Genomic DNA, 71,197 nt, shown 5'->3' on the forward strand with positions numbered 1-71,197 from the left:
TGTCTCTCAGCAGCGGCGCTGGCATGGGGGTCTGTGTCTGGCATGGGGGTCTCTCTGTGTCTGGCATGGGGGTCTGTCTGGCATGGGGTCTCTCTGTGTCTGGCATGGGGTCTGTATCTGGCATGGGGGTCTATAAACAATAATACATAAAGCATGGGGGTCTCTCTGTGTCTGGCATGGGGGTCTGTCTGTGTCTGGCATGGGGTCTGTCTGTGTCTGGCATGGGGGTCTGTCTGTGTCCGGCATGGGGGTCTGTCTGTGTCTGGCATGGGGGTGTCTGTGTCTGGCGTGGGGGTCTGTCTGTGTCTGGCATGGGGGTGTCTGTGTCTGGCATGGGGGTGTCTGTGTCTGGCGTGGGGTCTGTCTGTGTCTGGCATGGGGGTGTCTGTGTCTGGCATGGGGGTGTCTGTGTCTGGCATGGGGGTGTCTGTATCTGGCATGGGGGTCTGTCTGTGTCTGGCATGGGGTGTTCTGTGTCTGGCATGGGGGTGTCTGTATCTGGCATGGGGGTCTGTCTGTGTCTGGCATGGGGTCTGTCTGTATCTGGCATGGGGGTCTGTCTGTGTCTGGCATGGGGGTGTCTGTGTCTGGCATGGGGGTGTCTGTGTCTGGCATGGGGTCTGTCTGTGTCTGGCATGGGGGTCTGTCTGTGTCTGGCATGGGGGTGTCTGTATCTGGCATGGGGGTCTGTCTGTGTCTGGCATGGGGGTCTGTCTGTGTCTGGCATGGGGGTCTGTCTGTGTCTGGCATGGGGGTCTGTCTGTGTCTGGCATGGGGTGTCTGTGTCTGCCTATGGGGGTGTCTGTGTCTGGCATGGTGTCTGTGTCTGGCATGGGGGTGTCTGTATCTGGCATGGGGTCTGTCTGTGTCTGGCATGGGGGTGTCTGTGTCTGGCATGGGGACTTGATTCTCTGTCTGATTCTGGCATGCGGGTCGACGATCTATATCTGTCTGTGCTTCTGCCAATGGGTGGGTCTGTCCTGTATCTGTCATGGTGGTGTCTGCTGATCTGTCATGGGGGTCCTGTAGTCTGGCATTGGGCTGGTGTTCTCGTGTCTGGCTTATGGGGCGTCTGTCGTGTGCTCTCGGCCCAATGGTGGGCTGTCTGTCGTTCTGCCAATGGGTCTTCGCATCTGCATGGTGGTCTGATCTGCCTGTGCCCTGCATGGGGTGTCTGTTCTGTGTCTGATCCAGGCGGGCAAGTTCGTTATATAACCTACTCCACGAACTTCCCGCAGTCCTGTCTCCTCTCTCGTGTCTTGCCAGTGGGTGTCGGTCTGCATGGGTCTTCCATGGATCCGATATTCTGTGCTTGGCCATGGGGTCTGTCTGTTTCTCGTCACTGTGGGTGGTCCTGTCCTTTGTTCCGTCTGGTGCAATGTGGGTCTATCTGTCTTGTTTGGCATCGGGACTGTCTGTGGTTCGCATGGGTCTGTCGTGCTCGGCTATGCGGGGTCTGTCTGTGTCTCACATGGTGGGTCCAACTTCCTGTGTCTGGCATGCTGTAATAGTGGATCTGTCTGTGTCTGCATGGGGTCTGTCTGTACTAGGCCATGGGGTCTGTCTTGTGTCTGGCATGGGTCTGTCTGGGTCTAGCATGGGGTGTCTGTGTCTGGCATGGGGGTCTGTCTGTGTCTGGCATGGGGGTGTCTGTGTCGGCATGGGGGTGCTCTGTGCTGGCAGGGGTCTGTCTGTGTCTGGCCATGGGCGGTCTGTCTGTATCTTTGCATGGGGCGTCTGTTGTTGTCTGGCAGGGCGGTGTCTTGGTCTGCGCGAGGGGGTCTGTTCTGTGTCTGGCATGGGGTCCTGTCTGGTTCTGGCATGGGTTCTGTCTGTGTCTGCATGGTGCGTCATGTCCTGTGGTTTGCTGGGGTCTGTCTGTGTTGGCCATGGGGGTTCTGTTCCTCGTGCTCTGGCATGAGGGTGTCGGTGTCTGGCATGGGGTCTTGCTTCTGCATGGGGTCTGTGCTCTGCGTGGGGTGTGTCTGTTGTCTGGCAATGGTCGTCTCTGTCTTACGTCACTCGCGTATCTGCATGTCGGGTCTGTCATGTCTCATCTAGCGCCTAATCGCGGCGTGCTGTCGTGCCACCTCTGGCTATGGGAGGTGTGTGTTCCGCTGGCCCTCATGGAGTTCTGATCTTTTGGCCACATGGGTGTCTGTCTGCTGCTCTGCATGGGGGTCTTGCTCTTGTATCTGCGCAATGGGTGGGTTGTCTCGTGTTCGTGGATCGGTCTGTCTGTATCTGGCATGGGTGTCCTGTGTCTGGCTATGGGGTCCTGGTCTGTTATGGCTATGCATGGAGGTGTCGTGTCTGGGTATGGGGGTCTGTCTGTTCTGGCGATGGCGGTCTGATCTGCCTGTCTGCATGGCGGTCTGTCTGGTTCTGCATGGGGTCTGTCTGTGTCTGGCATGGGGGTGTCTGTGTCTGGCATGGGCTGTCTGTGTCTGGCATGGGGTTCTGTCTGTGTCTGGCATGGGGGTGTCTGTGTCCGGCATGGGGTCTGTCTGTGTCTGGCATGGTGGTGTCTGTGTCTGGCATGGGGGTCTGTCTGTGTCTGGCATGGGGGTCTGTCTGTGTCTGGCATGGGGGTCTGTCTGTGTCTGGCATGGGGGTCTGTCTGTGTCTGGCATGGGGCGTAAGTCTGTCTGTGTCTGGCATGGGGTGTCTGTGTCTGGCATGGGGGTCTGTCTGTGTCTGGCATGGGGTTCTGTCTGTGTCTGGCATGGGGGTGTCTGTGTCCGGCATGGGGTCTGTCTGTGTCTGGCATGGGGGTGTCTGTGTCTGCGCATGGGGGTCTGTCTGTGTCTGGCATGGGGGTCTGTCTGTGTCTGGCATGGGGGTCTGTCTGTGTCTGGCATGGGGGGTCTGTGTCTGGCATGGGGGTCTGTCTGTGTCTGGCATGGGGGTGTCTGTATCTGGCATGGGGGTCTGTCTGTGTCTGGCATGGGGGTGTCTGTGTCTGGCATGGGGCGTCTGTGTCTGGCATGGGGGTGTCTGTGTCTGGCATGGGGGTCTGTGTCTGGCATGGGTGTCTGTGTCTGGCATGGGGGTCTGTCTGTGTCTGGCATGGGGGTGTCTGTGTCTGGCATGGGGGTGTCTGTATCTGGCATGGGGGTCTGTCTGTGTCTGGCATGGGGTCCTGTGTCTGGCCATGGGGTCTGTGTCTGGCATGGGGGTCTGTCTGTGTCTGGCATGGGGGTGTCTGTGTCTGGCATGGGGGTCTGTCTGTGTCTGGCATGGGGGTCTGTGTCTGGCATGGGGGTGTCTGTGTCTGGCATGGGGGTCTGTCTGTATCTGGGGGGGCAGTTCCTCACTCTTAGGGTCCAACTCCTCCCTGTCTGATTCCTCTACTTCTGTGCACCCCTCTCCTTTGTACCCCCTCCCTCCTGTGCACCCCAATTTTTCCTGTGCACCCCAATTTCTCCTGTTCACCCCTCCCTCCTGTGCACCCCAATTTTTCCTGTGCACCCCAATTTCTCCTGTTCACCCCCTCCTCTCTCTGCCGTGCACTGCTACACTATCCACTTTCTCCTGTGCACCCCTCCCTCCTGTGCATCCCCTCTCTCCCCGCTCTGTGCACCCCACTTTGTCCTGTGCACCCCCTCCCTCCTATGCACCCCACTTTCTCCTGTGCACCGCTCCCTCCTGCGTACCCCATCCCTCCTGTGCACCCCACTTTCTCCTGTGCACCCTACTTTCTCCTGTGCACCGCTCCCTCCTGCGTACCCCATCCCTCCTGTGCAACCCACTTTTCTCTGTGCACCCTACTTTCTCCTGTGCACCGCTCCCTCCTGCGTACCCCATCCCTCCTGTGCACCCCACTTTCTCCTGTGCACCCTACTTTCTCCTGTGCACCGCTCCCTCCTGCATACCCCATCCCTCCTGTGCACCCCACTTTCTCCTGTGCACCCTACTTTCACCTGTGCACTCCCTCCTGTTCACCCCTCCCTCCTATGCACCCCACTTTCTCCAGTGCACCCCGCTTTCTACTGTGCACCCCAATTTCTCCTGTTCACCCCCTCCCTCCTGTGCACCCCATTTCTCCTTCTCACCCCTCCCTCCTGTGCACCCCCTCCCTCCTATGCACCCCACTTTCTCCTGTGCACCCCACTTTCTCCTGTTGGCACTCCCTCCTGTGCACCCCACTTTCTCCTGTGCACCCCACTTTGTCCTGTGCACCCCCTCCCTTCTATGCACCTCACTTTTTCCTGTGCACCGCTCCCTCCTGCGTACCCCCTCCCTCCTGTGCACCCTACTTTCACCTGTGCACCCCTTCCCTCCTGTGCACCCCACTTTCTCCTGTGCACCCCTCCCTCCTGTGCACCCCACTTTCTCCTGTGCACCCCCTCCCTCCTGTGAACCCCTCCCTCCTGTGTTCCCCACTTTGTCCTGTGTACCCCACTTTGTCCTGTGCACCCCCTCCCTCCTGTGCACCCCACTTTCTTCTGTGCACCCCCTTACTCCTGCACACCCCCTCCTCCTGTGCACCCCACTTTCTGCTGTGCACCCCACTTTCTTCTGTGCACCCCTCCCTCCTGTGCACCCCACTTTCTCCCATGCACCCCTCCTGCCTGACGTGGGTCGGTCCCCCCGCCAGTGGGTGCTGTGCCCCCTCCCTCTCTCAGTAATGGGATTCGGGACCGGCCATTCATTTCCAGTACATTAATTCCCCCCCCCCCCAGTCACTCACTTTCCCATTCTCTCTCTCTCACTTTCTCTGACTCTCTCGGACTCTCTGTGTCTCTCTCAGGATTCTCCTCCCTTCGCAGCGCTCTCCCTTTCATTCATTCAGACCCGAGGGACGGAAGCGGGCAGCAGTCTGGGCAGTGGGTCAGCGCCCCCGATGCTGGGGGACCATTATCTGATCTGGGACAAACTAATAAAAGGGGGAGTCCCGCGGGCACTGGTGCCAGACGCTGCCGGAGGGTGGAACATTCCGTGTGCCCTGTACCCACAGTGCCAACCCTGCCCCGGCACCTTCTGCCAAGGTAAGGAGAGAGCGGGTACTGCCCCCCTGTGCCCCTGCTTCCCTGCTCTGGGGCAACTGATGGAACTTGTATGGTATAACCCCCTGAGTACCCCAAAATGCTGCTCTGTCTGTGCCCCCCAATTAGTTTCTGTAGAAATGTATTTCTTGCTTCATGGGGGGTAACTGGGGTGTTTTTCTTACATTCACTGCCCTGAGCAACGAGAACCCCCCATGAAATTGTTATAATTCTGCCTCCCCAGCCAGTCTGTTCCCTGTACCCACTACTCCTTAACTCTCACTGCCAGTCCGTTCTATGTACCCACTACTCCTTAACTCTCACTGCCAGTCTGTTCCCTGTACCCACTACTCCTTTACGCTCACTGCCAGTCTGTTCCCTGTACCCACTACTCCTTTACGCTCACTGCCAGTCCGTTCCCTGTACCCACTACTCCTTCACTCTCACTGCCAGTCTGTTCCCTGTACCCACTACTCCTTTACGCTCACTGCCAGTCTGTTCCCTGTACCCACTACTCCTTCTCTCTCACTGCCAGTCTGTTCCCTGTACCCACTACTCCTTTACGCTCACTGCCAGTCTGTTCCCTGTACCCACTACTCCTTCACTCTCACTGCCAGTCTGTTCCCTGTACCCACTACTCCTTCACTCTCACTGCCAGTCTGTTCCCTGTACCCACTACTCCTTTACGTCACTGCCAGTTCTGTTCCCTGTACCCACTACTCCTTTACGCTCACTGCCAGTCTGTTCCCTGTACCCACTACTCCTTTACGCTCACTGCCAGTCTGTTCCCTGTACCCACTACTCCTTCTCTCTCACTGCCAGTCTGTTCCCTGTACCCACTACTCCTTTACGCTCACTGCCAGTCTGTTCCCTGTACCCACTACTCCTTTACGCTCACTGCCGGTCTGTTCCCTGTACCCACTACTCCTTCTCTCTCACTGCCGGTCTGTTCCCTGTACCCACTACTCCTTCTCTCTCACTGCGGTCTGTTTCCCTGTACCCACTACTCCTTCACTCTCACTGTCGGTCTGTTCCCTGTACCCACTACTCCTTCACTTTCACTTGCCGTCTGTTCCCTGTACCCACTACTCCTTCACTCTCACTGCCGGTCTGTTCCCTGTACCCACTACTACTTCTCTCTCACTGCCAGTCTGTTCCCTGTACCCACTACTCCTTCTCTCTCACTGCCAGTCTGTTCCCTGTACCCACTACTCCTTCTCTCTCACTGCCGGTCTGTTCCCTGTACCCACTACTCCTTCTCTCTCACTGCCGGTCTGTTCCCTGTACCCACTACTCCTTCTCTCTCACTGCCGGTCTGTTCCCTGTACCCACTACTCCTTCTCTCTCACTGCCGGTCTGTTCCCTGTACCCATACTCCTTCTCTCTCACTGCCGCTGTTCCCTGTACCCACTACTCCTTCTCTCTCACTGCCGGTCTGTTCCCTGTACCACCTACTCCTTCTCTCTCACTGCCGGTCTGTTCCCATGTACCACTACTCCTTCTCTCTCACTGCCGGTCTGTTCCCTGTACCCACTACTCCTTCTCTCTCACTGCCGGTCTGTTCCCTGTACCCATACTCCTTCTCTCTCACTGCCGGTCTGTCCCTGTACCCACTACTCCTTCACTCTCACTGCCGGTCTGTTCCCTGTACCCACTACTCCTTCACTCTCACTGCCAGTCTGTTCCCTGTACCCACTACTCCTTCTCTCTCACTGCCGGTCTGTTCCCTGTACCCACTACTCCTTCTCTCTCACTGCCAGTCTGTTCCCTGTACCCACTACTCCTTCTCTCTCACTGCCAGTCTGTTCCCTGTACCCACTACTCCTTCTCTCTCACTGCCGGTCTGTTCCCTGTACCCACTACTCCTTCACTCTCACTGCCGGTCTGTTCCCTGTACCCACTACTCCTTCTCTCTCACTGCCGTCTGTTCCCTGTACCCACTACTCCTTCTCTCTCACTTGCCGGTCTGTTCCCTGTACCCACTACTCCTTCACTCTCACTGCCGGTTCTGTTCCCTGTACCCACTACTCCTTCACTCTCACTGCCGGTCTGTTCCCTACCCACTACTCCTTCTCTCTCACTGCCGGTCTGTTCCCTGTACCCCACTACTCTTCTCTCTCACTGCCGGTCTGTTCCCTGTACCCACTACTCCTTCTCTCTCACTGCCGGTCTGTTCCCTGTACCCACTACTCCTTCTCTCTCACTGCCGGTCTGTTCCCTGTACCCACTACTCCTTCTCTCTCACTGCCGGTCTGTTCCCTGTACCCACTACTCCTTCTCTCTCACTGCCGGTCTGTTCCCTGTACCCACTACTCCTTCTCTCTCACTGCCGGTCTGTTCCATGTACCCACTACTCCTTCTCTCTCACTGCCGGTCTGTTCCCTGTACCCACTACTCCTTCTCTCTCACTGCCGGTCTGTTCCCTGTACCCACTACTCCTTCACTCTCACTGCCGGTCTGTTCCCTGTACCCACTACTCCTTCTCTCTCACTGCCGGTCTGTTCCCTGTACCCACTACTCCTTCTCTCTCACTGCCGGTCTGTTCCCTGTACCCACTACTCCTTCTCTCTCACTGCCGGTCTGTTCCCTGTACCCACTACTCCTTCTCTCTCACTGCCGGTCTGTTCCCTGTACCCACTACTCCTTCACTCTCACTGCCAGTCTGTTCCCTGTACCCACTACTCCTTCACTCTCACTGCCAGTCTGTTCCCTGTACCACTACTCCTTCTCTCTCACTGCCGGTCTGTCCTGTACCCACTACTCCTTCTCTCTCACTGCCGGTCTGTTCCCTGTACCCACTACTCCTTCTCTCTCACTGCCGGTCTGTTCCCTGTACCCACTACTCCTTCTCTCTCACTGCCGGTCTGTTCCCTGTACCCACTACTCCTTCACTCTCACTGCCAGTCTGTTCCCTGTACCCACTACTCCTTCACTCTCACTGCCGGTCTGTTCCCTGTACCCACTACTCCTTCTCTCTCACTGCCGGTGTGTTCCCTGTACCCACTACTCCTTCTCTCTCACTGCCAGTCTGTTCCATGTACCCACTACTCCTTCTCTCTCACTGCCGGTCTGTTCCCTGTACCCACTACTCCTTCTCTCTCACTGCCGGTTACCCACTACTCCTTCACTCTCACTGCCAGTCTGTTCCCTGTACCCACTACTCCTTCACTCTCACTGCCGGTCTGTTCCCTGTACCCACTACCCTTCTCTCTCACTGCCGGTCTGTTCCCTGTACCCACTACTCCTTCACTTTCACTGCCGGTCTGTTCCCTGTACCCACTACTCCTTCTCTCCACTGCCAGTCTGTTCCCTGTACCCACTACTCCTTCACTTTCACTGCCGGTCTGTTCCCTGTACCCACTATCCTTCTCTCTCACTGCCGGTCTGTTCCCTGTACCCACTACTCCTTCTCTCTCACTGCAGTTCTGTTCCCTGTACCCACTACTCCTTCTCTCTCACTGCCAGTCTGTTCCATGTACCCACTACTCTTTCACTCTCACTGCCAGTCTGTTCCCTGTACCCACTACTCTTCTCTCTCACTGCCGGTCTGTTTCTTCCCGTTACCCCCTCCCCAAAAAAAAAAAAAAAAAAACGACTCCTGTACCTTCTTTTTCCCCTTTTTTTCCCTTCCGCCATCTCGCATCTTTTCTTTTTCTCTTCTTCTTCGCCGCGCCCCTGGACAACTGTGCCGCGCGGGGAGTCCTGTTCTTTTTTCTGTTTTTTTTTTCCCCGCATACCCCACTACCCTCCTCAGCTCTCACTGCCCCAGTCTTTCCCAGTCTTCCACCTACTCCTCCTTTCCCACCTCTCCCCACTTTACTCTACGTCCCTTACCCTACTTGCACCCTGTTGTGTTTTGTCTCTCCTTCCCACATACTCACTCTCGTACCTCCGCTGTGCTCTTCCCTGTACCCATACTACTCCCTCTCCTCCTCCACCTCCGAGTCGCTGTCGCTTCCCCTGTACCCACTACTCCTTCTCTCTCCGACTGCCAGTCTGTTCACCCATTGTACCCACTCACTTTCACCCACTCGTCCAGTTTTCCTGTACCCACCTACTCCTTCTCTCTCTCCAGGCTGCCGGTCTTTCCCGTGTACCCACTACTCCTTCTCCTACTGCCAGTGCCTGTTCAGTTGTACCCCTACTCCATCCTCACTTCCCTCTCCGACCTCTGCCAGCTTGATCCCCACATGTACCCATACTTCCTTCACTCTCACGGCCAGTGGTTCCCCTGCGGACTCGTAGCCCACTACTCCTATCTCTCCCTCACGCCGCGTTCCTCGTTCCCCCTGTACCCACATCCTTCTCGTGCTCCGCGACTGCCAGTTCTGTCTCCGTGTATCCCTACCTTTCACCTCCTCTCTCCTCCCTGCCAGGCTCCGTCTCCAGTGTACCCACTTACTCCTTCTCTCTCACTGCCCGGCTCTGTTCCTGCACCCCACTACTCCCTTCTCTCTCTCACTGAAGCCGGTCTTTTCCCATGTACCCAATTACGCATCTTCTCTTCTCACTGCTCCGGTGTGTTCCCCGTACCTCACTCGAAACCCTCCTCTCTCTCACTGCGGTGTGTTCCTCGTACCCATGCTCACTCCTTCCTCTCTCTCACCCACGTCTGTTCCATTTACCACTACTCCTCACTCTCACATGCCACGTCTGTTCCCTGTACCCACTACTCTTCTCTCTCCACTGCCCGGTCTGTTTCCCTACCCCACTACTCCTTCTCTTCCTCACGCCCCACCCATCGCGCGTCTGTTCCCTGTACTCGCCATACTCCTCTTTCACTCTCACCTGCCCGGTCTGTTCCCTCTACCCCACTCACTCCTCCTCTCTCCACATCGCCCGGTCTCTACCCCTGTACCCACTACTCCTTCCACTCTCACTGCCTGCGTGTTCCCTTACCCACTACTCCTTCACTCTCACTGCCCTCTGCCCCCTGTACCCACTACTCCTTCTCTCTCACTGCCAGGTCGTGGTTCCTGTACTCCTACTACCCTTCTCTGTCTCTCACTGCGCCAGTTCCTGGTCCCTGAGTAACTCCACTACCCTTCTCCTCACTGCCGTCTTTCCATGTACCCACAAACATACCTCCCCTTCCTCTCACGCCCGCGGGTCTGTTCCCTGTACCACTACCCTCCGTTCCTTTCTCTCACCTGCCCGTCTGTTTCCATGTACCACTACTCCTTCTCTCCTCACTGGCCGGTGTGGTCCCCCTCTGTTACCCACTACTCCTTCTCTTCTCACTCCACCGGTGTGTTCCCTGTACCCACTACTCCTTCTCCTTCACTCGCCGGTCTTTCCATGTACCCACTAAACTCCTTCACTCTCACTCGCCAGTCTTTCTCCCTTGTACCCACTACGCCTTCTCTCCGCTCACTGGCCGGTCGGTTCCTGTACCCACTACTCTCCTCTCACTCGCCCACCGGCGTCAGGACCCCCCGCATCTACTTCCTCCCGAGTACTCCCTCTCACTCTTGCAACTGCCGGTCTGTTCCCTGTACCCTACTAACGATCGCTTCTCTCTCTAACGGCTACGTTCTCGTCTCCCGTGTACCCACTACTCCTTCACTCTCACTGCCGGTCTGTTCCCTGTACCCACTACTCCTCACTCTCACTGCCGGTCTGTTCCCTGTACCCACTACTCCTTCTCTCTCACTTGCAGTCTGTTCCCTGTACCCACTACGCCTTCTCTCTCACTGCCGGTCTGTTCCCTGTACCCACTACTCCTTCACTCTCACTGCGGTCTGTCCCTGTACCCACTACTCCTTCTCTTCACTGCCGGTCTGTCCCTGTACCCACTACTCCTTCTCTCTCCACGCGTCTGTTCCCTGTACCATACTACTCCTTCACTCTCACTGTCGGTCTGTTCCTGTACCCACTACTCCTTCTCTCTCACTGCCGGTCTGTTCCCTGTACCCACTACTCCTTCACTCTCACTGCCGGTCTGTTCCCTGTACCCCCTACTCCTTCTCTCTCACTGCCAGTCTGTTCCTGTACCCACTACTCCTTCACTCTCACTGCCGGTCTGTTCCCTGTACCCACTACTCCTTCACTCTCACTGCCGGTCTGTTCCCTGTACCCACTACTCCTTCTCTCTCACTGCCGGTCTGTTCCCTGTACCCACTACTCCTTCACTCTCACTGCCAGTCTGTTCCCTGTACCCACTACTCCTTCTCTCTCACTGCCAGTCTGTTCCCTGTACCCCCTACTCCTTCTCTCTCACTGCCCGCGTCTGTTCCCTGTACCCACTACTCCTTCTCTCTCACGCCCGTCTGTTCCCTGTACCCACTACTCCTTCTCTCTCACTGCCGGTCTGTGTCCCTGTACCCACTACTCCTTCTCTCTCACTGCCGGTCTGTTCACCTGTACCCACTACTCCTTCTCTCTCACTGCCGGTCTGTTCCCTGTACCCACTACTCCTTCTCTCTCACTGCCGGTCTGTTCCCTGTACCCACTACTCCTTCTCTCTCACTGCCGGTCTGTTCCCTGTACCCACTACTCCTTCTCTCTCACTGCCGGTCTGTTCCCTGTACCACTACTCCTTCTCTCTCACTGCCGGTCTGTTCCCTGTACCCACTACTCCTTCACTCTCACTGCCGGTCTGTTCCCTGTACCCACTACTCCTTCTTCTCTCTCACTGCCGGTCTGTTCCCTGTACCCACTACTCCTTCTCTCTCACTGCCGGTCTGTTCCCTGTACCCACTACTCCTTCACTCTCACTGCCAGTCTGTTCCCTGTACCCACTACTCCTTCACTCTCACTGCCAGTCTGTTCCCTGTACCCACTACTCCTTCACTCTCACTGCCAAGTCTGTTCCCTGTACCCACTACTCCTTCACTCTCACTGCCGAGGTCTGTTCCCTGTACCCACTACTCCTTCTCTCTCACTGCCGGTCTGTTCCCTGTACCCACTACTCCTTCTCTCTCACTGCCGGTCTGTTCCCTGTACCCACTACTCCTTCAGTCTCACTGCCGGTCTGTTCCCTGTACCCACTACTCCTTCACTCTCACTGCCGGTCTCTGTTCCCTGTACCCACTACTCCTTCACTCTCACTGCCTAGTCTGTTCCCTGTACCCACTACTCCTTTACGCTCACTGCCAGTCTGTTCCCTGTACCCCTACTACTCCTCTCCTCCTCACTGCCAGTCTGTTCCCTGTACCCACTACTCCTTTACGCTCACTGCCAGTCTGTTCCCTGTACCCACTACTCCTTCACTCTCACTGCCAGTCTGTTCCCTGTACCCACTACTCCTTCACTCTCACTGCCAGTCTGTTCCCTGTACCCACTACTCCTTTACGCTCACTGCCAGTCTGTTCCCTGTACCCACTACTCCTTTACGCTCACTGCCAGTCTGTTCCCTGTACCCACTACTCCTTCACTCTCACTGCCAGTCTGTTCCCTGTACCCCACTACTCCTTTACGCTCACTGCCAGTCTGTTCCCTGTACCCACTTACTCCTTTACGCTCACTGCCAGTCTGTTCCCTGTACCACTACTCCTTCACTCTCACTGCCAGTCTGTTCCCTGTACCCACTACTCCTTTACGCTCACTGCCAGTCTGTTTCCCTGTACCCCACAACTCCCTTTACGCTCACTGCCAGTCTGTTCCCTGTACCCACTACTCCTTCACTCTCACTGCCAGTCTGTTCCCTGTACCCACTACTCCTTTACGCTCACTGCCAGTCTGTTCCCTGTACCCACTACTCCTTTACGCTCACTGCCAGTCTGTTCCCTGTACCCACTACTCCTTCTCTCTCACTGCCAGTCTGTTCCCTGTACCCACTACTCCTTCTCTCTCACTGCCCTGGTCTGTTCCCTGTACCCACTACTCCTTCACTCTCACTGCCGGTCTGTTCCCTGTACCCACTACTCCTTCTCTCTCACTGCCAGTCTGTTCCCTGTACCCACTACTCCTTCTCTCTCACTGCCGGTCTGTTCCCTGTACCCACTACTCCTTCACTCTCACTGCCGGTCTGTTCCCTGTACCCACTACTCCTTCTCTCTCACTGCCGGTCTGTTCCCTGTACCCACTACTCCTGTCATACCTTCTCATGTATCTCTCTGCTGCTGCCCTCCCCACTGCCATGCCAGCCCCCCCGGGTACTTACCTGCCCTATCTGCCCTCCCCACTGCCATGCCAGCCCCCTGGGTACTTACCTGCCCTATCTGCACTCCCCACTGCCATGCCAGCCCCCTGGGTACTTACCTGCCCTATCTGCACTCCCCACTGCCATGCCAGCCCCCCCCGGGTACTTACCTGCCCTATCTGGCCCTCCCACTGCCATGCCAGCCCCCCCGGTACTTACCTGCCCTATCTGCCCTCCCCACTCCATTGCCATGCCCCCCCGGGTACTTACCTGCCCTATCTGCCCTCCCCACTGCCATGCCAGCCCCACGGGTACTTACCTGCCCTATCTGCCCTCCCCACTGCCCCATGCCAGCCCCCCGGGTACTTACCTGCCCTATCTGCCCTCCCACTGCCATGCCAGCCCCCCGGGGTACTTACCTGCCCTATCTGCACTCCCCACTGCCATGCCAGCCCCCCGGGTACTTACCTGCCCCATCTGCGCCTCCCACTGCCATGCCAGCCCCCGGGTACTTACTTGCCCTATCTGCACTCCCCACTGCCATGCCAGCCCCCCCGTACTTACCTGCCCCATCTGCCCTCCCCACTGCCATGCCAGCCCCCCGGGTACTTACTTGCCCTATCTGCACTCCCCACTGCCATGCCAGCTCCCCGGGTACTTACCTGCCCCATCTGTCCTCCCCACCTGCCATGCCAGGCCCCCCCGGGTACTTACTTGCCCTATCTGCCCTCCCCACTGCCATGCCAGACCCCCCGGGTACTTACCTGCCCTATCTGCAACTCCCCACTGCCATGCCACCCCCGCGAGGTACTTACTTGCCCCATCTGCCACTCCCCACTCCAATGCCAGCCCCCCCCGGTACTTACCTGCCCCTCTGCCTCCCCACTGCCATGCCAAGACCCCCCCGGGTACTTACTTGCCCCATCTGCCCTTCCCCCACTGCCATGCCAGCCCCCCCGACCGATTGCGGACGGTACTTACCTGCCCCATCTGCCCCTCCCCACGCCATGCCAGCCCCCGGGTACTTACCTGCCCTATCTGCACTCCCCACTGCCATGCCAGCCCCCCGGGTACTTACCTGCCCTATCTGCCCTCCCCACTGCCATGCCAGCCCCCCCCCCCGTACTTTACCCTGCCCTATCTGCCCTCCCCACTGCCATGCCAGCCCCCCGGGTACTTACCTGCCTATCGCCCTCCCCACTGCCATGCCAGCCCCCCCTCGGTACTTACCTGCCCCATCTGCCCTCCCCACTGCCATGCCAGCCCCCCCGGGTACTTACCTGCCCTATCTGCCCTCCCCACTGCCATGCCAGCCCCCCGGGTACTTACCTGCCCTATCTGCCCTCCCCACTGCCATGCCAGCCCCCCCGAGTACTTACCGCCCCATCTGCCCTCCCCACTGCCATGCCAGCCCCCCGGGTACTTACCTCCTATCTTGCCACCTCCCACTGCCATGCCAGCCCCCCCGGGTACTTACCTGCCCCATCTGCCCTCCCACTGCCATGCCAGCCCCCCGGGTACTTACTTGCCCTATCTGCACTCCCCACTGCCATGCCAGCCCCCCGGGTACTTACCTGCCCCATCTGCCCTACCCACTCATCCAGCCCCCCGGGTACTTACTTGCCCTATCTGCACTCCCCACTGCCATGCCAGCCCCCCGGGTACTTACCTGCCCCATCTGTCCTCCCCACTGCCATGCCAGCCCCCCGGGTACTTACCTGCCCTATCTGCCCTCCCACTGCCATGCCAGCCCCCCCGGGTACTTACCTGCCCTATCTGCACTCCCCACTGCCATGCCAGCCCCCCCGCGGTACTTACTTGCCCCATCTGCCCTCCCCACTGCCATGCCAGCCCCCCCGGGTACTTACCTGCCCTATCTGCCCTCCCCACTGCCATGCCAGCCCCCCCGGGTACTTACCTGCCCTATCTGCCCTCCCCACTGCCATGCCAGCCCCCGGGTACTTACCTGCCCTATCTGCACTCCCCACTGCATCCAAGCCCCCCCCGGGTTACTTACCTGCCCCATCTGCCCTCTCCACTGCCATGCCACGCCCCCCCGGGTACTTACCTGCCCTATCTGCCCTCCCCCACTGCCATGCCAGCCCCCCCGCGGAGTTTACTTACCTGCCCTATCTGCCCTCCCCACTGCCATGCCAGGGGGGGCCCCCCGGGTACTTACCTGCCCCTATCTGCCCTCCCCACTGCCATGCGTCTCAGCCCCCCCGGGTACTTACCTGCCCTATCTGCCCTCCCCACTGCCATGCCAGCCCCCCCGGGTACTTACCTGCCCTATCTGCCCTCCCCACTGCCATGCCAGCCCCCCCGGGTACAGGGCTGGGGAAGACCCTGTATGGGATCCTTAGTGCCAGGACAAAAAAAAGACTGACTCCGCTGACCGTAAGAGCTTGCAATCTGTTGCTAAGGGCAACAAGCAGGAAGAGCAGTAAATACGTGGCGCCCGCTCTGGCTTCAACTTTAGCAGCGATTTAAAGATCCACAGACTGGGCATCTGGTACCTGGGGCAATAGCGCCAACCCTGGGGCAACAGCGCCAACCCTGGGGCAACAGCGCCAACCCTGGGGCAATAGCACCAACCCTGGGGCAACAGCGCCAACCCTGGGGCAATAGCACCAACCCAGGGGCAATAGTGCCAACCCTGGGGCAATAGCGCCAACCCTGGGGCAACAGCGCCAACCCTGGGGCAATAGCGCCAACCCTGGGGCAATAGCACCAACCCAGGGGCAATAGCGCCAACCCTGGGGCAATACTGTGTCTGCTCCCCACTCCTTTATTGTATTGGGGCCCCCGGGGCCACACCCCCACCCTCTACTGGGGTCCTCTCCTGTAATGGGGGGCAGGGATTGGTTACACTGGGGAAGGGGCAGTTAAGGGGGGGTCACTATATATAAATATATAAGGGGGGGGGGGCAGTAATGAAATAGAGAAAGTACAGGGAAGAGCGACTAAGCTGATAAAGGGAATGGGCTCAGTTATGGGGAAAGGCTGGCCCAGTTGGGATTGGTTACACTTGGGGGAAGGGGCAGTTAAGGGGGGGTTTGTCACTATATATAAATATATAAGGGGGCAGTAATGAAATAGAGAAAGTACAGGGAAGAGCGACTAAGCTGATAAAGGAATGGGCTCAGTTATGGGGAAAGGCTGGCCCAGTTGGGATTGGTTACACTGGGGGGGGGGGAGGGGCAGTTAAGGGGGTCCACTATATATAAAATATATCAAGGGGGCAGTAATGAAATAGAGAAAGTACAGGAAGAGCGACTAAGCTGATAAAGGGAATGGGCTCAGTTATGGGGAAAGGCTGGCCCAGTTGGGATTGGTTACACTGGGGGGGGGGGGGGGGCAGTTAGGGGGGGCACTATATATAAATATATAAGGGGTGGGCAGTAATGAAATAGAGAAAGTACAGGGAAGAGCGACTAAGCTGATAAAGGGAATGGGCTCAGTTATGGGGAAAGGCTGGCCCAGTTGGGAGTTGTTACACTGGGGGGGGGGGGCAGTCTAAGGGGGGGTCACTATATATAAATATATAAGGGGGGGGGCATATAGTTGGACCCTGGGGGGGGGCACAATGAAGACACAATAGTACTATTATAGCAGCCCTGTGCAATCACTGGCACCTGAAGGGTTAATAGTACAATATTACCCCAGGTACTGACCCACTTTGGACTCTGGGGCGGATACACAGGGGGCATTGCTCTGTATATATGGTACACAGGGGGCATTGCTCTGTATATATGGTACCCAGGGGGCATTGCTCTGTATATATGGTACCCAGGGGGCATTGCTCTGTATATATGGTACCCAGGGGGCATTGCTCTGTATATATGGTACCCAGGGGGCATGTCTCTGTATATACGGTACCCAGGGGGCATGTCTCTGTATATATGGTACCCAGGGGGCATTGCTCTGTATATACGGTACCCAGGGGCATTGCTCTGTATATATGGTACCCAGGGGGCATTGCTCTGTATATACCGGTCCAGGGGGCATTGCTCTGTTATATACCGGTACCCAGGGGGGCATGTCTCTGTATATATGGTACCCAGGGGGCATTGCTCTGTATATAAGGTACCCAGGGGCATGTCTCTGTATATATGGTACTTTCAGGGGGCATTGCTCTGTATATATGGTACCCAGGGGGCATTGCCCCAGTTTATATGGTACCCAGGGGGCATTGCTCTGTATATACGGTTCCCAGGGGCATTGCTCTGTATATATGGTACCAGGCATTGCTCTGTATATAAGGTTCCCAGGGGCCATTGCAGTGTATATATGGTACCCAGGGGCATTGCTCTGTATATACGGTTCCCCAGGGGCATTGCTCTGTATATATGGTACCCAGGGGCATTGCTCTGTATATACGGTACCCAGGGGGCATGTCTCTGTATATATGGTACCCAGGGGGCATTTCTCTGTATATACGGTACCCAGGGCACATTGCTCTGTATATATGGTACCCAGGGCGCATTGCTCTGTATATATGGTACCCAGGGGGCATTGCTCTGTATATACGGTACCCAGGCCATTGCTCTGTATATGGTACCCAGGGGGCATTGCTCTGTATATATGGTACCCAGGGGCATTGTCTCTGTATATATGGTACCCAGGGGGCATTGCAGTGTATATATGGTACCCAGGGGCAGTTGCTCTGTATATATGGTACCCAGGGGGCATTGCTCTGTATATATGGTACGCAGGGGGCATTGCAGTGTATATATGGTACCCAGGGGGCATTGCTGTGTATATATGGTACCCAGGGGGCATTCTCTGTATATATGGTACGCAGGGGGCATTGCTCTGTATATATGGTACCCAGGGCATTGCTCTGTATATATGGTACCCAGGGGGCATTGCTCTGTATATATGGTACCCATGGGGGCATTGCTCTGTATATATGGTACCAGGGGGCATTGCTCGTATATACGGTACCCAAGGGGCATTGCTCTGTATATACGGTACCCAGGGGGCATTGCTCTTTATATATGGTACCCAGGGGGCATCTCCTGTATATATGGTACCCAGGGGGCATTGCTCTGTATATGTGGTACCCAGGGGGCATTGCTCATACGGTACCCAATTGGGTACCCAGGGGGCATTGCTCTTTATATATGGTACCCAGGGGGCATTGCTCTGTATATATGGTACCCCACAGGGGCATTGCTCTGTATATATGGTACCCAGGGGGCATTGCTCTGTATATACGGTACCCAGGGGGCATTGCTCTTTATATATGGTACCCATATTGCTCTGTATATATGTACCCAGTGGGCATTGCTCTGTATATACGGTACCCAGGGGGCATTGCTCTGTATATATGGTACCCAGGGGGCATTGCTCTGTATATATGGTACCCAGGGGCATTGCTCTTATATATGTACCCAATATATGGTACCCATATATGGTACCCAGGGGGCATTGCTCTGTATATATGGTACCCAGGGGCATTGCTCTGTATATATGGTACCCAGGGGGCATTGCTCTGTATATACGGTACCCAGGGGGCATTGCTCTGTATATATGGTACCCAGGGGCATTGCTCTGTATATATGGTACCTCCCAGGGGCATTGCTCTGTATATATGGTACCCAGGGGGCATTGCTCTGTATATATGGTACCCAGGGGGCATTGCTCTGTATATATGGTACCCAGGGGGCATTGCTCTGTATATATGGTACCCAGGGGGCATTGCTCTGTATATACGGTACCCAGGGGGCATTGCTCTGTATATACGGTACCCAGGGGGCATTGCTCTGTATATACGGTACCCAGGGGGCATTGCTCTGTATATACGGTACCCAGGGGGCATTGCTCTGTAATAACGGTACCCAGGGGGCATTGCTCTGTATATATGGTACCCAGGGGGCATTGCTCTGTATATACGGTACCCAGGGGGCATTGCTCTGTATATATGGTACCCAGGGGGCATTGCTCTGTATATATGGTACCCAGGGGGCATTGCTCTGTATATACGGTACCCAGGGGGCATTGCTCTGTATATACGGTACCCAGGGGGCATTGCTCTGTATATATGGTACCCAGGGGGCATTGCTCTTTATATATGGTACCCAGGGGGCATTGCTCTGTATATAGGATGCCCAGGGGGCATTGCTCTGTATATATGGTACCCAGGGGGCATTGCTCTGTATATACGGTACCCAGGGGGCATTGCTCTGTATATACGGTACCCAGGGGGCATTGCTCTGTATATATGGTACCCAGGGGGCATTGCTCTGTATATCGGATGCCCAGGATGACTGCATAGAGAAGGGTTGGCCAATTGGCCGGAGCAGGAAGCAGTTACACTCAGCAGGAACAGGTTGGCTCCTGGCTGTGTGTATAAATCAGCGCTGGGCCCCTGGTTCCGGCCTGAGGGGCCCCTTTGTGCCATTGTTGGATTGGGCAGGGGGAGATGCAGCCGGCCGGCCTCCCTGGGAATACTAATCACTCTGCCATTGTCAATGGGTCTTTGTGCCGCCGGAGCTCCATTCAGCCCCTCTCCTACGGAATGCCACAATAGTGCCACTGTCTGCTCCCCCAAACAGGCTCAGGCTTTCTTCCTCCTCCTCCCCCCCATCCTGTGCCGGCTCCGGTTCTCTTGGGCAGCCGACCTGCACGGTACTAACAGCCCTGAACTGTATCCCCTAGTTACCCCAATCTCTCTCCTCTAATAGCCCCCCTATTCTGAACCCTGTCCCCCAGCCCCCTGATCTGACCCCCCATCCTGTGCCATCTCCCTGTACTGTAGTCCCTCCCTGGCATTCCTGGGCATTAGCCCCTGTACTGTGGCCCAGACCTCTGGCATTCCTGGGCATTAGCCCCTGTACTGTGGCCCAGACCCCTGGCATTCCTGGGCATTAGCCCCTGTACTGTGGCCCAGACCCCTGGTATTCCTGGGCATTAGCCCCTGTACTGTGGCCCAGACCCCTGGCATTCCTGGGCATTAGCCCCTGTACTGTGGCCCAGACCCCTGGTATTCCTGGGCATTAGCCCCTGTACTGTGGCCCAGACCCCTGGCATTCATGGGCATTAGCCCCTGTACTGTGGCCAGACCCCTGGTATTCCTGGGCATTAGCCCCTGTACTGTGGCCCAGACCCCTGGCATTCCTGGGCATTAGCCCCTGTACTGTGGCCCAGACCCCTGGCATTCCTGGGCATTAGCCCCTGTACTGTGGCCCAGACCCCTGGCATTCCTGGGCATTAGCCCCTGTACTGTGGCCCAGACCCCTGGCATTCCTGGGCATTAGCCCCTGTACTGTGGCCCAGACCCCTGGCATTCCTGGGCATTAGACCCTGTACTGTGGCCCAGACCCCTGGCATTCCTGGGCATTAGCCCCTGTGTAATGGGCAATTGCTGGCATTCCTGGTCATTAGCCCCTGTGTAATGGGCAATTGCTGGCATTCCTGGGCATTAGCCCCTGTGTAATGGGCAATTGCTGGCATTCCTGGTCATTAGCCCCTGTGTAATGGGCAATTGCTGGCATTCCTGGGCATTAGCCCCTGTGTAATGGGCAATTGCTGGCATTCCTGGGCATTAGCCCCTGTGTAATGGGCAATTGCTGTAATTCCTGGGCATTAGCCCCTGTGTAATGGGCAATTGCTGGCATTCCTGGGCATTAGCCCCTGTGTAATGGGCAATTCCTGGGCATTACCCCTGTGTAATGGGCAATTCCTGGCATTCCTGGGCATTAGCCCCTGTGTAATGGGCCATTGCTGGCAATCCCGGGAATTAGCCCCCATGTAATGGGCAATTCCTGGGCATTAGCCCCTGTGTAATGAGCAATTCCTGGGCATTAGCCCCTGTGTAATGGGCAATTCCTGGCATTCCTGGGCATCAGCCCCTGTGTAATGGGAAATTGCTGGGCATCAGCCCCTGTGTAATGGGCAATTGCTGGGCATTAGCCCCTGTGTAATGGGCAATTGCTGGCATTCCTGGGCATTAGCCCCTGTGTAATGAGCAATTCCTGGGCATTAGCCCCTGTGTAATGGGCAATTGCTGGCATTCCTGGGCATCAGCCCCTGTGTAATGGGCAATTGCTGGGCATTAGCCCCTGTGTGATGGGCAATTGCTGGCATTCCTGGGCATTAGCCCCTGTGAAACAGTGCCCTGTATCACACAAGAGAGGCAGTATTTGGGGTACCTGAGGCTGGGGGGCACAGGGGGCATGGCTGGCATTACGGTGCCCTGTTTCACACCAGAGAGACAGTATTTGGGGTACCTGAGGCTGGGGGGCACAGGGGGCATGGCTGGCATTACGGTGCCCTGTTTCACACCAGAGAGACAGTATTTGGGGTACCTGAGGCTGGGGGGCACAGGGGGCATGGCTGGCATTACGGTGCCCTGTTTCACACCAGAGAGACAGTATTTGGGGTACCTGAGGCTGAGGGGCACAGGGGGCATGGCTGGCATTACGGTGCCCGTACCCTTGTTTACTCCCAGACTTGTGCCCTTCATGTTTCTACCTGGGAAAGGTGCTTGGGACACAGGTTGCAACAAGTTTTCTCTTGTTCGGCTCCTGTAACAGTTGCCCCGGGGGCAGGAAGGGCATTAACTCCGCGCTGGGAGACCTTAGTTATCCTTTAACCAATGAGCCCTGGGGCAATGGAACATTCTGTTACCGGCACCACTAACAGCAGCTCACCCCCATCTGAATAAATCATTAGGCCCCGCCCCAAACTGGAGTCAGATGCATCCTGGGAAGAAACGCTTTAGGGAGGGGCTACTCACAATTCTCATTAGCATGTAAATGAGCCAAAACATGGATTGTTATAGTAATTAGTGTCGGAACCGACCTTCCCAGTTACACACGGGCCCCTGGGCATTAACTGGGATTCTACTGTACTGGGACCCCCCCTCCCCCCCTTCCCAGTTACACACGGGCCCCTGGGCATTAACTGGGATTCTACTGTACTGGGACCCCCCCTCCCCCCCTTCCCAGTTACACACGGGCCCCTGGGCATTAACTGGGATTCTACTGTACTGGGACCCCCCCTCCCCCCTTCCCAGTTACACACGGGCCCCTGGGCATTAACTGGGATTCTACTGTACTTGGGACCCCCCCTTCCCAGTTACTCACGGGCCCCTGGGCATTAACTGGGATTCTACTGTACTGGGACCCCCCCTTCCCAGTTACTCACGGGCTCCTGGGCATTAACTGGGATTCTACTGCACTGGGACCCCCCTCCCCCCCTTCCCAGTTACACACGGGCCCCTGGGCATTAACTGGGATTCTACTGTACTGGGACCCCCCTCCCCCCCTTCCCAGTTACACACGGGCCCCTGGGCATTAACTGGGATTCTACTGTACTGGGACCCCCCTACCCCCCTTCCCAGTTACACATGGGCCCCTGGGCATTAACTGGGATTCTACTGTACTGGGACCCCCCCTTCCCAGTTACTCACGGGCCCCTGGGCATTAACTGGGATTCTACTGTACTGGGACCCCCCTCCCCCCCTTCTCAGTTACACACGGGCCCCTGGGCATTAACTGGGATTCTACTGTACTGGGACCCCCCCTTCCCAGTTACACACGGGCCCCTGGGCATTAACTGGGATTCTACTGTACTGGGACCCCCCCTCCCCCCCCTTCCCAGTTACACACGGGCCCCTGGGCATTTATTGGGATTCTACTGCACTGGGACCCCCCCTCCCCCCCTTCCCAGTTACTCACGGGCCCCTGGGCATTAACTGGGATTCTACTGCACTGGGACCCCCCTCCCCCCCTTCCCAGTTACACACGGGCCCCTGGGCATTAACTGGGATTCTACTGCACTGGGACCCCCCTCCCCCCTTCCCAGTTACACACGGGCCCCTGGGCATTAACTGGGATTCTACTGCACTGGAACCCCCCCTCCCCCCTTCCCAGTTACACACGGGCACCTGGGCATTAACTGGGATTCTACTGTACTGGGACCCCCCTCCCCCCCTTCCCAGTTACACACGGGCCCCTGGGCATTAACTGGGACTCTACTGTACTGGGACCCCCCCCTTCCCAGTTACACACGGGCCCCTGGGCATTAACTGGGATTCTACTGTACTGGGACCCCCCCTCCCCCCCCCTTCCCAGTTACACACGGGCCCCTGGGAATTAACTGGGATTCTACTGTACTGGGACCCCCCCCTCCCCCCCTTCCCAGTTACACACGGGCCCCTGGGCATTAACTGGGATTCTACTGCACTGGGACCCCCCCTCCCCCCTTCCCAGTTACACACGGGCACCTGGGCATTAACTGGGATTCTACTGTACTGGGACCCCCCCTCCCCCCCTTCCCAGTTACACACGGGCCCCTGGGCATTAACTGGGATTCTACTGTACTGGGACCCCCCCTCCCCCCCCTTCCCAGTTACACACGGGCCCCTGGGCATTAACTGGGATTCTACTGTACTGGGACCCCCCTCCCCCCCTTCCCAGTTACACACGGGCCCCTGGGCATTAACTGGGATTCTACTGTACTGGGACCCCCCCTCCCCCCCCTTCCCAGTTACACACGGGCCCCTGAGCATTAACTGGGATTCTACTGCACTGGGACCCCCCTCCCCCCCTTCCCAGTTACACACGGGCCCCTGGGCATTAACTGGGATTCTACTGCACTGGGACCCCCCCTCCCCCCCCTTCTCAGTTACACACGGGCCCCTGGGCATTAACTGGGATTCTACTGTACTGGGACCCCCCTCCACCCCCTTCCCAGTTACACACAGGCCCCTGGGCATTAACTGGGATTCTACTGTACTGGGACCCCCGCTCCCCCCCCCTTCCCAGTTACACACGGGCCCCTGGGCATTAACTGGGACTCTACTGCACTGGGACCCCCCCTTCCAAGTTACACACGGGCCCCTGGGCATTAACTGGGACTCTACTGTACTGGGATCCCCCCTCCCCCCCTTCCCAGTTACACACGGGCCCCTGGGCATTAACTGGGATTCTACTGCACTGGGACCCCCCTCCCCCCCTTCCCAGTTACACACGGGCCCCTGGGCATTAACTGGGATTCTACTGCACTGGGACCCCCCCTCCCCCCCCTTCCCAGTTACACACGGGCCCCTGGGCATTAACTGGGATTCTACTGTACTGGGACCCCCCCTCCCCCCCTTCCCAGTTACACACAGGCCCCTGGGCATTAACTGGGATTCTACTGTACTGGGACCCCCACTCCCCCCCCCTTCCCAGTTACACACGGGCCCCTGGGCATTAACTGGGACTCTACTGCACTGGGACCCCCCCTTCCAAGTTACACACGGGCCCCTGGGCATTAACTGGGATTCTACTGCACTGGGACCCCCCCTCCCCCCTTCCCAGTTACACACGAGCCCCTGGGCATTAACTGGGACTCTACTGTACTGGGACCCCCCCCTTCCCAGTTACACACGGGCCCTTGGGCATTAACTGGGATTCTACTGCACTGGGACCCCCCTCCCCCCTTCCCAGTTACACACGGGCCCCTGGGCATTAACTGGGACTCTACTGTACTGTGACCCCCCTCCCCCCCTTCCCAGTTACACACGTGCCCCTGGGCATTAACTGGGATTCTACTGCACTGGGACCCCCCCTCCCCCCATCCCAGTTACACACGGGCCCCTGGGCATAACTGGGATTCTACTGCACTGGAACCCCCCCTTCCCAGTTACACACTGGCCCCTGGGCATTAACTGGGATTCTACTGCACTGGGACCCCCCCCCCTTCCCAGTTAAACACGGACCCCTGGGCATTAACTGGGACTCTACTGTACTGGGACCCCCCCTCCCCCCCTTCCCAGTTACACACAGGCCCCTGGGCATTAACTGGGACTCTACTGTACTGGGTCCCCCTCCCCCCCTCCCCCCTCCCCCCCTTCCCCCCTTCCCAGTTACACACGGGCCCCTGGGCATTAAATGGGACTCTACTGTACTGGGACCCCCCCTCTCACCCTCCCCCCCCCCTCCCCCCTTCCCCCCCTCCCCCCTTCCCAGTTACACACGGGCCCCTGGGCATTAACTGGGACTCTACTGTACTGGGACCCCCCCTACCCCCACCCCCCCCTTCCCCCTTTCCCAGTTACACACGGGCCCCTGGGCATTAACTGGGATTCTACTGTACTGGGACCCCCCCTCCCCCCCTTCCCAGTTACACACGGGCCCCTGGGCATTAACTGGGATTCTACTGCACTGGGACCCCCTCCCCCCCATCTCAGTTACACACGGGCCCCTGGGCATTAACTGGGACTCTACTGTACTGGGACCCCCCCCTCCCCCCCGTTCCCCCCCTTCCCAGTTACACACGGGCCCCTGGGCATTAACTGGGATTCTACTGCACTGGAACCGCCCCCCCCTTCCCAGTTACACACGGGCCCCTGGGCATTAACTGGGATTCTACTGCACTGGAACCCCCCCTTCCCAGTTACAACACGGGCCCCTGGGCATTAACTGGGACTCTACTGCACTGGAACCCCCCCTTCCCAGTTACACACGGGCCCCTGGGCATTAACTGGGACTCTACTGCACTGGAACCCCCCCCCTTCCCCAGTTACACACGGGCCCCTGGGCATAAACTGGGACTCTACTGTACTGGGACCCCCCCTCCCCCCCTTCCCAGTTACACACAGGCCCCTGGGCATTAACTGGGATTCTACTGTACTGGGACCCCCCCTTCCCCCCTTCCCAGTTACACACAGGCCCCTGGGCATTAACTGGGATTTTACTGTACTGGGACCCCCCCTCCCCCCCTTCCCAGTTACACACAGGCCCCTGGGCATTAACTGGGACTCTACTGTACTGGGACCCCCCTTCCCCCCCTTCCCAGTTACACACAGGCCCCTGGCCATTAACTGGGATTCTACTGTACTGGGACCCCCCCTCCCCCCCTTCCCAGTTACACATGGGCCCCTGGGCATTAATTGGGACTCTACTGTACTGGGACACCCCCCTCCCCCCCTTCCCAGTTACACACGGGCCCCTGGGCATTAACTGGGATTCTACTGTACTGGGACCCCCCCTCCCCCCTTCCCAGTTACACACGGGCCCCTGGGCATTAACTGGGACTCTACTGTACTGGGACCCCCCTCCCCCCCTTCCCAGTTACACACGGGCCCCTGGGCATTAAAGGGGACTCTACTGTACTGGGACCCCCCCTCTCCCCCTTCCCCCCTTCCCAGTTACACACGGGCCCCTGGGCATTAACTGGGATTCTACTGTACTGGGACCCCCCCTTCCCAGTTACACACAGGCCCCTGGGCATTAACAGGGATTCTACTGTACTGGGACCCTCCCTCCCCCCCTTCCCAGTTACACACGGGCCTCTGGGCATTAACTGGGATTCTACTGTACTGGGACCCCCCCTCCCCCCCTTCCCAGTTACACACGGGCCCCTGGGCATTAACTGGGATTCTACTGTACTGGGACCCCCCCCTTCCCAGTTACACATGGGCCCCTGGGCATTAACTGGGATTCTACTTTACTGGGACCCCCCCTCCCCCCCTTCCCAGTTACACACGGGCCCCTGGGCATTAAATGGGATTCTACTGTACTGGGACTCCCCCTCCCCCCCTTCGACGTTACACACGGGCCCCTGGGCATTAACTGGGATTCTACTGTACTGGGACCCCTTCTCCCCCCTCCCCCCCCTTTCCAGTTAAACATGGGCCCCTGGCCACTATCTGGGATTCTACTGTACTGGGACCCCCTCTCCCCCACCTCCCCCCCCTCCCCCCCTTTCTAGTTAACCATGGGCCCCTGGCCACTAACTGAGATTCTACTCTACTGGGACCCCCCCTCCCCCCCTTCCCAGTTACACACGGGCCCCTGGCCACTAACTAGGATTCTACTGAACTGGGACCCCCCCTCCCCACCCCCCTCCCCCCCTTCCCAGTTACACACGGGCCCCTGGCCACTAACTGGGATTCTACTGTACTGGGACCCCCCCTCCCCCCCCTTCCCCCCCTTCCCAGTTACACACGGGCCCCTGGCCACTAACAGGGATTCTACTGTACTGGGACCCCCCCCTCCCCCCCCCTCCCCCCTTCCCAGTTACACACGGGCCCCTGGCCACTAACTGGGATTCTACTGTACTGGGACCCCCCCTCCCCCCCTTCCCCCCCTTCCCAGTTACACACGGGCCCCTGGCCACTAACAGGGATTCTACTGTACTGGGACCCCCCCTCCCCCCTTCGAAGTTACACACGGGCCCCTGGCCACTAACTGGGATTCTACTGTACTGGGACCCCCTCTCCCCCCCTCCCCCCCCTCCCCCCCCTCTCTCTCTCTCTGCTCCTCAATACAAACATCTGGATCCCATGTGATGTTAGGGATTCTATTGTACTGGGACCCCCTCCCCCCCCCCTCTCTCTCTCTCTGCTCCTCCCTACAAACATCTGGATCCCATGTGATGTTAGGGATTCTATTGTACTGGGACCCCCTCCCCCCCCTCCCCCCCCCTCTCTCTCTGCTCCTCCCTACAAACATCTGGATCCCATGTGATGTTAGGATTCTATTGTACTGGGACCCCCTCCCCCCGCCTCTCTCTCTCTCTCTGCTCCTCCCTACAAACATCTGGATCCCATGTGATGTTAGGGATTCTATTGTACTGGGACCCCACCTCCCCCCTCTCTCTGCTCCTCCTACAAACATCTGGATCCATGTGATGTTAGGGATTCTATTGTACTGGGACCCCCCTCCCCCCCTCTCTCTGCTCCTCCCTACAAACATCTGGATCCCATGTGATGTTAGGGATTCTATTTGTACTGGGACCCCCTCCCCCCCCCCTCTCTCTGCTCCTCCCTACAAACATCTGGATCCCATGTGATGTTAGGGATTCTATTGTACTGGGACCCAATCCCCCCCGCTCTCTCTCTCTCTGCTCCTCCCTACAAACATCTGGATCCCATGTGATGTTAGGGATTCTATTGTACTGGGACCCACCTCCCCCCTCTCTCTCTCTCTCTGCTCCTCCCTACAAACATCTGGATCCCATGTGATGTTAGGGATTCTATTGTACTGGGACCCCCCTCCCCCCCCCCTCTCTCTGCTCCTCCCTACAAACATCTGGATCCCATGTGATGTTAGGGATTCTATTGTACTGGGACCCCCCCACCCCCCCCTCTCTCTCTATCTCTGCTCCTCCCTACAAACATCTGGATCCCATGTGATGTTAGGGATTCTATTGTACTGGGGCCCAATCCCCCCCGCTCTCTCTCTGCTCCTCCCTACAAACATCTGGATCCCATGTGATGTTAGGGATTCTATTGTACTGGGACCCAATCCCCCACCCCCCCTCTCTCTCTCTGCTCCTCCCTACAAACATCTGGATCCCATGTGATGTTAGGGAGTCTATTGTACTGGGACCCCCCTCCCCCCCTCTCTCTCTGTCTCTGCTCCTCCCTACAAACATCTGGATCCCATGTGATGTTAGGGATTCTATTGTACTGGGACCCCCCCTCCCCCCCCCCTCTCTCTCTGCTCCTCCCTACAAACATCTGGATCCCATGTGATGTTAGGGATTCTATTGTACTGGGACCCCCTCCCCCCCCTCTCTCTCTGCTCCTCCCTACAAACATCTGGATCCCATGTGATGTTAGGGATTCTATTGTACTGGGACCCCACCTCCCCCCCTCTCTCTCTATCTCTGCTCTTCCCTACAAACATCTGGATCCCATGTGATGTTAGAGATTCTATTGTACTGGGACCCCCTCCCCCCCTCTCTCTCTCTCTGCTACTCCCTACAAACATCTGGATCCCATGTGATGTTAGGGATTCTATTGTACTGGGACCCCACCTCCCCCCCTCTCTCTCTATCTCTGCTCTTCCCTACAAACATCTGGATCCCATGTGATGTTAGGGATTCTATTGTACTGGGACCCAATCCCCCCCTCTCTCTCTCTGCTCCTCCCTACAAACATCTGGATCCCATGTGATGTTAGGGATTCTATTGTACTGGGACCCCACCTCCCCCCTCTCTCTCTCTCTCTGCTCCTCCCTACAAACATCTGGATCCCATGTGATGTTAGGGATTCTATTGTACTGGGACCCCCCTCCCCCCCCTCTCTCTGCTCCTCCCTACAAACATCTGGATCCCATGTGATGTTAGGGATTCTATTGTACTGGGACCCCCCCACCCCCCCCTCTCTCTCTATCTCTGCTCCTCCCTACAAACATCTGGATCCCATGTGATGTTAGGGATTCTATTGTACTGGGGCCCAATCCCCCCCCGCTCTCTCTCTCTCTGCTCCTCCCTACAAACATCTGGATCCCATGTGATGTTAGGGATTCTATTGTACTGGGACCCCTCCCCCCCCTCTCTCTCTATCTCTGCTCCTCCCTACAAACATCTGGATCCCATGTGATGTTAGGGATTCTATTGTACTGGGACCCAATCCCCCACCCCCCCTCTCTCTCTCTGCTCCTCCCTACAAACATCTGGATCCCATGTGATGTTAGGGATTCTATTGTACTGGGACCCCCCTCCCCCCTCTCTCTCTCTCTCTGCTCCTCCTACAAACATCTGGATCCCATGTGATGTTAGGGATTCTATTGTACTGGGACCCCCCCTCCCCCCCCCCTCTCTCTCTGCTCCTCCCTACAAACATCTGGATCCCATGTGATGTTAGGGATTCTATTGTACTGGGACCCCCCTCCCCCCCCTCTCTCTCTGCTCCTCCCTACAAACATCTGGATCCCATGTGATGTTAGAGATTCTATTGTACTGGGACCCCCTCCCCCCCTCTCTCTCTCTCTGCTACTCCCTACAAACATCTGGATCCCATGTGATGTTAGGGATTCTATTGTACTGGGACCCCCTCCCCCCCCCCTCTCTCTCTCTGCTCCTCCCTACAAACATCTGGATCCCATGTGATGTTAGGGATTCTATTGTACTGGGACCCCCTCCCCCCCCTCTCTCTCTCTCTGCTCCTCCCTACAAACATCTGGATCCCATGTGATGTTAGGGATTCTATTGTAATGGGACCCCCCTCCCCCCCCTCTCTGTCTCTGCTCCTCCCTACAAACATCTGGATCCCATGTGATGTTAGGGATTCTATTGTACTGGGACCCCACCTCCCCCCCTCTCTCTGCTCCTCCCTACAAACATCTGGATCCCATGTGATGTTAGAGATTCTATTGTACTGGGACCCCCCACCCCCCCCTCTCTCTCTCTGCTCCTCTCTACAAACATCTGGATCCCATGTGATGTTAGGGATTCTATTGTACTGGGACCCCCCTCCCCCCCCCTCTCTCTCTGCTCCTCCCTACAAACATCTGGATCCCATGTGATGTTAGGGATTCTATTGTACTGGGACCCCCCTCCCCCCCCCTCTCTCTGCTCCTCCCTACAAACATCTGGATCCCATGTGATGTTAGGGATTCTATTGTACTGGGACCCCCTCCCCCCCCCCTCTCTCTCTGCTCCTCCCTACAAACATCTGGATCCCATGTGATGTTAGGGATTCTATTGTACTGGGACCCCCCTCCCCCCCTCTCTCTGCTCCTCCCTACAAACATCTGGATCCCATGTGATGATAGGGATTCTATTGTACTGGGACCCCCTCCCCCCCCTCTCTGTCTCTGCTCCTCCCTACAAACATCTGGATCCCATGTGATGTTAGGGATTCTATTGTACTGGGACCCCCCCACCCCCCCCTCTCTCTCTGCTACTCCCTACAAACATCTGGATCCCATGTGATGTTAGGGATTCTATTGTACTGGGACCCAATCCCCCCCCCCCCTCTCTCTGCTCCTCCCTACAAACATCTGGATCCCATGTGATGTTAGGGATTCTATTGTACTGGGACCCCCTCACCCCCCCTCTCTCTCTCTGCTCCTCCCTACAAACATCTGGATCCCATGTGATGTTAGGGATTCTATTGTACTGGGACCCCCCCACCCCCCCCCTCTCTCTCTCTGCTCCTCCCTACAAACATCTGGATCCCATGTGATGTTAGGGATTCTATTGTACTGGGACCCCCTCCCCCCCTCTCTCTCTCTGCTCCTCCCTACAAACATCTGGATCCCATGTGATGTTAGGGATTCTATTGTACTGGGACCCAATCCCCCCCCCCCTCTCTCTCTCTCTGCTCCTCCCTACAAACATCTGGATCCCATGTGATGTTAGGGATTCTATTGTACTGGGACCCCCTCACCCCCCTCTCTCTCTCTGCTCCTCCCTACAAACATCTGGATCCCATGTGATGTTAGGGATTCTATTGTACTGGGACCCCCCCACCCCCCCCCCTCTCTCTCTCTGCTCCTCCCTACAAACATCTGGATCCCATGTGATGTTAGGGATTCTATTGTACTGGGACCCCCTCCCCCCCCTCTCTCTCTCTGCTCCTCCCTACAAACATCTGGATCCCATGTGATGTTAGGGATTCTATTGTACTGGGACCCCCCTCCCCCCCCTCTCTCTCTCTGCTCCTCCCTACAAACATCTGGATCCCATGTGATGTTAGGGATTCTATTGTACTGGGACCCCCTCCCCCCCCTCTCTCTCTCTGCTCCTCCCTACAAACATCTGGATCCCATGTGATGTTAGGGATTCTATTGTACTGGGACCCCCTCCCCCCCCCCTCTCTCTCTCTGCTCCTCCCTACAAACATCTGGATCCCATGTGATGTTAGGGATTCTATTGTACTGGGACCCCCCCTCCCCCCTCTCTGCTCCTCCCTACAAACATCTGGATCCCATGTGATGTTAGGGATTCTATTGTACTGGGACCCCCCTCCCCCCCTCTCTGCTCCTCCCTACAAACATCTGGATCCCATGTGATGTTAGGGATTCTATTGTACTGGGACCCCCTCCCCCCCTCTCTCTCTCTGCTCCTCCCTACAAACATCTGGATCCCATGTGATGTTAGGGATTCTATTGTACTGGGACCCAATCCCCCCCCCCCCTCTCTCTCTCTCTGCTCCTCCCTACAAACATCTGGATCCCATGTGATGTTAGGGATTCTATTGTACTGGGACCCAATCCCCCCCCCCTCTCTCTCTGCTCCTCCCTACAAACATCTGGATCCCATGTGATGTTAGGGATTCTATTGTACTGGGACCCCCCCCCCTCTCTCTCTCTGCTCCTCCCTACAAACATCTGGATCCCATGTGATGTTAGGGATTCTATTGTACTGGGACCCCCCACCCCCCCCCCTCTCTCTCTGCTCCTCCCTACAAACATCTGGATCCCATGTGATGTTAGGGATTCTATTGTACTGGGACCCCACCTCCCCCCCTCTCTCTGCTCCTCCCTACAAACATCTGGATCCCATGTGATGTTAGGGATTCTATTGTACTGGGACCCCCCCCCTCTCTCTCTCTCTGCTCCTCCCTACAAACATCTGGATCCCATGTGATGTTAGGGATTCTAATGTACTGGGACCCCCTCACCCCCTCTCTCTGCTCCTCCCTACAAACATCTGGATCCCATGTGATGTTAGGGATTCTATTGTACTGGGACCCAATCCCCCCCCTCTCTCTCTCTGCTCCTCCCTACAAACATCTGGATCCCATGTGATGTTAGGGATTCTATTGTACTGGGACCCCCCTCCCCCCCCTCTCTCTCTGCTCCTCCCTACAAACATCTGGATCCCATGTGATGTTAGGGATTCTTTTGTACTGGGACCCCTTCCCCCCCCCCTCTCTCTCTCTCTCTGCTCCTCCCTACAAACATCTGGATCCCATGTGATGTTAGGGATTCTTTTGTACTGGGACCCCCCCTCCCCCCCCCTCTCTCTCTCTCTCTTCTCCTCCCTACAAACATCTGGATCCCATGTGATGTTAGGGATTCTATTGTACTGGGACCCCTCCCCCCCCCCTCTCTCTCTGCTCCTCCCTACAAACATCTGGATCCCATGTGATGTTAGGGATTCTATTGTACTGGGACCCCTTCCCCCCCTCTCTCTCTGCTCCTCCCTACAAACATCTGGATCCCATGTGATGTTAGGGATTCTATTGTACTGGGACCCAATCCCCCCCCCCCTCTCTCTCTCTGCTCCTCCCTACAAACATCTGGATCCCATGTGATGTTAGGGATTCTATTGTACTGGGACCCCTTCCCCCCCCCCTCTCTGCTCCTCCCTACAAACATCTGGATCCCATGTGATGTTAGGGATTCTATTGTACTGGGACCCCTTCCCCCCCCTCTCTCTGCTCCTCCCTACAAACATCTGGATCCCATGTGATGTTAGGGATTCTATTGTACTGGGACCCCTTCCCCCCCCTCTCTCTCTGCTCCTCCCTACAAACATCTGGATCCCATGTGATGTTAGGGATTCTATTGTACTGGGACCCCCCTCCCCCCCCTCTCTCTCTGCTCCTCCCTACAAACATCTGGATCCCATGTGATGTTAGGGATTCTATTGTACTGGGACCCCTTCCCCCCCTCTCTCTCTCTCTGCTCCTCCCTACAAACATCTGGATCCCATGTGATGTTAGGGATTCTATTGTACTGGGACCCCTTCCCCCCCTCTCTCTCTCTCTGCTCCTCCCTACAAACATCTGGATCCCATGTGATGTTAGGGATTCTATTGTACTGGGACCCCTTCCCCCCCTCTCTCTCTCTCTGCTCCTCCCTACAAACATCTGGATCCCATGTGATGTTAGGGATTCTATTGTACTGGGACCCCTTCCCCCCCTCTCTCTCTCTCTGCTCCTCCCTACAAACATCTGGATCCCATGTGATGTTAGGGATTCTATTGTACTGGGACCCCCTCCCCCCCCCTCTCTCTCTCTCTGCTCCTCCCTACAAACATCTGGATCCCATGTGATGTTAGGGATTCTATTGTACTGGGACCCCCCTCCCCCCCCTCTCTCTCTGCTCCTCCCTACAAACATCCGGATCCCATGTGATGTTAGGGATTCTATTGTACTGGGACCCCCCTCCCCCCCCTCTCTCTCTGCTCCTCCCTACAAACATCTGGATCCCATGTGATGTTAGGGATTCTATTGTACTGGGACCCCCTCCCCCCCCTCTCTCTCTCTCTCTGCTCCTCCCTACAAACATCTGGATCCCATGTGATGTTAGGGATTCTATTGTACTGGGACCCCCCCTCCCCCCCCTCTCTCTCTGCTCCTCCCTACAAACATCCGGATCCCATGTGATGTTAGGGATTCTATTGTACTGGGACCCCCCTCCCCCCCCTCTCTCTCTGCTCCTCCCTACAAACATCTGGATCCCATGTGATGTTAGGGATTCTATTGTACTGGGACCCCCCCTCCCCCCCCTCTCTCTCTCTGCTCCTCCCTACAAACATCTGGATCCCATGTGATGTTAGGGATTCTATTGTACTGGGACCCCCCCTCCCCTCCTCTCTCTGCTCCTCCCTACAAACATCTGGATCCCATGTGATGTTAGGGATTCTATTGTACTGGGACCCCACCTCCCCTCCTCTCTCTGCTCCTCCCTACAAACATCTGGATCCCATGTGATGTTAGGGATTCTATTGTACTGGGACCCCCCTCCCCCCCTCTCTCTCTGCTCCTCCCTACAAACATCTGGATCCCATGTGATGTTAGGGATTCTATTGTACTGGGACCCCCCTCCCCCCCCTCTCTCTCTGCTCCTCCCTACAAACATCTGGATCCCATGTGATGTTAGGGATTCTATTGTACTGGGACCCCCCCTCCCCTCCTCTCTCTGCTCCTCCCTACAAACATCTGTATGTTGGAGTGTGTATAGGTGTGAGTGTGAGTGGATGTTGGAGTGTGTATAGGTGTGAGTGTGAGTGTATATAGATGTGTGTATAGGTGTGAGTGTGAGTGTATATAGATGTGTGTATAGGTGTGAGTGTGAGTGTATATAGATGTGTGTATAGGTGTGAGTGTGAGTGTATATAGATGTGTGTATAGGTGTGAGTGTGAGTGTATATAGATGTGTGTATAGGTGTGAGTGTGAGTGTATATAGATGTGTGTATAGGTGTGAGTGTGAGTGTATATAGATGTGTGTATAGGTGTGAGTGTGAGTGTATATAGATGTGTGTATAGGTGTGAGTGTGAGTGTATATAGATGTGTGTATAGGTGTGAGTGTGAGTGTATATAGATGTGTGTATAGGTGTGAGTGTGAGTGTATATAGATGTGTGTATAGGTGTGAGTGTGAGTGTATATAGATGTGTGTATAAGTCATAGTTGGATTCCCCAGTAATGATATCAGAATTAATTTGCAGAGTGGGGGGGGGGGGGTCATTGCTGTGGGGGGGGGGGGGTAATAGCACAATAACCCCGTGGATTAACCCTCGATGATCCCAGAAGGTCGGACCCTTTGCAGTAAGTGTCAGAGCCCAGAGCAGCCATTAATCAGCCTCTCAGCCCCATTCATCCCCCTGTCAGGGCCAACAAGGGCCACATTGTCTCCCTATAACATTTGCTCTGCTGAATACACAGGGCCCGGCACAAACCCCACTGATTGGGTAACCCCTGCCCCCAACTCAGAGTTTTCATTGGCTGCAAACTGGCCGGCTTGGGGCTACTGTGTCCCAATAAAGCTTATAGCGTATTCTGCCCCCAATATACTGTAATAGGGAAGCAATATGGCAGCGCCCACTTATATCTGTCACTACAAATACACAGAGTCGCAGGGCCACCAGCAGAAGCCCAGTCAGTTGATTGGGGGGCAGATAGAATTACCCTAGGTTTGCCCCCCTGCCCCGCTGGGCTTCTCTGCATTGTCGGACAAGTTTATCTCTGGGTCCCCCCCATACAAACATATTGGGGTGCAGGAATTTTCTCCAGTGTCAGTAATGAAGGGGTAGAAAAGGGGCAATAGCCCATATAAATCTCTTTAGCGGAACCTTCTGATGCTTCTCATTGATCCGCGGAACAAAGGGGAGATGGGACAAAGCATGGACTAAACCAACAGACAAAGGCGCGGGGAGAATGTGAGAGCCCAGGGGGCAGCAGAAACCTGAGGCCGGGGGGGGGGGGGGTTGAGCTCAGGCTGTGAATTTCCCACACAAAGGAAGAAAGGCTGAATGGGAGAGAAAGGGGATAGGGGGGCTCAAAATCTGACAATTTCCTCCTGTTCTGACCCCTGGAATAAAGCCGAGAGCCTCCTATTCATTCTGTTTGGAAACATTTCATCTGGGAAGAGCAAACAGCTGCCTTCTCATTCCCCGGCCTACTTCCCTGCCCGGCCTACTTCCCTGCCCATTCCCCGGCCTAGTTCCCTCCCCGGCCTAGTTCCCTCCCCGGCCTAGTTCCCTGCCCGGCCTAGTTCCCTGCCCGGCCTAGTTCCCTCCCCGGCCTAGTTCCCTCCCCGGCCTAGTTCCCTCCCCGGCCTAGTTCCCTGCCCATTCCCCGGCCTAGTTCCCTCCCCGGCCTAGTTCCCTCCCCGGCCTAGTTCCCTCCCCGGCCTAGTTCCCTCCCCGGCCTACTTCCCTGCCCGGCCTAGTTCCCTGCCCGGCCTAGTTCCCTCCCCGGCCTAGTTCCCTCCCCGGCCTAGTTCCCTGCCCATTCCCCGGCCTACTTCCCTCCCCGGCCTAGTTCCCTCCCCGGCCTAGTTCCCTCCCCGGCCTAGTTCCCTGCCCATTCCCCGGCCTACTTCCCTCCCCGGCCTAGTTCCCTCCCCGGCCTAGTTCCCTGCCCAATTCCCCGGCCTAGTTCCCTGCCCATTCCCCGGCCTAGTTCCCTGCCCATTCCCCGGCCTAGTTCCCTGCCCATTCCCCGGCCTAGTTCCCTGCCCATTCCCCGGCCTAGTTCCCTGCCCATTCCCCGGCCTAGTTCCCTCCCTGGCCTAGTTCCCTGCCCATTCCCCGGCCTAGTTCCCTGCCCAATTCCCCGGCCTAGTTCCCTGCCCATTCCCCGGCCTAGTTCCCTGCCCATTCCCCGGCCTAGTTCCCTGCCCATTCCCCGGCCTAGTTCCCTGCCCATTCCCCGGCCTAGTTCCCTGCCCATTCCCCGGCCTAGTTCCCTCCCTGGCCTAGTTCCCTGCCCATTCCCCGGCCTAGTTCCCTGCCCATTCCCCGGCCTAGTTCCCTGCCCATTCCCCGGCCTAGTTCCCTCCCTGGCCTAGTTCCCTGCCCATTCACCGGCCTAGTTCCCTCCCTGGCCTAGTTCCCTGCCCATTCCCCGGCCTAGTTCCCTGCCCATTCCCCGGCCTAGTTCCCTGCCCATTCCCCGGCCTAGTTCCCTCCCTGGCCTAGTTCCCTGCCCATTCCCCGGCCTAGTTCCCTCCCTGGCCTAGTTCCCTGCCCATTCCCCGGCCTAGTTCCCTGCCCATTCCCCGGCCTAGTTCCCTGCCCATTCCCCGGCCTAGTTCCCTCCCTGGCCTAGTTCCCTGCCCATTCCCCGGCCTAGTTCCCTGCCCATTCCCCGGCCTAGTTCCCTGCCCATTCCCCGGCCTAGTTCCCTGCCCATTCCCCGGCCTAGTTCCCTGCCCATTCCCCGGCCTAGTTCCCTGCCCATTCCCCGGCCTAGTTTCCCTGGCCATTCCCCAGCCAAGTTCCCTGCCCGTTCCCCGGCCTAGTTCCCTGCCCGTTCCCCGGCCTAGTTCCCTGCCCATTCCCCGGCCTAGTTCCCTCCCTGGCCTAGTTCCCTCCCTGGCTTAGTTCCCTGCCCGTTCCCCGGCCTAGTTCCCTGCCCGTTCCCCGGCCTAGTTCCCTGCCCATTCCCCGGCCTAGTTCCCTGCCCGTTCCCCGGCCTAGTTCCCTGCCCATTCCCCGGCCTAGTTCCCTCCCTGGCCTAGTTCCCTCCCTGGCTTAGTTCCCTGCCCGTTCCCCGGCCTAGTTCCCTGCCCATTCCCCGGCCTAGTTCCCTGCCCATTCCCCAGCCAAGTTCCCTGCCCGTTCCCCGGCCTAGTTCCCTGGCCATTCCCCAGCCAAGTTCCCTGCCCGTTCCCCGGCCTAGTTCCCTGCCCATTCCCCGGCCTAGTTCCCTCCCTGGCCTAGTTCCCTCCCTGGCTTAGTTCCCTGCCCGTTCCCCGGCCTAGTTCCCTGCCCATTCCCCGGCCTAGTTCCCTGCCCATTCCCCGGCCTAGTTCCCTGCCCATTCCCCGGCCTAGTTCCCTGGCCATTCCCCAGCCAAGTTCCCTGCCCGTTCCCCGGCCTAGTTCCCTGCCCGTTCCCCGGCCTAGTTCCCTGCCCATTCCCCGGCCTAGTTCCCTGCCCATTCCTTGGCCTAGTTCCCTTCCCATGTATTGGCCTAGTTCTCTACCCATGTATTGGCCTAGTTCTCTAGCCATGTATTGGCCTAGTTCCCTTCCCATGTGTTGGCCTAGTTCTCTTCCCATTCTCTTTATTACCCCCCCTTTCGCTAATTTCTCTTCCCATGTATTGGCCTAGTTCCCTTCCCATGTATTGGCCTAGTTCCCTTCCCATGTATTGGCCTAGTTCCCTTCCCATGTATTGGCCTAGTTCCCTACCCATGTATTGGCCTAGTTCCCTTCCCATGTATTGGCCTAGTTCCCTTCCCATGTATTGGCCTAGTTCCCTTCCCATGTATTGGCCTAGTTCCCTTCCCATGTATTGGCCTAGTTCCCTTCCCATGTATTGGCCTAGTTCCCTTCCCATGTATTGGCCTAGTTCCCTTCCCATGTGTTGGCCTAGTTCCCTTCCCATGTGTTGGCCTAGTTCTCTTCCCATGTATTGGCCTAGTTCCATTCCCTATTACTTGGCCCTTTTGCTGCCCATTCTGTTGCCAGGTTATTTATTGGCCTATTTTCCCCTGGCTCTCTGCATACTTCCTGGGGTGGAGGGGGCAGACAATACCCTATAGAAGGGCATTAAGAGGGGGGTAGTACCCCAATTGGTAAGATGGGTTATGCTCAACACATGAGGAAATGTTGGGCTCAACCCAAAGTTGCTTGGCCAAGTTGGCCGTGAAAGGGTGTACAGACTCATTCCCAGAAGCCAACCAATGAGGGGCTGTGCATTGCCATTAACTCTTCCCCTGCCAGATTGCCTGCCTGATTGATGGGGGCCCAAGCAATTGCTAAGGGTGATGTAAAGGGTAAGTTAGTCCCGGCCGTTCTACTTTTACTGGTCCAAGGAAATGGGAAATGAGGGGGCTGCAGAGCTGAATCTATAAGTTACATGTCCATCTGGTTACTAGGGCTACAGCTCTTAGCAACAGGCAGCCTAGAAACTGAAATTTGAAAAAGGAACCTCCTGTTTACCGGTAGCTCCACCCATTAGTGCCACGTGGGAGGGCGAGTGTGTAAGAACTGGCTCTCCATCCATTCATACTGGTAGTGCCAGTTGTGTTTATGAGTCTTTAGTGCCCCCTACTGGCCAGAGTCCCTTCCAAGCGATACTGCAGCTACATTGTGTCAGTAGGCAGAACCGCCATTGGGCAGCTGCTTAGAATGAGAATTGTACCCTTTAGTCTGTGATTATTTAGCGCCACCTGGGGGCACTGCCGCTATCGGGCATTTCCTGAACCCCCTGCTTCCCCAGGTTGCGACTCCCCAGCTAAAGTATCTTTACATCTTTATGACTCCTTGTTGTCTTGGTCCCTTCCAGATGACTTCTCCAGTGAAGGTCTATTACAGCCAAACCACACAGACAGACAGCCGCCCTCTGATTGGCTCAAGCCTGAGGAGGAGGAGAGTGATGACCAAGGATGGGCGGAGCAACGTCCGTATGGACCACATCGCAGACAAAGGGTTCCTCTACCTCAAGGACTTGTGGACAACGTTCATTGACATGCAGTGGAGGTACAAGCTCCTCCTGTTCTCGGCAACCTTCGCCGGGACATGGTTTGTGTTCGGGGTCATTTGGTACTTGGTGGCTCTGGTGCACGGTGACCTCTTGGAATTTAACGCCCCGGCCAACCACACCCCTTGTGTCATGCAAGTGCACACACTTACTGGTGCTTTCCTCTTCTCCTTGGAATCGCAGACCACTATAGGCTACGGGTTCCGTTACATCAGCGAGGAATGTCCCTACGCCATTGTCCTCCTCATTACTCAGCTGGTCCTCACCACCATCATGGAGATCTTCATCACAGGGACATTCTTGGCCAAAATTGCCCGTCCCAAAAAGAGGGCAGAAACCATCAAATTCAGCCAGAATGCCGTGGTATCTCAGCACGAGGGCAAGCTGTGCCTAATGATCCGCGTGGCCAATATGAGGAAGAGCCTGCTGATTGGCTGCCAGGTGACAGGGAAGCTTCTGCAGACCCACCTCACTAAGGAAGGTGAGAATGTTCATCTCAATCAGATCAATGTGGACTTCCAGGTGGACACTTCCTCAGACAGCCCCTTCCTCATCCTGCCGCTCACTTTCTACCACATTGTCGATGAGTCCAGCCCTCTGAAGGAAGTGGCCCTTCGCTCGGGAGAAGGGGACTTTGAACTGGTGGTGATTCTCAGTGGCACGGTGGAATCGACGAGCGCCACTTGCCAAGTGCGGACATCCTACCTCCCCGAGGAGATCTTGTGGGGTTACGAGTTCAGCCCGGTGATATCGGTCTCCTCCAACGGGAAATACGTGGCCGACTTTAGCCTGTTTGACCAAGTTCTGAAGGTGTCCCCTCCGTGCTGCATCCACGAGACAATACGATTTGGGGATTCGGAGAAGCTCAAGCTGGAAGAGTCTTTTAAGGACAAACCTCAGAAAGATGGAAGCCCCCTCAGTGTAAGGATCAGCAATGTCTGACCCCCAAGATTAGCTAATACCATTATCATACTTTCCTCTACAGTAGGTACTGGGCACCCCGATACTCTGTAACTCCTAGGAGAAGGTTAGCAAACCCATCACTAGATGTTTCAGAAGGTCACCGACCATACTAATTCGTACTGCAGAGGAAGGATCTCTCCGACACTGGGCATTGATACCTCTAGAGGCTCTTAATCTAGTGGAACTGATGGACATGACCATGGGGACTAGGGGCGCTACAGCTGACAAGAAGAATGTATTGATCCTTCAACTGAGGTCTGAACCTCACAGTATCCCATCACCCCCTAACTCTAACCCCTCTTTAGCCTGGGCTCCGACCAACACCAATCATTTTGCTTCTTTACTAGGCTCTTGGGTACCTTGTGACCTCTCCCAACCCCAATGGCCTTCACCCAAATGCCTGCCCGATAACCATGAAGAATGTAGGTGGGGTGTCCTAGGCTTTCCAAGGTAGAACTTAGACTTGAAGCTCTGTTGAGTCCACCCACGAGTGCACCCCTTATTCGTAGAACCCCTTACTCCCAAGCCTACATGAGGTGCCTGCTGATTGGAGCCAAGACATATGGAGCTGATGGGCAGTCACTACAACCAACCCTTGAGGGCATTTCTTCCTAACATAAAGTACATAGCACTGGATCATAGCTGAATGCTGATTGGCTGGGGAATCAGTATGTAACTTTAGTGATTTGAATGATATGTTTTGTACTAACGCTGCACCTTAAATACCAGTAATATATATTATATATACACATACCCCATGCCCGCGTCTGTGTGTTACTGGCTCATCAACTGCCCTCCCCTAGGGACATGCCCAGGGTCCCCCCACTCCTTTTCCCTAATGTCATTCAGTGTGTTCTTAATGTGAATGGGAAGGAACCCAAGTCCTCCACCATGTAGCCCACTGGGTGGCCCAATGCCACTGGAGGCTACTGGGGCTCGCCAAGTTCTTACCCAGCCCCTCTCTTTACCAATGTGGTTGGAAGGGTGAATGTTTCAGGGCTTTTGGTTAGTGGGATGGAGGGGCCCTAACCCTTGCAGTGGGGTTCTGGATGGGGCCGGCGGGGCTTTTGGTTAGTGGGATGGAGGGGCCCTAACCCTTACAGTGGGGTTCTGGATGGGGCCGGCGGGGCTTTTGGTTAGTGGGATGGAGGGGCCCTAACCCTTACAGTGGGGTTCCAGGTGGGGCCGGCAGGTCTTTTGGTTAGTGGGATGGAGGGGCCCTAACCCTTACAGTGGGGTTCCGGATGGGGCCGGCAGGGCTTTTGGTTAGTGGGATGGAGGGGCCCTAACCCTTACAGTGGGGTTCCGGATGGGCCAGCAGGGCTTTTGGTTAGTGGGATGGAGGGGCCCTAACCCTTACAGTGGGGTTCCGCATGGGGCCGGCAGGGCTTTTGGTTAGTGGGATGGAGGGGCCCTAACCCTTACAGTGGGGTTCCGCATGGGGCCGGCAGGGCTTTTGGTTAGTGGGATGGAGGGGCCCTAACCCTTACAGTGGGGTTCCGGATGGGGCCGGCAGGGCTTTTGGTTAGTGGGATGGAGGGGCCCTAACCCTTACAGTGGGGTTCCGGATGGGGCCGGCAGGGCTTTTTGTTAGTGGGATGGAGGGGCCCTAACCCTTACAGTGGGGTTCCGGATGGGGCCGGCAGGGCTTTTTGTTAGTGGGATGGAGGGGCCCTAACCCTTACAGTGGGGTTCCGGATGGGGCCGGCAGGGCTTTTGGTTAGTGGGATGGAGGGGCCCTAACCCTTACAGTGGGGTTCCGGATGGGGCCGGCAGGGCTTTTTGTTAGTGGGATGGAGGGGCCCTAACCTTACAGTGGGGTTCCGGATGGGGCCGGCAGGGCTTTTTGTTAGTGGGATGGAGGGGCCCTAACCCTTACAGTGGGGTTCCGCATGGGGCCGGCAGGGCTTTTGGTTAGTGGGATGGAGGGGCCCTAACCCTTACAGTGGGGTTCCGGATGGGGCCGGCAGGGCTTTTTGTTAGTGTGATTGAGGGGCCCTAACCCTTACAGTGGGGTTCCGGATGGGGCCGGCAGGTCTTTTGGTTAGTGGGATGGAGGGGCCCTAACCCTTACAGTGGGGTTCCGGATGGGGCCGGCAGGGCTTTTGGTTAGTGGGATGGAGGGGCCCTAACCCTTACAGTGGGGTTCCGCATGGGGCCGGCAGGGCTTTTGGTTAGTGGGATGGAGGGGCCCTAACCCTTACAGTGGGGTTCCGCATGGGGCCGGCAGGGCTTTTGGTTAGTGGGATGGAGGGGCCCTAACCCTTACAGTGGGGTTCCGGTTGGGGCCGGCAGGTCTTTTGGTTAGTGGGATGGAGGGGCCCTAACCCTTACAGTGGGGTTCCGGATGGGGCCGGCAGGGCTTTTTGTTAGTGGGATGGAGGGGCCCTAACCCTTACAGTGGGGTTCCGGATGGGGCCGGCAGGTCTTTTGGTTAGTGGGATGGAGGGGCCCTAACCCTTACAGTGGGGTTCCGCATGGGGCCGGCAGGGCTTTTGGTTAGTGGGATGGAGGGGCCCTAACCCTTACAGTGGGGTTCCGGATGGGGCCGGCAGGGCTTTTGGTTAGTGGGATGGAGGGGCCCTAACCCTTACAGTGGGGTTCCGCATGGGGCCGGCAGGGCTTTTGGTTAGTGGGATGGAGGGGCCCTAACCCTTACAGTGGGGTTCCGGATGGGGCCGGCAGGTCTTTTGGTTAGTGGGATGGAGGGGCCCTAACCCTTACAGTGGGGTTCCGGATGGGGCCGGCAGGGCTTTTTGTTAGTGGGATGGAGGGGCCCTAACCCTTACAGTGGGGTTCTGCATGGGGCCGGCAGGGCTTTTGGTTAGTGGGATGGAGGGGCCCTAACCCTTACAGTGGGGTTCCGGATGGGGCCGGCAGGTCTTTTGGTTAGTGGGATGGAGGGGCCCTAACCCTTACAGTGGGGTTCCGGATGGGGCCGGCAGGGCTTTTGGTTAGTGGGATGGAGGGGCCCTAACCCTTACAGTGGGGTTCTGCATGGGGCCGGCGGGTCTTTTTGTTAGTGGGATGGATTGGGACCAGCAAGTAAACACAATGAGGGTTAGCGGTTTAGGGGTTCAAGGATTGAGGGGGTCAGTGGTACATGAAGAGCACCACAGCCTCAGTACTGGCACTGCAGCCATTCCCCATATCCACTCCAGTCAAAGTCTCCACACTGTATTGGGTTCCCTTTGGGTATGAAGCCCCGCCCCCATGCAGTGCTGGAGGGAAGAATGTAGGCCAGAGATATGGAACCCACCCAATGTAGGCCCCCCCCCCCCCCCCCAGGTATTACAACCCACTGGCCCATTTCCCCCGAGGTATTACAACCCACTGGCCCATTTCCCCCTGTCCCAGGTATTACTTCCCAATGGCCCCTGCCCAATGAGATAAAACCAAGCTTTCCAATGGATTCTGCCCAGTTGTGCCAAACGCCCCATACACCTTGCCCAATTACTTTAACCGAACTCCCTATTTATATGCCCCTGTGCTTTCTACCCCGTTGCTCCAATCAGCCTTCCCGATAACTTCTGCCCAACTGCCCCTTATCCGGCCTCCGCAATTATTCCATTGCCTTTATCCAACTGCTCCATTCAGCAAAACAAGTGACTTCTGCTCAACTGCCCCACCAAGTCTGCCCTAATCCCCCTGCTCATTGACTTTAATGAATTGCCCCATTCCGCACACCAAATTACTTTCTGCCCAGCTGCCCCATGCAACCTGTCCAATAACTTTTACCCAAATTCCCAATTTAGCCAAACGGCTTCTGTCCAACTGCCCAGTCATTTCAACCCCCACTTTGTGTTCCATTCCAATGACTTTTACCCATCTGCCCAAGCTACCACGATGACTTTTGCATGATTGGTCCATACACTTACCATTGGCTTCTACCCAGCGTCCCCAGTTATCTGCTAGTAACGTCTACACAACAGGCCCATCAATTCCACTCTTCCTTCATGCCAATAGACAGATATGTAGCAGAATTGTACCCTACATGTTCTGTGTATCCTTTACCCCAGGACACAGGGCCAGAGCCCTCAGTGTTAAACACCCGGAACTGGACATACCCAGTACTAAATCCCCTGCAGGGGCAAGAAAAGCTCTAATGAACCCAATAGACTGGATTCAACCAGTGTCTGTACCCATGCAAAGCCTCCATCTCATCATACTTCTGCCATTTGGTGAGTCCAACCTGAGCCCCATCTATGGGTTTATTGCCGGGACCTACCCAACCATAGGATTAATATCTGGGGGCAAGTCAGTCAGTACAGTAAAGAGCCCAACCTGTGCCCCATCTATGGGTTTATTGCCCCAAACAGTTGGGGGGGGGGAATAGAAAAGGAAAGGAGAGGGGAGGGGAAGGGAAAGGGGGTTCAGGGAGTAGAGAGACAAATGGGGAGGGGGGGAATAGAAAAGGAAAGGAGAGGGGAAGGGGGGTTCGGGGAGTAGAGAGACATAGTAACATAGTAAGTTGGGTTGAAAAAAGACATACGTCCATCAAGTTCAACCATAATGCCTATATATAACCTGCCTAACTACTAGAGACAAATGGGGGGAGAGGGGAAATATAGAAGTGGGAGAAGAGGGAGGATGGGGGGCATAGAAAAAAAAAAAGAAGACCCCCATTTAGCACCCTAGTTACAGATCATATTGGGGTGAGAAGCCTACTAGCAGGTCTCCATGCTGCCCCGTGACACTTGGTACCAGTATGCACAGAGCACTTTCTGCCCCAGGGCGGCCATCAGATACCCCAGAGTACTGGCTAAATATTAGTTAATAGGAGCCAGTAACGACTGGGCCCCACAGACTGCCCATACCCCCGCCAATGGCCGACTGCCCCACATACAATGGACAATGACAATGATGGACATTATAAACATACCCCCGGGGGTGAGGCAAATAAATCCGGTTGCACCTTCCAGTAAACAGGTTCTTATGAAGAAAAACAAAAAAAACATTTATTTCCAAAGAATGTAAAATTCATAGAAAACATACAGCTCTAAAAAGTGTTACAGAACAGCCCCAGGGTGGGCAGAGGTGCCCCGCTGGGTGCAAAGGGACTCTGGCTATGCCTTGTGGATATCAACACATACAGGGGTAAATAGCAATCGGATGACCCGCCCACGGCCCAGGACAGGGGGTGCAATGGGTTTCCATGGGGCAAGGAGAAACCTCAGCAACATAGGGCCCCTCCTGGGTGAGAGGGCAGTATTTCAGCATTGGCCCTTCCCTATGGGGCCTGCCAGGTAGGAGTAAGAGTAATATAGTATTAGCTGGAGTGACTGCCCACTAGTGGACTGTACCTGTAATTACAGCCCATGATAGGAAGCAAAGAGACACACAGACACACAAACACACAGTGCAGCTATATAGCCAATCCTTCCTACAGATACAGGGTCTGGGGGGGGGGGGGGGGGGGGGGGGGGGCACAGGCTTGCACAGAAATGCATTTGATCATTACAAGGGCTTGCAGCTGGCAGGGCACAGCCCATAGGTGGCACTAGTAGGCACCGGGGAATCTAATTCATATAGACAGCATAAAGGGGGCGCAATCTCATTTGTACACACATAACCCCCACCTGCCGTATAACTGCAGAAGGGACCCCCCCTCCAAAGCTGGGATCCCTGAGTCATAAATAAAACAGATATAAAAGCACAATTAAAAAATCATCCCTCTTGTGACGGGGACCCCTCCAGCAGCCCCCGGCGGGGGTAAAAGAATTCATATGAAAAGCAGGGGTGCAAATGGGAGCCTCACAGAACCGACCAGTGGTACCGGCGCCAATAAGGGCCACAAACCCGCCGGAGCCCCAGATCAGACCAGGAAGGACGACGTCTGCTGGAAATTCTTCTGCAAATGGAAAAACAAGAGTCAGTCGGGCTATGCGCCCCCCCCCCCCCCCCCACGAATCTGCTGGCACCACCCTTCCATCTAGTGCCCCCCCCCCTGTTCCCTTCTCCCCATCCCTTGCTGCCTCATCCTATGGGGAACCCTGTTCTCTGTCTAGATACCCCTCTCCCAACTCAGTCAGCACCCTGCTCCCTACTATCTAGCCAACACTCTCCCAAGCCCATTTATGCCCCCCACTACCAAACCCAATGAGATCCCCCAGCCCCCCCACCCCATTACCAAACTCCTCCTTCTTCCCTGCCTCTCCTCTTCCTTACCCCAGAGCACACAATCTACTCCCACAGCATAGTGACACACTCCCTGCCCCCCACGTTATATCACCCCCTATAGCTAAGCACAAGCTGGGGGGCAGGAATACTTACATCACTGCGGGTTTCAGACGGTTGGCTGTAAATGACTTTTTTGCTGCACAGGAGGAAACAGTAAAATCAGTCTCAAAATAAACAGAAGCAGCATGAACGTATATACCTATCTCCTTATATAGGCAGACTGGGGAACTCATGTATTATACGGGATAATGTACCCCCTACTGTAAATGATACGGATATTAGCAGTCACTGAGGGGTTCTGTGCCCATATAAAGGCACAAGGCTGCAGGCTGAGTTATACAGGGAACTCTGAGTATCACTCATGTATTATAAGGGATAATGTACCCCCTACTGTAAATGATAAGGATATTAGCAGTCACTGAGGGGTTCTGTGCCCCCCATATAAAGGCACAAGGCTGCAGGCTGAGTTATACAGGGAACTCTGAGTATCACTCATGTATTATAAGGGATAATGTACCCCCTACTGTAAATGATAAGGATATTAGCAGTCACTGAGGGGTTCTGTGCCCCCCATATAAAGGCACAAGGCTGCAGGCTGAGTTATACAGGGAACTCTGAGTATCACTCATGTATTATAAGGGATAATGTACCCCCTACTGTAAATGATAAGGATATTAGCAGTCACTGAGGGGTTCTGTGCCCATATAAAGGCAAGTTCCCATTTCAGAGAGAGAAACACAGCAAGGAGTTGGAGGAATGAAGTTACAATGAGGGAATGGTGTGTAAGGGCCCAGGGAGTTCCAGCAGGAGAGGAGGGAGCGCCCCCCCTCGGCAGAAGCAAGCTGTTGGCAGTTAGTGGGGGGGCCACACAGAGGAGGTGCATCACAGGGAGATGTTCCACTTACTTTCCTTTCTCTGAAATAAAGAGAGAGAGGTATGGGGGATATGAGTGGGTTGTACAATCACAGCACCAGGTCCCACAATGACTAGCAGAACCAGTCCCTATGCTACAGAAAAGTGTCGGGGGTACTCACTGTCCAGGTATCCACGGCTGTAGGCGTACCACAGGCCGAAGCCGATCAGCGCCAGTATCAGCAGGACTATAACCACAGCGGCCACGATACCCCCCACATTCACATCCTCTGCAAAGGGCAAGTAAAACACAGACATTGCACAATGAGGCACTATCAGGAAGCCTGCTGGCGCTACAGAGTAATATCGGGGGGGGGGGGGGGGGTACTTACGGACATTCATGCGCACTATGGCAGACACCTGCTCCCCCTCGTTGTTTGCTGCCTTACAGTAATAATCCCCACTGTCTGATGCGGCCACGGCACGGAATTTCTGAGCAGGAGAAACAGAAGGATATTGGTTTGCCCAATGGCACAATCCCATTTACTTCCCTCACTATCAGGGCATCTCCCTAACCCCCCGGCACCCCTGCTGGCGTCTCCCTAACCCCCCGGCACCCCTGCTGGCGTCTCCCTAACCCCCCGGCACCCCTGCTGGCGTCTCCCTAACCCCCCGGCACCCCTGCTGGCTTCTCCCTAACCCCCCGGCACCCCTGCTGGCTTCTCCCTAACCCCCCGGCACCCCTGCTGGCTTCTCCCTAACCCCCCGGCACCCCTGCTGGCTTCTCCCTAACCCCCCGGCACCCCTGCTGGCTTCTCCCTAACCCCCGGCACCCCTGCTGGCTTCTCCCACAGCCCCCGGCACCCCTGCTGGCTTCTCCCACAGCCCCCGGCACCCCTGCTGGCTTCTCCCACAGCCCCCGGCACCCCTGCTGGCTTCTCCCACAGCCCCCGGCACCCCTGCTGGCTTCTCCCACAGCCCCCGGCACCCCTGCTGGCTTCTCCCACAGCCCCCGGCACCCCTGCTGGCTTCTCCCACAGCCCCCGGCACCCCTGCTGGCTTCTCCCACAGCCCCCGGCACCCCTGCTGGCGTCTCCCTAACCCCCGGCACCCCTGCTGGCGTCTGCCTAACCCCACGGCACCCCTGCTGGCTTCTCCCTAACCCCACGGCACCCCTGCTGGCTTCTCCCTAACCCCACGGCACCCCTGCTGGCTTCTCCCTAACCCCACGGCACCCCTGCTGGCATCCACTTCTCTTTCCCTCCCAAACCTCTGCCAGCTTCTTGATCTGACTTGTACCCCTCCAGCAAGGGAACCCCCATCCCATCTGAGCCCTAGCAGATCACTGCACCTCCCTTGCACCCCACTGGCTTCTCCCTAACCCCCCGGCACCCCTGCTGGCTTCTCCCTAACCCCCCGGCACCCCTGCTGGCTTCTCCCTAACCCCCGGCACCCCTGCTGGCTTCTCCCTAACCCCCCGGCACCCCTGCTGGCTTCTCCCTAACCCCCCGGCACCCCTGCTGGCTTCTCCCTAACCCCCCGGCACCCTGCTGGCTTCTCCCTAACCCCCCGGCCACCCCTGCTGGCTTCTCCCTAACCCCCGGCACCCTGCTGGCTTCTCCTAACCCCCCGGCACCCCTGCTGGCTTCTCCCTAACCCCCCGGCACCCCTGCTGGCATCTCCCTAACCCCCCGGCACCCCTGCTGGCATCCACTTCTCTTTCTCTCCCAAACCTCTGCCAGCTTCTTGATCTGACTTGTACTCCTCCAGCAAGGGAACCCCCATCCCATCTGAGCCCTAGCAGATCACTGCACCTCCCTTGCACCCCACTGGCTTCTCGCACCCCTAGCAACCCCCCTAAGCAGCAGCAGATAGCAGTGGCAGCCAAAAGCCCACTCACCCCCATGTAACACAAAGAGGGGGCAGATTACTTACCAACACTCCGGTGTTGGGATCAATGGTATAGGTGGCGTTCTGGGGGTTCGGCGGCATTGGGGCTTTATTTTGATACCAGGTAAAAGTGGGGGGTGGGTACCCCTGAGTCTCTACACAGCGCAGCTCCACCGCACTCCCGGTCCTTACAGTGTTTGGCACATGGGCCATCGGCTGGGAAGGGGCAACTGGGAATAGAAAGTGCGAGTCAGACTATTTGCCCACCGGGCAAACTCACAGTAAGGGGAATGGTACTTACCTATAACCAGGAGCTGGATCTTGGCTTCCCCCTATAAGGTTTGGCCGCTGGGCAAACTCACAGTAAGGGGGGTGGTACTTACCTATAACCAGGAGCTGGATCTTGGCTTCCCCCTATAAGGTTTGGCCGCTGGGCAAACTCACAGTAAGGGGAATGGTACTTACCTATAACCAGGAGCTGGATCTTGGCTTCCCCCTATAAGGTTTGGCCGCTGGGCAAACTCACAGTAAGGGGGGTGGTACTTACCTATAACCAGGAGCTGGATCTTGGCTTCCCCCTATAAGGTTTGGCCGCTGGGCAAACTCACAGTAAGGGGAATGGTACTTACCTATAACCAGGAGCTGGATCTTGGCTTCCCCCTATAAGGTTTGGCCGCTGGGCAAACTCACAGTAAGGGGGGTGGTACTTACCTATAACCAGGAGCTGGATCTTGGCTTCCCCCTATAAGGTTTGGCCGCTGGGCAAACTCACAGTAAGGGGAATGGTACTTACCTATAACCAGGAGCTGGATCTTGGCTTCCCCGTACAAGGTTTGGCCGTTGCTGTCCACGCTGGTCACCTCACAGGAATACTCGCCCGCATCCTTGCTAGTGATCTGGTTTAGAATGATGCCTTGTGGGACGGAAGTGGCGCGGTTCACGTACGATGCTGCCAGAGGAAGGAATAAGGTTGTAACCATGGCAACAGCTGAGAAACCCACCAGGACTGCCCCATCACCCACCCCCACTTACCCGTCAGGGTCCCATCGTAGTACACAAAGAAGGTCTCCAGCTGGTTATTCACAAACTTCCACTCCACTCGGGACTTGGTGAAGTCACTTGTGTAAGTGCATCGCAAGTCGGCAGCTAGGGGAGAGGAACGACAGTCAGCTCCTGTGTGCCCCCCTCAGCTAGGATCCCCCCCCAAGTTCCCCAGCAGCTCTATGTGCCCCCTCATTGCTCAGCTAGGACCCCCCCCAAGTTCCCCAGCAGCTCTATGTGCCCCTCATTGCTCAGCTAGGATCCCCCCAAGTTCCCCAGCAGCTCTATGTGCCCCTCATTGCTCAGCTAGGACCCCCCCCCCAAGTTCCCCAGCAGCTCTATGTGCCCCTCATTGCTCAGCTAGGACCCCCCCCCCCCCCCCCAAGTTCCCCAGCAGCTCTATGTGCCCCCTCATTGCTCAGCTAGGATCCCCCCCCCCAAGTTCCCCAACAGCTCTGTGTGCCCCTCATTGCTCAGCTAGGATCACCCCCCCAAGTTCCCCAACAGCTCTATGTGCCCCTCATTGCTCAGCTAGGACCCCCCCCCCCAAGTTCCCCAACAGCTCTGTGTGCCCCTCATTGCTCAGCTAGGACCCCCCCCCCAAGTTCCCCAACAGCTCTATGTGCCCCTCATTGCTCAGCTAGGATCACCCCCAAGTTCCCCAACAGCTCTATGTGCCCCTCATTGCTCAGCTAGGATCCCCCAAGTTCCCCAGCAGCTCTATGTGGCCCTCATTGCTCAGCTAGGATCCCCCAAGTTCCCCAGCAGCTCTATGTGCCCCTCATTGCTCAGCTAGGATCCCCCCCAAGTTCCCCAACAGCTCTATGTGCCCCTCATTGCTCAGCTAGGATCCCCCAAGTTCCCCAGCAGCTCTATGTGCCCCTCATTGCTCAGCTAGGACCCCCCCAAGTTCCCCAGCAGGTCTGTGAGGCAAGTTCCCTGCTATGATGACAAAGGGGGCAGTTGAGGGGCTCCCCCAGAGGAAAAGACAAGTTACTTACTGGCCCCTTGCTTTACAGTAATAGTGGGATTGGGGGTCGACACCCCAGCAAAGGCCGCAGTCCCTGCAAAACAAGAAGAAGGTTTAAGGGATAAAGCCAAGTAGAAGTGCTCATACTCAGTGAGTGAGCAGCGAGGGTGCAGCAAACTGTATCTGTAGCGCTGGTTCCGCCGGGTCCGGTCACTGCATAATATACAGAACTCACACACGCAGTATAGGGGTATCCTGACTGGGCCCACATACCCCCCCCAATAGGGCAGTGCCAAGGAAGCTTGGGGGGCATTTGGGTCACACACTTAGGGCAACCAATCAACTGGCATCACTGGGGAACATGAGGGGGGAAGAGCCGGAGACAGGCTAGAAAGGGACACAATACTAAAGTTTTGGGAAACTAGCCCCACCTCCCCTCAGTGCCACAGAAAGCCCCCCCATAACTCCCTGCAAGGGGTTCATCTGAAAAAGCCTGATACAGCTCCATCCGGTGCCATGTTTGTCCCAGCTCATTCCCTACAACTGGGCATTTAGCCCCCGCCCCCCATTATTGGCAGCCAAATTACCCGGGGCCACAGGTACCCCAGGGTACAACTGGGCATTACCAGACTATACCCGTGAGTCTCCCACTATTGGCAGCCGAGTGGGATTACCCGGGGCCACAGGTACCCCAGAGTACAACTGGGCATTACCAGACTATACCCGTGAGTCTCTCACTATTGGCAGCCGAGTGGGATTACCCGGGGCCACAGGTACCCCAGAGTACAACCGGGCATTACCAGACTATACCCACGAGTCTCTCACTATTGGCAGCCGAGTGGGATTACCCGGGCCACAGGTACCCCAGGGTACAACTGGGCATTACCAGACTATACCAGCGAGTCTCCCACTATTGGCAGCCGAGTGGGATTACCCGGGGCCACAGGTACCCCAGGGTACAACTGGGCATTACCAGACTATACCCACGAGTCTCTCACTATTGGCAGCCGAGTGGGATTACCCGGGCCACAGGTACCCCAGGGTACAACTGGGCATTACCAGACTATACCCGTGAGTCTCCCACTATTGGCAGCCGAGTGGGATTACCCGGGGCCACAGGTACCCCAGAGTACAACCGGGCATTACCAGACTATACCCACAAGTCTCTCACTATTGGCAGCCGAGTGGGATTACCCGGGCCACAGGTACCCCAGGGTACAACTGGGCATTACCAGACTATACCAGCGAGTCTCCCACTATTGGCAGCCGAGTGGGATTACCCGGGGCCACAGGTACCCCAGAGTACAACTGGGCATTACCAGGCTATACCTGCGAGCCTCCCACTATTGGCAGCCGAGTGGGATTACCCGGGGCCACAGGTACCCCAGAGTACAACTGGGCATTACCAGACTATACCCGTGAGTCTCCCACTATTGGCAGCCGAGTGGGATTACCCGGGGCCACAGGTACCCCAGAGTACAACCGGGCATTACCAGGCTATACCTGCGAGCCTCCCACTATTGGCAGCCGAGTGGGATTACCCGGGGCCACAGGTACCCCAGAGTACAACTGGGCATTACCAGGCTATACCCGCGAGTCTCACACTATTGGCAGGCGAGTTGGATTACCCGGGGTATTTAACAGCCTATATGAGGCCCCAGCAGGGGGGCAATAGATGTTACCAGAGGAAGATGAAGGGAAAGGAGTAGAAGGCGGCAGGTGACAGACCCACTGAGGAGACAGATACCAACAAGCCGGTCCGACTGGTTCCCCCACATTCCGGGGGCAGATACCGGCCTGTACAAAAGCCACAAACACATGAAAGCGTACAGCACTATCACACCCCCGGGGCCCAATCAGCACCAAAACCCATTGTGTGTATGGCGGGGAGCCCAACAGTACAGCTGGGGGGGGGGGGGGGTAAATACAGGTACCCCCCATGCCCCCCATATTCAGTACATGGAAAATTCACAAGCAGAACCCGGTATGAAGGGAGGAGTTATGTTTAGTCGCTACCCCCCTCTGGGCAAAGCACTGCCGTATGTACCCTGGCACAGTGCCCCATTGCAGTCTGGTTATCAGAGTGTTCACATGTGGGAAGAGAGAGACAGGTATATAACTGGCTGGGGGGGTAATAGCAGGGCGTGGGGTATGAGGGCAAAGACAGGAAGTACTGCAGCTTAGTAAGAGCAGCAGCAAAAGTGCCCCAGTAACACCCTGATGCCCACCTGCACTTACCACAGGGCACTTAGCAGAACCCCCAGGCACAGTGAGCAGAGCACAATGGGGTCCCTCTGCCAGTTACCCCCCCCCCCCAGGTATGCCCACCGTACATTTACCCTCCTATGTCATATGGGGATAATTACTAACTGGGTCCCTATTACCCTAATCCCATAGGGGTAGCCCCCTATTTACCCCCCTCACTGGTAATATCCCCCGGCCATATAACTGCTCTTCCAGTAATAACAGGTGGGCTCACAGGGGTCCCAGTCCCAAAAACAGATGACCCCCATTATTCTCACACAGGTGTGTGCCCCCCCCCCCCATATTATTCTCACACAGTTGTGTCCCCCCCCCCATATTATTCTCACACAGGTGTGTCCCCCCTGTAAGTGAGATTGGCTAATATTCAAACAGTTATTTCCATATAAGGCAAATTACAGGTAAACCTGCTACAAACAGTTCCCTGTATAGAGAGGAAGCAGAGACGGATGTTAAACGTAGAGTTTCCTGTATAGAGAGGAAGCAGAGAGGGATATTATACGGACAGTTCCCTGTATAGAGAGGAAGCAGAGAGGGATATTAAACGGACAGTTTCCTGTATAGAGAGGAAGCAGAGACGGATGTTAAACGTAGAGTTTCCTGTATAGAGAGGAAGCAGAGAGGGATATTAAACGGACAGTTCCCTGTATAGAGAGGAAGTAGAGAGGGATATTAAACGGACAGTTTCCTGTATAGAGAGGAAGCAGAGAGGGATATTAAACGGACAGTTTCCTGTATAGAGAGGAAGTAGAGAGGGATATTAAACGGACAGTTCCCTGTATAGAGAGGAAGTAGAGAAGGATATTAAACGGACAGTTCCCTGTATAGAGAGGAAGTAGAGAGGGATATTAAACGGACAGTTCCCTGTATAGAGAGGAAGCAGAGAGGGATATTAAACGGACAGTTCCCTGTATAGAGAGGAAGTAGAGAGGGATATTAAACGGACAGTTCCCTGTATAGAGAGGAAGCAGAGAGGGATATTAAACGGACAGTTTCCTGTATAGAGAGGAAGTAGAGAGGGATATTAAACGGACAGTTTCCTGTATAGAGAGGAAGTAGAGGTGCAGTTTATTCCCACCCAGGGGTGCTGCCCTTTGCCATTACTTCCACCTGCCTCAGGCCCATCTATACTTGGGGCACAGACCAAATAAAGGGGCAGTCTCCCACCTCAGGCAGGTCCGTCTTGGGGTGAAAGACTCTTTAATTATCAACATACCCCCCCCCCATTCGTTATTCTCACACAGGTGCCCCAATACCCCCCCCATTCGTTATTCTCACACAGGTGCCCCAATACCCCCCCCCTACCCCCAGTTATTCTCACACAGGTGCCCCAATACCCCCCCCTACCCCCAGTTATTCTCACACAGGTGCCCCAATACCCCCCCCCTTCCCCCAGTTATTCTCACACAGGTGCCCCAATACCCCCCCCTTCCCCCAGTTATTCTCACACAGGTGCCCCAATACCCCCCCCCCCTTCCCCCAGTTATTCTCACACAGGTGCCCCAATACCCCCCCCTTCCCCCAGTTATTCTCACACAGGTGCCCCAATACCCCCCCCCTTCCCCCAGTTATTCTCACACAGGTGCCCCAATACCCCCCCCCTTCCCCCAGTTATTCTCACACAGGTGCCCCAATACCCCCCCCTTCCCCCAGTTATTCTCACACAGGTGCCCCAATACCCCCCCCTTCCCCCAGTTATTCTCACACAGGTGCCCCAATACCCCCCCCCTTCCCCCAGTTATTCTCACACAGGTGCCCCAATACCCCCCCCCCCTTCCCCCAGTTATTCTCACACAGGTGCCCCAATACCCCCCCCTTCCCCCAGTTTATTCTCACACAGGTGCCCCAATACCCCCCCCTTCCCCCAGTTATTCTCACACAGGTGCCCCAATACCCCCCCCTTCCCCCAGTTATTCTCACACAGGTGCCCCAATACCCCCCCCCCTTCCCCCAGTTATTCTCACACAGGTGCCCCAATACCCCCCCCTTCCCCCAGTTATTCTCACACAGGTGCCCCAATACCCCCCCTTCCCCCAGTTATTCTCACACAGGTGCCCCAATACCCCACACACAAGGCCTCACCCCACACACAGGTGCCCCACTCACAGGCCAATAGAAAGAGATATAAGTTACAGGTGCCCCACTCACAGGCCAATAGAAAGAGATATAAGTTACTCACACAGACAGGTGCCCCACTCACAGGCCAATAGAAAGAGATATAAGTTACTCACACACACAGGTGCCCCACTCACAGGCCAATAGAAAGAGATATAAGTTACAGGTGCCCCACTCACAGGCCAATAGAAAGAGATATAAGTTACTCACACAGACAGGTGCCCCACTCACAGGCCAATAGAAAGAGATATAAGTTACAGGTGCCCCACTCACAGGCCAATAGAAAGAGATATAAGTTACTTACACACACAGGTGCCCCACTCACAGGCCAATAGAAAGAGATATAAGTTACTCACACAGACAGGTGCCCCACTCACAGGCCAATAGAAAGAGATATAAGTTACAGGTGCCCCACTCACAGGCCAATAGAAAGAGATATAAGTTACAGGTGCCCCACTCACAGGCCAATAGAAAGAGATATAAGTTACAGGTGCCCCACTCACAGGCCAATAGAAAGAGATATAAGTTACAGGTGCCCCACTCACAGGCCAATAGAAAGAGATATAAGTTACTCACACACACAGGTGCCCCACTCACAGGCCAATAGAAAGAGATATAAGTTACAGGTGCCCCACTCACAGGCCAATAGAAAGAGATATAAGTTACTCACACAGACAGGTGCCCCACTCACAGGCCAATAGAAAGAGATATAAGTTACAGGTGCCCCACTCACAGGCCAATAGAAAGAGATATAAGTTACTTACACACACAGGTGCCCCACTCACAGGCCAATAGAAAGAGATATAAGTTACAGGTGCCCCACTCACAGGCCAATAGAAAGAGATATAAGTTACTCACACACACAGGTGCCCCACTCACAGGCCAATAGAAAGAGATATAAGTTACTCACACAGACAGGTGCCCCACTCACAGGCCAATAGAAAGAGATATAAGTTACAGGTGCCCCACTCACAGGCCAATAGAAAGAGATATAAGTTACTCACACACACAGGTGTCCCACTCACAGGCCAATAGAAAGAGATATAAGTTACAGGTGTCCCACTCACAGGTGCCCCACTCACAGGCCAATAGAAAGAGATATAAGTTACTCACACACACAGGTGCCCCACTCACAGGCCAATAGAAAGAGATATAAGTTACTCACACAGACAGGTGCCCCACTCACAGGCCAATAGAAAGAGATATAAGTTACAGGTGCCCCACTCACAGGCCAATAGAAAGAGATATAAGTTACTCACACACACAGGTGTCCCACTCACAGGCCAATAGAAAGAGATATAAGTTACAGGTGTCCCACTCACAGGTGCCCCACTCACAGGCCAATAGAAAGAGATATAAGTTACTCACACAGACAGGAGCACAGGAGTCCCAGTACCACTGCCCCCCGGTTGCTGCTCGCAGTCGCCATGACTCTCCCTTCCTTGTCTCGACGAAACTGAGAATAAACAACCAGCACCAGCCCCGCCCTCGCCATGACGCCTTAGCGCACCTGGAACTCACCTAGAAGCCACCCAGAGCCCGATTGGCTGGGCGGACTAGTGTCTCACTTCTCATTGGCGCGCAGCGCTGTCCGTCACTACGTCACTTAGGTAATGGGAGACTCAAACAAAGTTTGTTAGGGCGGGGTTACAGGTGATTTACGAAACGGGCTGTCAATCATCCTTTGGCTGAGATCCACGCCCCAAACACTCCCGTATTTACCTGACCGGAAAGAGCCTAGAGTTTTACCTCACACTGCTCTGCAACAGGAAGCGGGTCAAACCAAGGCCTCCCGGGGGGGGGGGGGGACAAAGTTCAACAGAAGCCCCTGTCCCCGCTTTCTGTATGAGTTGGGCAATGGCAGAGGGGGAGCTTTGTCACCTGTGGTAAATCCGCCCTACTGTGGCTGAGAACTCCCCTGAAAATGCCTTTTCCCTCCCTTTACCTTTGGGTCCCCCCCTAAGTAAAACACAGACTCTTGGGGTGGTCTTGTCACATGGGACACATTATGGCCGCCTATAGGTCCCTGCTGCTGTGGGGGAGGGGCCAACGCAATACAGGTGGTATTTTAGGTTTCTGAGGGAAAATGGTGTGATGGTGTTTGTTCCATATAGGGGTATGTATGTGGGGGGGGTATGTATGTGGAGGGGTATGTATGTGGGGGGGGGTATGTGGGGGGTATGTATGTGGCTGCCATATCATATGGAAAAGTCTGGGAACCCTTCTAATTGGCTGAGCTCTCACAGTAGCTCCTCCCCTTTAATATATAACCTGCCTTATGGGAACAGTAGTATTTCAGCCGTGCCATAAAGTTTATTGGATGAGACATAAATGTGACCCCCAACAGTGATATTACCCCAATAACAAACCCTAGATGCCCCTATAGCCCTGGATGAGTGGCTGGATTCGGGATGGGGGTATTTCTGCCCAATCAGTGCCCAGACAAACTCTCCCCAGTTCCACGTGACGGCTGCCGAGCAGGGACAGACTGCTGCAAATCAGCCCATGGATTGCACAATCCCCCCCATGTGCCGCTCCGGGATGTTCCTTGGCCGGCCAGACCCGGGTCTTACTGCAACGGTGCCTGTGGGCTCCCATTTCCTCATTACGTTCCTGACAGTTGGAACTGACAGTTTAACCCTCTGAGATCTGAGCCTTTCCCGTTGTTTTCAGATCTTTCGAGAGTTGCTGTGAGGATCCCACGCTGTCACTCAGTCATTCACTTACAGGTCCAGACTGGGATCCAATATAGGCCCTGGCATTCCCCCCCCCCCCCCAGCCCAATAAATAGTGACTGTCTGTGGCACCTTACAGCCCCCCCTGGCATTCCCAGTACCCAGAGGCACAAACAGCCCCCCCCCAGCCCAATAAATAATGACTATCTGTGGCACCTTACAGCCCCCCCGGCATTCCCAGTACCCAGAGGCACAAACAGCCCCCCCCCAGCCCAATAAATAATGACTATCTGTGGCACCTTACAGCCCCCCCTGGCATTCCCAGTACCCAGAGGCACAAACAGCCCCCCCCCCAGCCCAATAAATAGTGACTGTCTGTGGCACCTTACAGCCCCCCTGGCATTCCCAGTACCCAGAGGCACAAACAGCCCCCCCCCCCAGCCCAATAAATAGTGACTGTCTGTGGCACCTTACAGCCCCCCTGGCATTCCCAGTACCCAGAGGCACAAACAGCCCCCCCAGCCCAATAAATAGTGACTGTCTGTGGCACCTTACAGCCCCCCTGGCATTCCCAGTACCCAGAGGCACAAACAGCCCCCCCAGCCCAATAAATAGTGACTGTCTGTGGCACCTTACAGCCCCCCCGGCATTCCCAGTACCCAGAGGCACAAACAGCCCCCCCAGCCCAATAAATAGTGACTGTCTGTGGCACCTTACAGCCCCCCTGGCATTCCCAGTACCCAGAGGCACAAACAGCCCCCCCAGCCCAATAAATAGTGACTGTCTGTGGCACCTTACAGCCCCCCCGGCATTCCCAGTACCCAGAGGCACAAACAGCCCCCCCAGCCCAATAAATAGTGACTGTCTGTGGCACCTTACAGCCCCCCTGGCATTCCCAGTACCCAGAGGCACAAACAGCCCCCCCCCCAGCCCAATAAATAGTGACTGTGGCACCTTACAGCCCCCCTGGCATTCCCAGTACCCAGAGGCACAAACAGCCCCCCCCCCAGCCCAATAAATAGTGACTGTGGCACCTTACAGCCCCCCTGGCATTCCCAGTACCCAGAGGCACAAACAGCCCCCCCAGCCCAATAAATAGTGACTGTCTGTGGCACCTTACAGCCCCCCTGGCATTCCCAGTACCCAGAGGCACAAACAGCCCCCCCAGCCCAATAAATAGTGACTGTCTGTGGCACCTTACAGCCCCCCTGGCATTCCCAGTACCCAGAGGCACAAACAGCCCCCCCCCCCAGCCCAATAAATAGTGACTGTCTGTGGCACCTTACAGCCCCCCTGGCATTCCCAGTACCCAGAGGCACAAACAGCCCCCCCCCAGCCCAATAAATAGTGACTGTCTGTGGCACCTTACAGCCCCCCTGGCATTCCCAGTACCCAGAGGCACAAACAGCCCCCCCAGCCCAATAAATAGTGACTGTCTGTGGCACCTTACAGCCCCCCCGGCATTCCCAGTACCCAGAGGCACAAACAGCCCCCCCAGCCCAATAAATAGTGACTGTCTGTGGCACCTTACAGCCCCCCTGGCATTCCCAGTACCCAGAGGCACAAACAGCCCCCCAGCCCAATAAATAGTGACTGTCTGTGGCACCTTACAGCCCCCCCGGCATTCCCAGTACCCAGAGGCACAAACAGCCCCCCCAGCCCAATAAATAGTGACTGTCTGTGGCACCTTACAGCCCCCCTGGCATTCCCAGTACCCAGAGGCACAAACAGCCCCCCCAGCCCAATAAATAGTGACTGTCTGTGGCACCTTACAGCCCCCCCGGCATTCCCAGTACCCAGAGGCACAAACAGCCCCCCCAGCCCAATAAATAGTGACTGTCTGTGGCACCTTACAGCCCCCCTGGCATTCCCAGTACCCAGAGGCACAAACAGCCCCCCCCCCAGCCCAATAAATAGTGACTGTGGCACCTTACAGCCCCCCTGGCATTCCCAGTACCCAGAGGCACAAACAGCCCCCCCCCCAGCCCAATAAATAAGTGACTGTCTGTGGCACCTTACAGCCCCCCTGGCATTCCCAGTACCCAGAGGCACAAACAGCCCCCCCAGCCCAATAAATAGTGACTGTCTGTGGCACCTTACAGCCCCCCTGGCATTCCCAGTACCCAGAGGCACAAACAGCCCCCCAGCCCAATAAATAGTGACTGTCTGTGGCACCTTACAGCCCCCCTGGCATTCCCAGTACCCAGAGGCACAAACAGCCCCCCCAGCCCAATAAATAGTGACTGTCTGTGGCACCTTACAGCCCCCCCGGCATTCCCAGTACCCAGAGGCACAAACAGCCCCCCCAGCCCAATAAATAGTGACTGTCTGTGGCACCTTACAGCCCCCCTGGCATTCCCAGTACCCAGAGGCACAAACAGCCCCCCCCAGCCCAATAAATAGTGACTGTCTGTGGCACCTTACAGCCCCCCCGGCATTCCCAGTACCCAGAGGCACAAACAGCCCCCCCAGCCCAATAAATAGTGACTGTCTGTGGCACCTTACAGCCCCCCTGGCATTCCCAGTACCCAGAGGCACAAACAGCCCCCCCCCCAGCCCAATAAATAGTGACTGTCTGTGGCACCTTACAGCCCCCCCGGCATTCCCAGTACCCAGAGGCACAAACAGCCCCCCAGCCCAATAAATAGTGACTGTCTGTGGCACCTTACAGCCCCCCCGGCATTCCCAGTACCCAGAGGCACAAACAGCCCCCCCCCAGCCCAATAAATAGTGACTGTCTGTGGCACCTTACAGCCCCCGGCATTCCCAGTACCCAGAGGCACAAACAGCCCCCCCCCCAGCCCAATAAATAGTGACTGTCTGTGGCACCTTACAGCCCCCCCCGGCATTCCCAGTACCCAGAGGCACAAACAGCCCCCCAGCCCAATAAATAGTGACTGTCTGTGGCACCTTACAGCCCCCCTGGCATTCCCAGTACCCAGAGGCACAAACAGCCCCCCCAGCCCAATAAATAGTGACTGTGGCACCTTACAGCCCCCCTGGCATTCCCAGTACCCAGAGGCACAAACAGCCCCCCCCCCAGCCCAATAAATAGTGACTGTCTGTGGCACCTTACAGCCCCCCCGGCATTCCCAGTACCCAGAGGCACAAACAGCCCCCCCCCCCAGCCCAATAAATAGTGACTGTCTGTGGCACCTTACAGCCCCCCTGGCATTCCCAGTACCCAGAGGCACAAACAGCCCCCCCCCAGCCCAATAAATAGTGACTGTCTGTGGCACCTTACAGCCCCCCTGGCATTCCCAGTACCCAGAGGCACAAACAGCCCCCCCAGCCCAATAAATAGTGACTGTCTGTGGCACCTTACAGCCCCCCTGGCATTCCCAGTACCCAGAGGCACAAACAGCCCCCCCCCCAGCCCAATAAATAGTGACTGTCTGTGGCACCTTACAGCCCCCCTGGCATTCCCAGTACCCAGAGGCACAAACAGCCCCCCCCCCAGCCCAATAAATAGTGACTGTCTGTGGCACCTTACAGCCCCCCTGGCATTCCCAGTACCCAGAGGCACAAACAGCCCCCCCCCCCAGCCCAATAAATAGTGACTGTCTGTGGCACCTTACAGCCCCCCCTGGCATTCCCAGTACCCAGAGGCACAAACAGCCCCCCCAGCCCAATAAATAGTGACTGTCTGTGGCACCTTACAGCCCCCCTGGCATTCCCAGTACCCAGAGGCACAAACAGCCCCCCCCCCCCAGCCCAATAAATAGTGACTGTCTGTGGCACCTTACAGCCCCCCCTGGCATTCCCAGTACCCAGAGGCACAAACAGCCCCCCCCCAGCCCAATAAATAGTGACTGTCTGTGGCACCTTACAGCCCCCCTGGCATTCCCAGTACCCAGAGGCACAAACAGCCCCCCCAGCCCAATAAATAGTGACTGTCTGTGGCACCTTACAGCCCCCCCTGGCATTCCCAGTACCCAGAGGCACAAACAGCCCCCCCAGCCCAATAAATAGTGACTGTCTGTGGCACCTTACAGCCCCCCCGGCATTCCCAGTACCCAGAGGCACAAACAGCCCCCCCAGCCCAATAAATAGTGACTGTCTGTGGCACCTTACAGCCCCCCCGGCATTCCCAGTACCCAGAGGCACAAACAGCCCCCCCAGCCCAATAAATAGTGACTGTCTGTGGCACCTTACAGCCCCCCTGGCATTCCCAGTACCCTGAGGCACAAACAGCCCCCCCAGCCCAATAAATAGTGACTGTCTGTGGCACCTTACAGCCCCCCTGGCATTCCCAGTACCCAGAGGCACAAACAGCCCCCCCCCCCAGCCCAATAAATAGTGACTGTCTGTGGCACCTTACAGCCCCCCTGGCATTCCCAGTACCCAGAGGCACAAACAGCCCCCCCAGCCCAATAAATAGTGACTGTCTGTGGCACCTTACAGCCCCCCTGGCATTCCCAGTACCCAGAGGCACAAACAGCCCCCCCAGCCCAATAAATAGTGACTGTCTGTGGCACCTTACAGCCCCCCTGGCATTCCCAGTACCCAGAGGCACAAACAGCCCCCCCCCCCAGCCCAATAAATAGTGACTGTCTGTGGCACCTTACAGCCCCCCTGGCATTCCCAGTACCCAGAGGCACAAACAGCCCCCCCAGCCCAATAAATAGTGACTGTCTGTGGCACCTTACAGCCCCCCTGGCATTCCCAGTACCCAGAGGCACAAACAGCCCCCCCCCCAGCCCAATAAATAGTGACTGTCTGTGGCACCTTACAGCCCCCCTGGCATTCCCAGTACCCAGAGGCACAAACAGCCCCCCCAGCCCAATAAATAGTGACTGTCTGTGGCACCTTACAGCCCCCCTGGCATTCCCAGTACCCAGAGGCACAAACAGCCCCCCCCCCAGCCCAATAAATAGTGACTGTCTGTGGCACCTTACAGCCCCCCCTGGCATTCCCAGTACCCAGAGGCACAAACAGCCCCCCCAGCCCAATAAATAGTGACTGTCTGTGGCACCTTACAGCCCCCCTGGCATTCCCAGTACCCTGAGGCACAAACAGCCCCCCCAGCCCAATAAATAGTGACTGTCTGTGGCACCTTACAGCCCCCTGGCATTCCCAGTACCCAGAGGCACAAACAGCCCCCCCCCAGCCCAATAAATAATGACTGTCTGTGGCACCTTACAGCCCCCCTGGCATTCCCAGTACCCAGAGGCACAAACAGCCCCCCCCAGCCCAATAAATAGTGACTGTCTGTGGCACCTTACAGCCCCCCCTGGCATTCCCAGTACCCAGAGGCACAAACAGCCCCCCCAGCCCAATAAATAGTGACTGTCTGTGGCACCTTAGAGCCCCCCTGGCATTCCCAGTACCCAGAGGCACAAACAGCCCCCCAGCCCAATAAATAGTGACTGTCTGTGGCACCTTACAGCCCCCCCTGGCATTCCCAGTACCCAGAGGCACAAACAGCCCCCCCCCAGCCCAATAAATAGTGACTGTCTGTGGCACCTTACAGCCCCCCTCCCCTGGCATTTGCCAGACCCACAGATTGCCAGGCTGGGCTGGGGGCATCACTGTACCCTTTTCTCCTCCAGTTGGTGATACAATCGGGGACCATCACAGAACCCCAGCTCCATCTTGTCCCCCCATCCATGAAACTTCATTACAGTCTATTGCTCTCTTGTGTCTCTTCAGCATTATCATGTGATTTCTTGGGCCCCCTAGTGCTCACCTAAAGGTATTACAACAGTCTTTATCCGAGTGATGCATTGACATACCCAGAAATTGGCTTTAATCGCTCTCTACTGACCCCTACTGACTGGTTATTATAGAGTCACATCGGCTGTTTGTATTGGGATCTACTTACTGACTGATATGAGCGGCTCCTACATGAACTTTCCAGCAGGGGAATGACTGGTTATTATAGAGTCACATCAGCTGTTTGTATTGGGATCTATTTACTGACTGATATGAGCGGCTCCTACATGAACTTTCCAGCAGGGGAATGACTGGTTATTATAGAGTCACATCAGCTGTTTGTATTGGGATCTATTTACTGACTGATATGAGCGGCTCCTGCATGAACTTTCCAGCAGGGGAATGACTGGTTATTATAGAGTCACATCAGCTGTTTGTATTGGGATCTACTTACTGACTGATATGAGCGGCTCCTACATGAACTTTCCAGCAGGGGAATGACTGGTTATTATAGAGTCACATCGGCTGTTTGTATTGGGATCTATTTACTGAATGATATGAGCGGCTCCTACATGAACTTTCCAGCAGGGGAATGACTGGTTATTATAGAGTCACATCAGCTGTTTGTATTGGGATCTATTTACTGACTGATATGAGCGGCTCCTACATGAACTTTCCAGCAGGGGAATGACTGGTTATTATAGAGTCACATCGGCTGTTTGTATTGGGATCTATTTACTGACTGATATGAGCGGCTCCTGCATGAACTTTCCAGCAGGGGAATGACTGGTTATTATAGAGTCACATCAGCTGTTTGTATTGGGATCTACTTACTGACTGATATGAGCGGCTCCTACATGAACTTTCCAGCAGGGGAATGACTGGTTATTATAGAGTCACATCGGCTGTTTGTATTGGGATCTATTTACTGAATGATATGAGCGGCTCCTACATGAACTTTCCAGCAGGGGAATGACTGGTTATTATAGAGTCACATCAGCTGTTTGTATTGGGATCTATTTACTGACTGATATGAGCGGCTCCTACATGAACTTTCCAGCAGGGGAATGACTGGTTATTATAGAGTCACATCAGCTGTTTGTATTGGGATCTACTTACTGACTGATATGAGCGGCTCCTACATGAACTTTCCAGCAGGGGAATGACTGATTATTATAGAGTCACATCAGCTGTTTGTATTGGGATCTATTTACTGACTGATATGAGCGGCTCCTACATGAACTTTCCAGCAGGGGAATGACTGGTTTTATAGAGTCACATCAGCTGTTTGTATTGGGATCTATTTACTGACTGATATGAGCGGCTCCTACATGAACTTTCCAGCAGGGGAATGACTGGTTATTATAGAGTCACATCAGCTGTTTGTATTGGGATCTATTTACTGACTGATATGAGCGGCTCCTACATGAACTTTCCAGCAGGGGAATGACTGGTTATTATAGAGTCACATCAGCTGTTTGTATTGGGATCTATTTACTGACTGATATGAGCGGCTCCTACATGAACTTTCCAGCAGGGGAATGACTGGTTATTATAGAGTCACATCAGCTGTTTGTATTGGGATCTATTTACTGACTGATATGAGCGGCTCCTACATGAACTTTCCAGCAGGGGAATGACTGGTTTTATAGAGTCACATCAGCTGTTTGTATTGGGATCTATTTACTGACTGATATGAGCGGCTCCTACATGAACTTTCCAGCAGGGGAATGACTGGTTATTATAGAGTCACATCAGCTGTTTGTATTGGGATCTATTTACTGAATGATATGAGCGGCTCCTACATGAACTTTCCAGCAGGGGAATGACTGGTTATTATAGAGTCACATCAGCTGTTTGTATTGGGATCTATTTACTGACTGATATGAGCGGCTCCTACATGAACTTTCCAGCAGGGGAATGACTGGTTATTATAGAGTCACATCGGCTGTTTGTATTGGGATCTATTTACTGACTGATATGAGCGGCTCCTACATGAACTTTCCAGCAGGGGAATGACTGGTTATTATAGAGTCACATCGGCTGTTTGTATTGGGATCTATTTACTGACTGATATGAGCGGCTCCTACATGAACTTTCCAGCAGGGGAATGACTGGTTATTATAGAGTCACATCAGCTGTTTGTATTGGGATCTATTTACTGACTGATATGAGCGGCTCCTACATGAACTTTCCAGCAGGGGAAATGACTGCTTATTATGGAGTCGCCCTCTAGTGGTTAGGGCCAGGTACTGCCTGCATGTTGCACTACTCACTCCTTACATACCCGTGAGTTTAATGGACGGATACTGGAGATCTTGGGGGGGTTTGTGGGCCCCTGGGTACAGTGCTGAAGGAAAGAAAGACAAAGAACGGAGCTGAAATCAGAGCAGAAATTTATTTCCAGAAGGAATAAAAAGAATAAGTTACACTTGGAATCTGTAACTAAAAGGAGCCAATGAGGTAGGTGATTGGGCCCTTTGGCCCCGCCCTGGTTTTGTCAATGTCCCTTTTTCTGAGCCCACTCCCTGTAGGCGCCGGGGTAGTTGCGAGCGCTGCGAGAGAGACATGCAGGTTACACACGGAATTGCACCCTTTCCTTACTGAACTCACAGTATCCCACCCAGCGTCCCCCACTAAAACCCAATGTGTGGCCCCCACACTGCCCCCTCCCAATCCACCCCCACACTGCCTGTACTGCTGTAGGGGAGGCGGGTAGTGGGGCTGCAGGGTTAGGGGAGGCGGGTAGGGGGGCTGCAGGGTTAGGGGAGGCGGGTAGGGGGGCTGCAGGGTTAGGGGAGGCGGGTAGGGGGGCTGCAGGGTTAGGGGAGGCGGGTAGGGGGGCTGCAGGGTTAGGGGAGGCGGGTAGGGGGGCTGCAGGGTTAGGGGAGGCGGGTAGGGGGCTGCAGGGTTAGGGGAGGCGGGTAGGGGGCTGCAGGGTTAGGGGAGGCGGGTAGGGGGCTGCAGGGTTAGGGGAGGCACGTAGGGGGCTGCAGGGTTAGGGGAGGCGGGTAGGGGGGATGCAGGGTTAGGGGAGGCGGGTAGGGGGCTGCAGGGTTAGGGGAGGCGGGTAGTGGGGCTGCAGGGTTAGGGGAGGCGGGTAGGGGGGATGCAGGGTTAGGGGAGGCGGGTAGGGGGATGCGGGTAGGGGGGCTGCAGGGTTAGGGGAGGCGGGTAGGGGGGATGCAGGGTTAGGGGAGGCACGTAGTGGGGCTGCAGGGTTAGGGGAGGCGGGTAGGGGGGCTGCAAGGTTAGGGGAGGCGGGTAGGGTAGGCTAGGCGGGTAGGGGGGCTGCAGGGTTAGGGGAGGCGGGTAGGGGGGCTGCAGGGTTAGGGGAGGCGGGTAGGGGGGATGCAGGGTTAGGGGAGGCGGGTAGGGGGATGCAGGGTTAGGGGAGGCGGGTAGGGGGGATGCAGGGTTAGGGGAGGCGGGTAGGGGGCTGCAGGGTTAGGGGAGGCGGGTAGGGGGGCTGCAGGGTTAGGGGAGGCACGTAGTGGGGCTGCAGGGTTAGGGGAGGCGGGTAGGGGGGATGCAGGGTTAGGGGAGGCGGGTGGGGGGATGCAGGGTTAGGGGAGGCGGGTAGGGGGGATGCAGGGTTAGGGGAGGCACGTAGGGGGGCTGCAGGGTTAGGGGAGGCGGGTAGGGGGCTGCAGGGTTAGGGGAGGCGGGTAGGGGGGCTGCAGGGTTAGGGGAGGCGGGTAGGGGGCTGCAGGGTTAGGGGAGGCGGGTAGGGGGCTGCAGGGTTAGGGGAGGCGGGTAGGGGGCTGCAGGGTTAGGGGAGGCGGGTAGGGGGCTGCAGGGTTAGGGGAGGCGGGTAGGGGGGCTGCAGGGTTAGGGGAGGCGGGTAGGGGGCTGCAGGGTTAGGGGAGGCGGGTAGGGGGCTGCAGGGTTAGGGGAGGCGGGTAGGGGGGCTGCAGGGTTAGGGGAGGCGGGTAGGGGGCTGCAGGGTTAGGGGAGGCGGGTAGGGGGCTGCAGGGTTAGGGGAGGCGGGTAGGGGGCTGCAGGGTTAGGGGAGGCGGGTAGGGGGGCTGCAGGGTTAGGGGAGGCACATAGTGGGGCTGCAGGGTTAGGGGAGGCGGCTGCAGGGTTAGGGGAGGCGGGTAGGGGGGATGCAGGGTTAGGGGAGGCGGGTAGGGGGGATGCAGGGTTAGGGGAGGCGGGTAGGGGGGCTGCAGGGTTAGGGGAGGTGGGTAGGGGGGCTGCAGGGTTAGTAGCCCTCTATTTACTCTCCCCTTAGTGCCCCAGGGGCAGACTTACTGGGAGTAGCCCTCTATTTACTCTCCCCTTAGTGCCCCAGGGGCAGACTTACTGGGAGTAGCCCTCTATTTACTCTCCCCTTAGTGCCCCAGGGGCAGACTTACTGGGAGTAGCCCTCTATTTACTCTCCCTTTAGTGCCCCAGGGGCAGACTTACTGGGAGTAGCCCTCTATTTACTCTCCCTTTAGTGCCCCAGGGGGCAGACTTACTGGGAGTAGCCCTCTATTTACTCTCTCCTTAGTGCCCCAGGGGCAGACTTACTGGGAGTAGCCCTCTATTTACTCTCCCCTTAGTGCCCCAGGGGGCAGACTTACTGGGAGTAGCCCTCTATTTACTCTCCCTTTAGTGCCCCAGGGGCAGACTTACTGGGAGTAGCCCTCTATTTACTCTCCCCTTAGTGCCCCAGGGGCAGACTTACTGGGAGTAGCCCTCTATTTACTCTCCCCTTAGTGCCCCAGGGGCAGACTTACTGGAGTAGCCCTCTATTTACTCTCCCCTTAGTGCCCCAGGGGGCAGACTTACTGGGAGTAGCCCTCTATTTACTCTCCCCTTAGTGCCCCAGGGGCAGACTTACTGGGAGTAGCCCTCTATTTACTCTCCCTTTAGTGCCCCAGGGGGCAGACTTACTGGGAGTAGCCCTCTATTTACTCTCCCCTTAGTGCCCCAGGGGGCAGACTTACTGGGAGTAGCCCTCTATTTACTCTCCCCTTAGTGCCCCAGGGGCAGACTTACTGGGAGTAGCCCTCTATTTACTCTCCCCTTAGTGCCCCAGGGGCAGACTTACTGGGAGTAGCCCTCTATTTACTCTCCCCTTAGTGCCCCAGGGGGCAGACTTACTGGGAGTAGCCCTCTATTTACTCTCCCCTTAGTGCCCCAGGGGCAGACTTACTGGGAGTAGCCGAGTGAAGCAGCAATGGCGGTGGCCTGGGCGCCGCGTTTTCCCATCATGCAATGCATAATGATGTTCTCCTCACTGGGTTTGGGTTTCTCTACATGAAACGTCTTCTGGAAGCTCTCGGGGTCCATTCTCAGCGCCGCCTCAAACTGGGAGACTGAGACGGAAAGGGGTATATTGTCAGTGACAGGAAGGGGAGGGGTCAGGGCTGAGTATATTGTCAGTGACAGGAAGGGGAGGGGTCAGGGCTGAGTATATTGTCAGTGACAGGAAGGGGAGGGGTCAGGGCTGAGTATACTGTCAGTGACAGGGAAGGGGAGGGGTCAGGGCTGAGTATACTGTCAGTGACAGGGAGGGAAGGGGTCAGGGCTGAGTATACTGTCAGTGACAGGGAGGGGAGGGGTCAGGGCTGAGTATACTGTCAGTGACAGGAAGGGGAGGGGTCAGGGCTGAGTATACTGTCAGTGACAGGGAGGGGAGGGGTCAGGGCTGAGTATACTGTCAGTGACAGGGAGGGGTCAGGGCTGAGTATACTGTCAGTGACAGGGAGGGGAGGGGTCAGGGCTGAGTATACTGTCAGTGACAGGGAGGGGAGGCGTCAGAGCTGAGTATACTGTCAGTGACAGGAAGGGGAGGGGTCAGGGCTGAGTATATTGTCAGTGAGAGGGAGGGGAGGGGTCAGGGCTGAGTATACTGTCAGTGACAGGGAGGGAAGGGGTCAGGGCTGAGTATACTGTCAGTGACAGGGAAGGGGAGGGGTCAGTGACAGGGAGGGGAGGGGTCAGGGCTGAGTATACTGTCAGTGACAGGGAGGGGAGGGGTCAGGGCTGAGTATACTGTCAGTGACAGGGAGGGGAGGGTTCAGGGCTGAGTATACTGTCAGTGACAGGAAGGGGAGGGGTCAGGGCTGGGTATACTGTCAGTAACAGGAAGGGGAGGGGTCAGGGCTGGGTATACTGTCAGTGACAGGGAGGGGCGGGGTCAGGGCTGAGTATACTGTCAGTGACGGGGAGAGGAGGGGTCAGGGCTGAGTATACTGTCAGTGACAGGGAGAGGAGGGGTCAGGGCTGAGTATACTGTCAGTGACAGGGAGGGGAGGGGTCAGGGCTGAGTATACTGTCAGTGACAGGAAGGGGAGGGGTCAGGGCTGAGTATACTGTCAGTGACAGGGATGGGCGGGGCCAGAGAAGAGTATACTGTCAGTGACAGGGAGGGGAGGGGTCAGGGCTGAGTATACTGTCAGTGACAGGGAAGGGGAGGGGTCAGGGCTGAGTATACTGTCAGTGACAGGGAGAGGAGGGGTCAGGGCTGAGTATACGGTCAGTGACAGGGAGGGGAGGGGTCAGGGCTGAGTATACTGTCAGTGACAGGAAGGGGAGGGGTCAGGGCTGAGTAAACTGTCAGTGACAGGGATGGGCGGGGCCAGAGAAGAGTATACTGTCAGTGACAGGGAGGGGAGGGGTCAGGGCTGAGTATATTGTCAGTGACAGGGAAGGGGAGGGGTCAGGGCTGAGTATATTGTCAGTGACAGGGAGGGGAGGGGTCAGGGCTGAGTATATTGTCAGTGACAGGGAAGGGGAGGGGTCAGGGCTGAGTATATTGTCAGTGACAGGGAGGGGAGGGGTCAGGGCTGAGTATACTGTCAGTGACAGGGAGGGGCGGGGTCAGGGCTGAGTATACTGTCAGTGACAGGGAGGGGAGGGGTCAGGGCTGAGTATACTGTCAGTGACAGGGAGGGGAGGGGTCAGGGCTGGG

At 56.2% G+C, this 71,197-nt stretch overlaps 3 protein-coding genes and 1 long non-coding RNA gene across 4 annotated transcripts in view; 2 read left to right on the plus strand and 2 right to left on the minus strand.

Moving 5' to 3' along the window:
• Positions 1-4,781: 4,781 nt before the first annotated feature.
• kcnj10 (potassium inwardly rectifying channel subfamily J member 10) lies at positions 4,782-41,401 on the plus strand (the record flags this gene model as incomplete). The annotated part of the gene is given in 2 exon segments (NM_001078844.1): positions 4,782-4,991; positions 39,493-41,401. A coding segment is annotated over 1 exon segment (1,137 nt). The 3' UTR covers positions 40,630-41,401.
• A 4,187-nt stretch (positions 41,402-45,588) lies between these two features.
• f11r (F11 receptor) lies at positions 45,589-57,407 on the minus strand. Its single transcript, NM_001008021.1, is given in 10 exon segments — positions 45,589-46,501; positions 46,924-46,966; positions 47,736-47,745; positions 47,865-47,972; positions 48,075-48,174; positions 49,618-49,802; positions 50,366-50,521; positions 50,605-50,718; positions 51,615-51,677; positions 57,329-57,407. Coding segments are annotated over 10 exon segments (876 nt in total). The 5' UTR covers positions 57,390-57,407; the 3' UTR covers positions 45,589-46,465.
• On the plus strand, positions 56,730-57,289 carry LOC116406672. Its single transcript, XR_004219735.1, has 3 exons — positions 56,730-56,972; positions 57,030-57,081; positions 57,176-57,289. It is a non-coding gene; the product is annotated as an uncharacterized LOC116406672 (long non-coding RNA).
• Positions 57,408-66,669: 9,262 nt separating the features above from the next.
• tstd1 (thiosulfate sulfurtransferase (rhodanese)-like domain containing 1) overlaps positions 66,670-71,197 on the minus strand; it is an 11,234-nt gene continuing 6,706 nt past the window's right edge. Inside the window, exons 3-4 of the mRNA XM_031892035.1 lie at positions 69,437-69,599; positions 66,670-66,845 (exon numbers count right to left, since the gene is read on the minus strand). Of these exons, the coding sequence (XP_031747895.1) occupies positions 66,791-66,845; positions 69,437-69,599 (218 nt within the window). The 3' untranslated portion in view covers positions 66,670-66,790. The remainder of the gene's footprint in view (positions 66,846-69,436; positions 69,600-71,197) is intronic.

The sequence above is a fragment of the Xenopus tropicalis genome, chromosome 8 (genome assembly GCF_000004195.4).
Source record: "Xenopus tropicalis strain Nigerian chromosome 8, UCB_Xtro_10.0, whole genome shotgun sequence".
NCBI lineage: Eukaryota > Metazoa > Chordata > Amphibia > Anura > Pipidae > Xenopus > Xenopus tropicalis.